Source organism: Alligator mississippiensis, chromosome 4 (genome assembly GCF_030867095.1).
Source record: "Alligator mississippiensis isolate rAllMis1 chromosome 4, rAllMis1, whole genome shotgun sequence".
In the NCBI taxonomy this organism is placed as follows: domain Eukaryota; kingdom Metazoa; phylum Chordata; order Crocodylia; family Alligatoridae; genus Alligator; species Alligator mississippiensis.
In genome coordinates, this window is record NC_081827.1 from 49,686,146 (window position 1) to 49,758,234 (window position 72,089).

At 44.0% G+C, this 72,089-nt stretch overlaps 1 protein-coding gene across 1 annotated transcript; it reads right to left on the reverse strand.

Annotated features, from left to right (window-relative positions):
• Window positions 1-2,165: 2,165 nt before the first annotated feature.
• TES (testin LIM domain protein) lies at window positions 2,166-54,192 on the reverse strand. The gene is made up of 7 exons (XM_006265776.4): window positions 54,083-54,192; window positions 28,526-28,611; window positions 11,341-11,593; window positions 9,741-10,067; window positions 5,536-5,751; window positions 4,886-5,044; window positions 2,166-3,603 (listed from the first exon to the last, which is right to left on the reverse strand). Exons 1-7 carry the CDS (start codon window positions 54,107-54,109, stop codon window positions 3,412-3,414), a joined length of 1,260 nt encoding a protein of 419 aa, XP_006265838.1. The 5' UTR covers window positions 54,110-54,192; the 3' UTR covers window positions 2,166-3,411.
• Window positions 54,193-72,089: the final 17,897 nt, after the last annotated feature.

Below are 72,089 nucleotides of genomic sequence, written 5' to 3' on the forward strand. Positions count from 1 at the left end.
ACAAAACAACAAAAAACCCTGGCACTTACCAGCAGCTGCGTATGGCTGACTGGGGCGCTGCCCGCATAGAGTGGGGCAAGGTGACAGCCCCAACAGCCCCAGCCCGGGCCCTGCTGCCCTGTGCTGCCTGGGGGGGCTCTGCCAGGAGGCCCTGGAGCCCCCCTACCCCTGCTTCTCAGATAAGCAGAGGCTTTTTTTCCCCATTTTTTTCTGGGTTTTTTTCTGTTTTTTTTTTAAAGTGATGGTGCCTGGGATTGTGGGGGTAGCCTTGGGGGCCTGGGGTTGCAAGTTGGGGGGTGGGGCTGGGTGGGGCAGCCATTGGGGGGGCTGCAGCAGCTGGTGGGGGATGGGGCCAGGTGGGGCAGCAATCAGGGGGCTGGGGTGCAGCATGTGGGCCTTGCAGGGGGGGTGGTAGCCCCCGCAGGGGCCATTTGGCCCCCATTGGGGGGCTGTACCCCTTGTGTGGGGGACGAACCCCTTGTGTGGGGGCCGTCACCCTGTGGAGGGCAGCAAAATGTGTATTCATGAAACCTGTGTTTAGAATTCACTTTGTTATTATGATAAGAGACTTGCTTTAACACTGTAGATATATCAATAAAACACTGTCCAACTGATCGCTGTCTCTGTCTCACTCCCTCTCTCTTTTTATAGTGGTCTTTTGTTTTACTTGTGGAGGAACATGGATTTGGGGGTATTTTAGAGAGTGACTGGGATTTTTTTGTATCAGGGATTTTTCAGTTTTCCAACACCAGAATTCCTGCTAGGGAGGCCAATGGCAGGACCCTGCCTGCTCAGAGCTGGCACCTTGGACCCATCTGTCTGTGGCTGACATCCTGGCCCAATGGAGGTCAAAGCAGGCCACCACACCCGGAACATCTTCCACGTGATAGCTGCCCAGATGGCTGGGCAGGTGGCACAAATGGCAGTAGTGCTGCACAAAGGCCAACCCTGCAACTGCAGTCCACTGGCAGCTGGCCTAGAGGGGCAGATCCCTCTATTAGCTCTGCAGTCCCCATCCAAGTCTGGCAGGTGCACAGGTCACAGCCAGGCAGCAGCCCCCACTGCAGATTGCTGCAGTGGGTAGAGGGAACTCTCAGGGCCACTTCAGCAGTCCACCTGGCACAAGGGGTAGTGTCCCCAGGTACCAATTGGCTGGGCCCCAGAAGCTCCCGAGAGCTAGTAGCCCTGAGCTACTTGCCAGGGCGGCTTTTTATACTGCTGGGGCCAGGACAGGGCAGCTTTTTATCCTCCTGGGGACAGCACAGGTGCTGGCCCTGGGCTCTAGTTCCCCTTGGCTGAAGATCTGGGAGGAGCCAGGCAGGGTTATTTTGCCCCAAGTGGCACAATTTGCTCCACAACAAAATGCATGTCTGAGCACATGCGCTGAAGCAAAAAGCCCCAGCTCAAATTTGCACTGCTTCTATTCGAGCTGCTGCAAGCGCACGTGCTTGCATGTGTGGACACACCCTCGGAGGGGAAAATGGTTCAGAGCAAACTCTAAGAAATTTAGTTTGAGGAGTTACTTCCCTTACTTCTTGCAACTTCTTGATTTTTCACTGAAGGTTCCCTCCATGTAGCAGCTGAAAACATCTGAGCATGTTAAGATTTCAGACTTGTAGCCCTAGTGGCATGGGTTCATGTACTTTAGGCATTTCCTTTTGGCTTGTCAGAATGCTCTGAGCTCAGAATGATTTTCCATAAGAAAAAGACCAGGACACCTGTGTTTATGAATATAAAGCAGTAACATTAAACTGGTAACTGTTCATGTAGTGTAGCAAGTCTTATTTTGCAGTACTTCAAGAGGATTGTGAAACATTTTTTAAAGATTAATAAGCAGGCTGAGAAAAATAACAAAACTCATGATTCCTCGTTGTGCATCTTAAATACAAGACTTTTGGAGCATAACTGGAACTAGTCTTTATCTGAGCAAAAAGGTTAATTCAGATTAACAGCCTAATCAATACATTTTGGTTGACTAGATCTCATTTTTCTGAAGTGTATAGTGTAGAAACACAACACAATCAAATATTGTCTTCTTCAGAACAGCTTAAGGCTTGTAATAATTACACAAAGGCCGTTTTTGTCCTTGAAATTAACTCCCCCTGCTGTAACAAAGACAAAATGACAGCAGTTTAACAAAGAACAGAACAAAAAAACTATGAAACTGAAGTGAGCAAAGCATTTTTATTTGTGAGTATTAATATACAAACACAAGTATTTTAATCTTTAAAAAGAGGTGAATTTAAATGTTGCATAGTTTTATATAAGGCCAACTGCTTTTTCATTCTGTTCGGCAACCCTATGACAGAGATAGTTAAAATGTTTCATAACAGAATTGTTATTAGAAGAGGGAAAAAAAAAATCAAAGGAGGCAATCCATTTTGAGTTGCACAGTAAGCAAAATTAGTACATAGCTATAACTCATTTTTATTCAAATAAAAATACTGAAAGTCTTGAAAGAAGACTATTTAATTTCAGCTATTCCAAAGAACCCATGATTTATCATTCTAACTTTTGAATAACATTTCAGATCGTTCTAAATTTAAAGCCCTTTTACAGAACACCAGATTCTCAGAAATGCCCTTCTGTGCCATTCCCCTCTCAATAAAATTCACCAGATATTCCAAAGGCAAAGGCATTTACAAATACTGGGTAAGCTCATTCAGTTTTCTTTTTAGAACATCTGCAAACACAAACCCAAAATCAGACTGGCCCAACTATCATTTTGAATTAACAGGAGACCTCACTCATATACTCAAACTTGAAAACGGTTCTCTTTTGATTTCATATAAACTACTAAAGATGAAATACTCCCAGAAAAAAACAAAGTTATGAAGTAAGCTGACATAAGCTGAGATGGAATCCCACCTGTATTCTATAAAACTGTACATGTTCTTGTTTGGTGATATTAAACATTTTATTTAAAGTGCTTGATGAAAGCAGGAATGATTTAAAACTGGTAAATTCATTTACTGGCACAGCTGAAGTTGGAAACTCACACGTGTTATTTAAAGCATATGTAAACAGACAGACAAAAAGCCGCACGCAAGAAATATGCTCTGCTGGGTTTAAGTTTTTCATTTTCTTTTTAAGTTTTAAAAAGAGAGATAAAAGGGAAATCTTGGTGAAGAGAGCCCTTAAGGAATACAGTCGATATAATATTTTCCTACATTTCAAGGATACAAAGAGGTTTGGTATAAGGACTCAGAAGAAGAAAGTAGTATAAAAGTATTGCTCAGAATTAAGGAAAGATGATTACAGAGCAGATATCTTAGTTAATCAAAGCCTTTGGGAATATGCCATTTAATAAGTACAATAATTTTAAATGCCCCAAAATTACATTTTACAGTAGAAATGCAAACGACTTTGGAACATGGTAATACTTAAGTTCAGGTGTGCATGTTGCTCATCTTAAGATATCATCTTTTTCTTACATTCTACTGAACAGAAGACCATTCCTTCTATTGGCATGAACTTTTGGCCAATGAGACACTTGCTACAACAAGAGCACACGAAGCACTCTGGCGCAGCGTGCCAGTTGAAGCTGTTGTAGGTCACGCGCTGAACTTCTGGATCTATAGCGTTCTGACAGCCTTGACAGACCTGATAAATATATAATAAAAGTCATATAAACATACATTCTCTTATTTTTAGAAGAACTGGAACTCCTGAAAAGTAATGGGAATTAGTAGTTGGGAATGATAGGAATATCAAAGGAAAGAAATATTGTGTTTTTCTAGGACTGAAGGAAGCTTTAAAATATAGGTCAGATATTACAGCTTAGAGGAGGGAAAACTAGGGTTAAAAAAAAAAAGCACAACAACAGAAGAACCCCAAAATGCAGGGAAAAAAAGAGAGACAATCTTAACGCTAAGCAGTTTCAGAAGCATAATTGTTGAGATAGTTAAAGGTAAAACATTATAGTTGCACAGCATCATAACTTTGTGTTGTACTGCACTGAATTGAAATAACTGTATCCTTGCCTACTGTATAAGGGTCTCCTTAAATGTTCTGGATTCCTTTAGACACTTACAAATGAACATTGCTAAGTGTAAGCCTTTAATGGATGTCAGATGTGGAGTGTGAGCATTATGGATACAACTTGCCACTAGTAATACAGCACGGGACTGACTTGATGAGCTGCACTGACACTGGTGAGTAGTTATTGTAGTCCCACACCAGCAACAGATTTCTCGCTTGTATTTTTACCACTTGAACTGTCATGACATGAATCAGCACTGTCAGTAGTTCCCAACACCAACCCCAAAATTACTTTGTCACATCTTTCTTCCTTGGGCATCTTGTCTCATCTCCCACAGTGGCACTATGCATCTTTGCAATTTCTATTTTATAAGGCACTATGAAAAAGATTTGCTGGGTTTTAAGAACATTACACCATAACCCACTGCTGGATGGAGCCACATGAGCTAGTCCTTGATCTGGCAGGGCCCTCATTGGAGCCAAAGGAAATAGTGAATAGTATATTTCTAAATGATGTTGGTCAAGCAAATGCCAAACAAATGATCAACAAGCTTTCAGAATCAAAACAATATAATCTACCTTCCTTAAATATGATGGAGTTAAAATGGTCAATACAAACAGAGATACATATAGCTGTTTTCATACTTTTCTCCTTCTAGAATGCCTTAGTTCAAGTTTACATTCTATGTGCTTTCTGAATTGTCTAGTAGATTAAGTGGATACACTTCTTTTAAATACCTTATGAAAGCAGAGGACAACTGACTGACTTTGGCCCAAACAATTCATAGCTTGGATATTTCTGTCCAACATATGAGTGAGAGAATGACTAAACATTGTATAGAAGTGTCAGTTACTGTACACATTTCTTTCTTCTGTAACCTCAAAATGACTTCAAGTATCTTACCGCAGCATGGTTCTTCACATAGCATGGTTTGCAGACAGGCTTATCATTTACCATGACATAGATTTCCCCAGCCAAGACACAGTCACAGTCAAAACAGCAGAAGTGTTTCAGGTGCCAGTTTTGACCCTCTGCTTGGGTATATTCATTGTTGAATATCAACTGTGTGCAAAAAACAAAACATCACAATTTATGTACTGAACAGTGTTTCTTTCCAGGCAGCTTGTACTGCAGTATGTCACAACTTTTCAAAATTTGATGGGTTTAGACCCTTTTTTTCAAATCCAGATGATTTTTAGAAACATACCCATCTAATGTTAATGTGCATGATTTTGTTTTAAAAGGCCTCCAGTTCCTCTGGTAAAAGCAGTAGATTCCAATGGCATTATTCAGTTTGCTCTCCACATTAGGCATTCATATATTTGTATAATTTAGGAAGGACACTCCACCTAGTGTTCTCACTGAGAAAATAACTGAGACTTCAGCATAACATGCTAGCTAGTATATTGTAGTGCAGTTTTTCAGTATTTGGCCATCATTTAATTCTTTTTTAAGAAAAAGAAGTACTTTTTTATATATATAGGAGTGTTTTCAGGAGGAGAGACTGAATTATATTGTTATATGCCAAATACCCACACTGAGGTCTTGCTTACCTCATCGCATCCAGCACATCGGGGTTTCTCACTGTCACAGTAGTGCCTTCCGCAATAAAGTTTTCCATTCTTCCAGAAATAGATCATGTCTACTAGAAGCTCCCTGCAGGTGCAGCAGATAAAACAAGCTGGGTGCCACAGTTTGTCATAGCCTGCACGCTCAGCGTAGATGGCTGGATCACCTTCTTTCATATTCTGGTTGCAGCGGTAGCATGACTAGAGGAAGCCATTCAAATTAAGGCATTAAACAACAGGGCACATATATTCATGATGTGTATTTTAGTAAATTCCCAGCCTAAAACTTGTAGCCTAATATTAAAGAGACAGAGTGACTTCTATGGTCAGTGTTAAATTTTGTACCAAGCCAAAATGTAGGTTTGTTCAACCAAACAGTACAAAAAGGCATATGCCATGTAGGCAGAGTTCTCATGCTAGTTACACAGATAATTTTACCATAAGTCTATTAGAACTAGAAGTATAATATGGCTCCTGGAAAAGTCTGAAAGTAAAATAGCACATCTTACTACAACTTTCTGCAGTGTCAAAAACAGCATCCATGAAATAAGGTGAACTTTAAACCATTAGCTCAGTTCTCTGGACCTGATTTTTTTCTACTTATACCGGTGAAACATACCAGAAGCTATGAGTTACAATGGTATAAAAATCTGCTGAAGAAACACTTTGTGGTTTCTATTTCAAAATTACTGTGTAGGACTACTTCCCAGTTCTGCCAAGCTGAATATGGCTGTTGTCCAATTATCAATCTTGGACAGGAGAAGGATGAGAGAGAAAAAATTATAAACACAATTATACTACAAATAGTTTCCAAAAATTCTAGGGATATTCTTCTACTAATATTTATATATATTGAAATGCTCGTCAGCCAGTCAAAAGAACAGATAGTATGTGTCTTACTGAAACATAATTCTCCAGTCTATTCATCACTTACTTATTTCTGTACTCTAGTTGGTTTGGATGTCTGATCTATGGTCTCATGGTGTGGTTTCTTCCCCATGCCATACCTATAGTATGAATCTGAACTTTCTACTATGACTAACTGTTATAAATTTCTGCTCTCTATGCTCCTTTAGATTTTTCTCCTGAAGTACCTGTCAATAATATAATATAATATATTCAGTTTCTCACTTCACATAAACATGCACATAAAAGAGTAAAAAAAATAAAAAATTGGGCCTATAAAACAGCTGAAAGGGAAAATTCTAAAACATTTTGACTGCTAAACCCCAGACCAGGCCTGTTTCCAGTCCCATCAGGTCACTAATGTCCACTATCATTATCTGCACTATGTTACCATGGTACCTGTGCTCACCCAAAGTACCTGAGCTTACAAACTTCTAGGATGTTTAGATGAGAGGCAGCTGGCAGTAGGGCTGTACGAAACTTCAGCAGCCATTTGGTTTGGAGGTGTTTTAGCCTGTTTCAGCGCCTGAAACACCAAATCCGAAATGAAACAGAAGGCTGCCCTGCGCTGTGCGGGGAGGGAGAGGGGCTCTGCCGCAAGCCCTCAGAGGCTCTGATTGCCGTTGCTATAGGCAGTGAATGCAGGACTTTTTTTTTTCCTTCCAATGCTGGGAGGCTGGGGCCAGGCAGGGCAGTATAGGGCTTCTCCTGCAGCTCCTCCAACCCAAGGAGAGGCAGGCACAGCTGGAGAAGCTGTGGGAGAACCTGCAGCCACCCAGCTGTGCCTGCCTCTCCCCGGCCGATCTGAAATTAGCTCTGAAACAGCACCAAAACTCTGAAACAGATTTGGTTGAATCAAATCGGATCGCTGTCCCTCTGAAATGGCCGAATCAGAAATGGAAATGAAACACAGCTGTTTTGCACAGCCCTAGCTGGCAGTATGGCATTTTTCTGTGAAGAAGGAAGAGTGCTCCCTCTTCTGATCAAATGTAATCCAGATCACATGACCTTTAGGGCATGTTGTAAGATTTATCAATTCTACCATGGCCATGAACAGGCGTTACATTTGTTGGGAGAAAGGGTTTTCTCCTGGCACACAGAGTGTATAGCCGTTCAAGAGATTTCTTGCAGAAGAGAACTGCCTCTTCTGCAAGATGTTAGACTGGATACCTACAAGGAAGATCTCCATCCACATAATTGAACTTGAACAGCCATACTCTACTGTCAGGTATGAAAGACACCTGATATCCCAGTCCTCTGCTCTCCCATACATGACTGGATGCTAACAGATGTTCAGATTAAGTGCTTTAAGTGCATCCATCTATACTTATGTTACAAGCGTTGGATACATTGGACAGAATTTTATAATGTGAAAAAAAACCTAAATTGCAGAATCTACACATAGGTGTGTTGGGGGTGTGTGTAGTGGTGTAGACAAGCCCTCCTTTCACCATAGCCACTGGATGATCTGTGCACAAAAGGTGTGCCCCAGAGCCACTCTTGCCCTGCTGCAGCTGTGGGCTGCAGCTCTGTGAGTAGCTGGACTCAGCAGGGGACAGCAGTGGCAGCACACAGGTTTTTCCTTCCAGCACCTGCCCCCTGTCTGCCCCTCCTTGCAAGTGTTTCTTGCTGGCTTGGAGCAGGTGCTGCAAAGGGGAACCTGTGCACCACTGACATTGCCACTGGCTGCTGCAGGCACAAGGGAGTGCCAGAGGTGCTTCTGACCCATGCCTGCCCTGCACTGCACTGCAGGGGCCAAGCTGGGCTTGGCCAGGGATTAGTGGCATCTGCAAATATGTTTTCCTTCCAGTGCCTGCTCCCAGCCACTGGACACCAGAGGGGGAGGATAATGGACAGGGAGCAAGGGTTGGAAGGAGGAATGCATATCCCATTATTGTTGTCCTTAGAAACCTGGACCCTTGCACAGCTGTTCCCTGCAGCATACAGCCAGACCAGGGCAGGATTGGCTCTACCCACCCCGACCTTCCTCCCTCCTGTCCTCCAGGTCAGCCAGCAACAGCAGCAGTGGTGTCAGTGGAGGCTGAGTCCCTCCCTTAATGCATCTGATCCCTGCCTGGCTATCCAGTGTCCCCCACTGACCTGGGAGCTCCAATCACACCTTGCCCCCATCCCCCTGTGGTCTGAGGGGCGGTGTACTGAACCTCCCTTTAAGAAATCCTGGATCTGCCCATGAGTGGGATACACAAGCTATTTAAATCATAACTGTTAAAATACAAGAATGAATACTCATATTACAGATTACTTGTCTACCCAATCATTATTTTATGTCTTTTCCAAGATAGTCCACAGTTACTCAAAACACTTTGATATTGTTGCGAGTATTCTTTCCAGGCAGCTTGAGTGATTTTATTTCCAGTAATTTTACTACTGTTTGCTCTTTAACCTTCAAAAGCAAAGCAAGAAAGGTAAATCTGTAAGAGACTGCTGCAATTTATACTGTTTACAAGTTACTTTAGTTATCCTGAACTTATTCTGTATTCATGCACAGGCATCTGAGGAAGGAAGCTAGAGTTTGCATGTTCTAATAGGAACAAAGAAAGCTTGACTAAAATGCTTGTAGCTGTTTAAGAATGTAGAAAAACAGAAGGGAATATTTACTTGACTCATTTTTGTGGAACAGAGTTCTGTTAAAAGACCCAGTTCAGATGCTTTGTTGTGACAACAGAAACACTCTTACTAATAATAGTAATTAATGCCTTGGTCTTCAATACTGAGTGGAACTGAAGATCATTCAGAGAAGAAAATGTGGATCTCAAAATACAAAGCTAGCTAGTCAAAACAGTAACTATAGAATCTGATTAGTGAAGAAAATTAAGACTACTTCAGTTTGGTCTTATTCAGTCCTACACATAATCAATAAATTACATTATTTTATTCCTTTCCCAAGCAAGAGAAGACAGAACAGGCTACTAGGAGTATTTTCCCCTTACCTAAGCATTCTTTTTTAATATCAATAAAATATTGAGCACTCTTCCTATCCATGACAACCTTGGCAAATCCTATATTGAGAGATTAAGGCACAATTTTGTATGTAATCAGGAAGAAGAGATCTAGAGACATTTTTATTTGCTATCCATTATTAAATATTATTAAGAGTAGCAGGTTCTTACTGAAATATTTTAATGGATATTTTCAATACTTTCTTCTCTTTCCATTCTCTTAGCATTTCAGGGTAACACACAAGCTCAGCAGGTTAAACTTCCAGTTTGAACACTCTCTCAGCCATCTACCTTTCTGCATTACCAGCTATCTATTGTACTTACATACTGAGATCCTTTTTGACCTGCTGATTTGTCCTCCATCGCTCCTACAGCAGCTGAGGTGCTTTTGTCACCATTATTTTTGTCAGTGGCTTTAGCTTCCACATCACCAGGCAGCTTGACATCGCCCACACCAAGTGCCTCATTCTTGTATTTCTTCACAAACTGCTCCATCTGCTTCACTTCATTAGGAGATAACTCATGACATTTTGAAGGATCTTGATCATGAGCAGGCAGCTGCTTAGCCAACTGTTTCTTCCTGTACTGAGCGCCTTCTGAGCCAGCCACAGGCTGTTTCTCTTTTGGAAGCATCTGCATATACTGTCTAGCCTAAACCAGGAAGAATTAGATATATCAGATGCCACTTTAATTATGGAATCTGGCTTTTTAAACAAATAAATTACTAAAGCCACCTTTATTGTAATTAGAGAACATAACATTTGTTAATAGTAAGATCCTCTCTCTATAGTAATAGTAAGGTTCTCTACACGCACTGAGTCCCAAAATATAGTAGTCAGAAATAAGCTCAGTAGATGCATTAATTGGCTTCTGCCTCGAGTGAAAGACAAGCTTGTGGTCAAGCCATAAATAATATTTAGAAAAAAGCATGTTATTTACAATCATAAGGAATAATTCTAAACAATATTTAAAATTTATGTAGCACCATAATGCTACAAAGCTGTCTAAAAATACTGAGCTTGGACATATCTGTACAGTAACTATTTTAGGGATGTGAAGACAGAAGCAAGGAATTTTACTAAGCAGCTTGCACAGGACACAGAGCTACATATAATTCTAGCAAAACCAGGATACATATTAAGTAAACCAAATACAAAACAAAAAAATCCCCTGTAAATAAATGCTAAATCCTGCAAAGTTCACATATGTAATTTTAAATGAAGTCACTGAAAAAGGATACTGCATCCTAGAAAACTAGAAGGAGACTACAGATAGCTTGTCTCCACTTATGGATCACATTACACTGTGATACATAAAGTCAACAATTCAAGTTTAAGTAGTAAAGTTAAACTCCCCAAAAGGCTATCCAAGCAACTCATCTGGTTCAGCTGCTAATAAACTCAAGAGAGCTTTCCTTTTGGATGTCAACACTGAACTTGTTCTTACCATATACAGTAAAAGAAATGTGCAAGACTGTTTCCCTTAACTTTAAACAATGACATAAATTGCATGCTTTTTTTTTTAAACAGTTCATCTAACTTTTATTCCCCCCCAAGTCTTTCTAAAATAGGCAGATTTGGGAATTTGAAAATCCTCTAGAGTGCAATTACAAAGGACACAAGCACATCTCCTTCCAAAATCTCCAGTCAGGAAATCAACATTAAAATGTTTCATAACACTGGGAGTAATGGGACTGACTGAATAGCCAACATATTTTTATTTGAAGAGGAGGAAGATCAGATCTTAAAGTCGCTTGGATTTATAAGAGATAAGAAGGACAAGAATTAAAGTAAAACACAAGGATCCAACCACATACAACAGATCCACAAAGACTAAAAGGTTACAATGTCCCCTTAGTAATCACCATGAAAGGACATCAATAAAATGTTACCATTAAGCAAATAAAAAGACAGATCATACTTACCAGTGTCTGATTCTGAACAGGAGGAGCCCATTCATAAGTCACAGTATTGATGGTTATATTCTTCTTGGCAGCTACTGGATTAGTCAGTATCATTACATTGCGTTTGTACATGGGAATACCATCATTTTTCAGCTTTGCAATAAGGGTTGTATATTTTGTATCCTCAAAGAGTTTTCCCACTTTCCTATCTTCCTCATTGCTTGTGAGGACATCATGCTCTTCCTGACCACACTTACAGTTTCGACATATTTTTCTAGAAGTTTAGAAAAAGGCAGGTTGAGTATGCGTCCCAGGTGTAGGCCGCAGCTCATGCTGGTTACATGCACAGCAAAGAGAACCACCAACGAAACATAACCACTACCTCCTTATTCAGCATTTGTATATGAATACACAGCATTTTCCAGGTGAACCTTCTAAAACCGAGAACACCGTTGAGATTTTTTCCCAATCATTTCTGTATTATTTTGTTGTTTGATCCCCAAGTTTTATAAAACTTCATTTTTGTCCACAGAGAATTATACTTCCCTCACTCATCTTTTATTGCATATGTACATTGTTTGGTTAGTGTAAAGAGATTTAAAACAGATAATGCTGTATTTACTAAAGGCAAAAAAAATACAAATATCAAGAAAAGTACATGAAGGAATTAAAACAAATTCATATTATATATCAGTATTAAAAAAAAATACATGGGACAGTGTTTAGCCTACAGAAGAAAAGCCTTATAGAGGGGTTTCAAACAAGTAAGAACTCCAACAGGCATTGTACCAGAAAAGTTCAAGAGGCTGTGCCCAATCAAGGGGTATACAGAATCCTCCTTAATGTATAACACAACAACCCAGTCAACCCAGTTGACTTTAGTTGCCATAAAGGAACAAGCTGGTATCTTATTACCTAATTTTAATTAAGGGATTCACACATAAATCAGCAGGGTCTTCAACTGGATGAGCTGCTTTAGCGTGTGTGATCTGCTTGGTTCTTGTACTAAGGAGCAGATAAGCAGTTTGGTATATTGAAATTGGTCAAGTTGGACATGACTGAGAAACTGCATCCACACCACATTGTTGTTAGTTTCTGCCTGGCCTAGAAAGACAATGGAACTAATATTTCAGCTTGTAGCTTTAAAAAGAACGAACCACTTATTCTACCATCTACTTTTGAAACAAGTTTGACGTAGTAACTTTATTTTAATCTCTTTAAGAGCGTAAGGAGATAAAAACAACAAAATCAAATTTTAAAATACTATGGTCAAAGTCCCTATTTAAAGCACAAAAAACCCATTAGAAGGTGAATGACCAAAGAATGAAGGAAATGGCATGTTAATGGGTTGGAAGTTTGTAGCAGAAAGCCCCCTTTTTCTCTTGCCTGCATTTGCTCTCCCTTCTTTGGATATGTTTCTCTTTTTCTACCTTTTCTTCCTTCCTCTCTCTTTCACTTTAAGATAAGGAATTGTGTTTTAAAATTTGTGTGCGCGCATTTTGTATCTCCCCTTGTATTTTGGTATTTTTATCTATTTGTGCGCCATGGCATTTGTAGCTTATATTTTATACTCCTCACCTTTCAACTTTCAACTGAATGTGTTTAGTTTCATACGTAAATTATATATTGTAACAATGTTAACAAGGGCAGGAATCAAACTGCCCTTCCCTGTATCAGGCTGGCCTCTGAAAGAGTGAGTGAATCAGTGATTGAATGTGTAACATGGAAGCAGGCAGCAATTATCACCTGGAAGCTGCAGATCAACCAACGGAAGAACTCAATAGAAGACAATGTAACAACCGGGAAATCTCTAAACGTCACTGATCAGGACCTAAAAGCCCTGGCCTGAGTTAATCAATGCCAGAGACCAACTTTTGGGCTGAATATCTCCAGATCGACCACTCCCAGAGGTCTATTCTAAATTCATCAACGGACTCCCAAACCTGCACGTACATGCAGATGACCCCTGGGGCTGACAGATGCTGTCCAGTAGCCACCGAGGGGGGGGAAGTCCCACGAGGGTCAATGACCCCTGGATTGGGGAAACCTGAAAACTGGGGAGTCACCAAAGTCTGCCAGGGACAGATAAAAGGCAGTGAAAAGTGACCCTCAGTGCTGCCCTCTTGATCTCGATCTCCAACTCGACCAGACCTGTCCAGCCAGAAGGACCAGCCGGCGACCCCCTTCTGGAGGATAACACCATGCTGAAAGAAGCCTCGACTGGCCATCGACGGCAGACTCCAGTTCTTGTAGGATAGGTATACCTGACTCTGTAGCCTGCTACTGTGTGTGTGTGTGTGTGTGTGTGCGCGCATGTGTGTGTGTATGGGGACCAGCCCCAAGGTTTATGATTACAGTGTTTCAATCTGCCTAATAAACTAGAATTTTAAGGATCCCAAGTTGGACATTTGTAGCCAACATTATTTGGTGGAGAATGCGGGCATTATTCTAGGATTATTAGCGGATTGTTAATTGGGGAGACTGTCTCCAGATAGGACCCACGTCCACGGAGGTGGGTGGGCAATAGTCACCCAAGGGGGTGGGCAGACTCAAGGAGGGTCTGGATTTAGTTGTCACCCAAGGGGGTGGGCATATCTCAAGGAAGGGATTTGGTTGTAGAACTGCAGGGGCAGGCGCAGAGTTGGTTGGGAGCGCGAGGACTCAAGGAAACTGACAGGCAGAGGCATGTTGAGGAAAATGTCTTTGTTTAGGAAAAAAACCCCTAAGGTTGGAGCAGGAGGCCAAGAAGATAAGTGGGTACGGAGGGAGGAAATTTCCCCTCTCCATAGGGAGATTCTGAAGGGTGGACCCAGCCCATGGAGGGAGGATGCGTGCACCCCAGGCTTTTCCATAGGGGACATCGAATCCCAATTTGAAAGATTTTGCCTTTGTGAAAAACCCTCGGTTCAAAGGCAACACAGTGCCTTGGTCTGGCTGCTATGGCATGCTGTAAAAACAGCAGTTGAGGAAAAAGCTCAGCGAGCCTCTGAAATTGAGGAAAAGAAGGAGCTAATCCAAATTCTAAAAGATAGATGTATTCAATTGGAAACCAGTAATCAGACTCTAAAGGGGTTGTCTCGGAACTTGGAAAATGAAAATGAGCAATTGAGAAAAATAAATCAAGACAATGCCCAACAATTGGAATTATTGGACCAAGAAAAGGCTAGCCGAGAAGCCTTGCAAAAATTGGTAAAAACAATGGCTAAAGACCAAGCCGAGAAGGGAGCCAAGGCTAACTATGGCCCCTGTCTAAATACCATTAACGGTTTGAAAAAGGAACTCCAGGAGCACAGCCTGCAAGTAGCAGCTGTCATCCAGGGAGACCAAGCCAGGGATCCAGACACCCCCTTCAATCCGGGAGAGATTTGGGGTGGGGAGATGTGGGGAGATCCAGAGGATGCAGGGGAGCCCTCTCCTGAAGACCCCAAGTCAGATCAGGAAAGGACCCTGGTGCCTGAGGTGAGCGCAATCACGCGGACCTCAGTCACTAGGGATGCTCAGGGAAAACCCACAGAAACCACACAGGTAATGGTCCCCCTCAGTGGAGCTGATCTAGCAGCCCTGGGCAAGACCCTGGGATCTGCTAACGTTAGGAATTTGGGACAGTGGTTGCAGAAATTCCTGAATGTAGTGGAGTGTGAAACTCTGAGTGTCCGGGAATGGCACCGCCTACTAAGGGCTTGCGCCACCCCAGAGATTCAGGCAGCTATGGATAAGGAGGACAGCTTTGGGGGAGACAATATTCTCTGGAGCATAGTGGGTTTGGGGATCAGTTTGAGGAGAAAGACATTTAAGGGACAGTTTGGGGCTAGCCACCAGACACCTGGGGAACCTGTTAGGGACTATGTGATCCGGTGTGTTATGTTGGGATTGCTGTCAGGGACGGTTCTGCCCCTAGACAAGGAGAACAAATGGACATCAGACATAAGAAGTATAGATTACCCTCCTGGGTTTTGGAAGGAGGTACAGGAGGGCATGCATCAGCCCATAATTGGACTGATGGGGCCGCTCTGAGAGACTGGGAGGTATGTGCTGGGAGAAGTCCTAGCCCGGGCTCAGGATGCAGAGAGGTTAATTGGATGTCAAGGGGGGGCGATTGCAGCCACCCAGTTCAGAGTAAAGCTTGATGAATTATATGGTTACCTATTCTAATCAAAGTGCCTACCCCAAAACTGATAGGGGGGTTGGGGGTCCAAATTATTGCCCCAGCCCACACTGGGTTAACCCAAGGGTATCAAAGGAAAGAGAGGGGGAAAATGGGATTCGGTCAGCAGTTTGGAAGTTTTTAATGCAGGATGGGGAACCGAAAGGGAGATGGCATGGAAAGCCTCTAGCCGAGCTGCTTATCAGAATGGCAGAGCTGACTAGGGAGGGAGCAGCACCTCCCCTTTCTAACAGGGTAGCAGCCTCAGCCCCGGTCTCCGAGGAGCACTGACGGAGCCCCCGTAATGAGACCCCTGAGCAAAGCCCTGGCTCATGGGAGAAATTGGGGACCCTCAATTGGGATCCAGGAGGGAGACCCCGAATACCTGTTATGGTGGGAACTCAAGGGCACACCAGTGCACTCCTGAACACCAGAGCTGCACTAAATGTATTCGGGAGGAAATGGGACCTAAATCAGGAAAATGGGTACGTGTCCCAAGAAACTGTTTAAGGGGGCAGAACAGATCTAACCCTGGATCTAGCCTTGTTAACAGGATTCCTTGTGTCATGAGCAGAGCATCCCAGTGACCCAGCTTGGAGGAAAAAAAAAAAAGTGAGCCACCAACCACCTGACCCTCGAGGAACAGCGTAACCAATCTCTTAATCCTGCCGGCCACCCTTCTTGGCTAGCAGGAAGGAACGGCTCTGAGCCGTTGGAAAATATGCATCGGATGGACTGATCAGTGCCCACCTCGATGTTGAGGCAGGAAAAGGCCAGAAAAATCCTCAACTTAGGATGGCCACCATCCTGTAGGTTATTGCTCCACTTTTTCAGTATAAAAGAAAAGCACCCCCAAGAATGGAAAATGCTGTGTGCACTGCCACTGCACATGTCAGCATTGCACTTTGTAAATATGAATAATCAGCCACTGCAAGGAGTTTTCCTTGGCAGGTTTGTGTGTGTTTGTTTTCTTTTGCAGAAGTCACAGTGTAGTCAAAGGTGACCGACAAACCGTGAGGCCTCATTACCACCAGCAGCATCTTCCTCATCACAGCCATGGCAAAAATTGTCTTGTCTGTTTGTGTTGTCTTGTTATATGTTTTGTGTTTGTTTGTTTGGTTTGTTTTAGGTTGTCACAGTTTAAATACATATGATATCATAAAGATATAATAAGGGTAATTGGTAATACCTCATCTAAAAATTGGACTTGTCTGTGGATCCCAGACCAGAACACTTCCATCCGCTTGGACTGGAAAGTTGTTCTGATATTTGAAACAAGGGCAGCAATTCTCAAAAGGTTTTATATTCCACTTGGTTAGCAAAAGGATATTTATTAAGGGTCATGTGTACTTTTTTTGGGGGGGGGGGGTTGTTTTGTTTTTGTTTTTTCTCTGTACTTCTCTTAAGGATTTAAATGCTATTTAGAATATCGTTATGTTATTTTATCTTCTGCCCCCCCAAGGCTTTTCTCTGTCAATATCTTTTAACTGCCTAAGTTTTGTTTTAACTTCAAACCAGCTGAAGATGACACACCTCCTGTCTATATAGTTGAACAATGGTGTTCAAACAATATAGTGACATCACCCTTGTGTAAGGCTGATGTCAAGGGGGGGAATAATGTAGCAGAAAGCCCCCTTTCTCTCTTGCCTGCATTTGCTCTCCCTTCTTTGGATATGTTTCTCTTTTTCTACCTTTTCTTCCTTCCTCTCTCTTTCACTTTAAGGTAAGGAATTGTGTTTTAAAATTTGTATGTGTGCATTTTGTATCTCCACTTGTATTTTGGTATTTTTATCTATTTGTGTGCCATGGCATTTGTAGCTTATATTTTATACTCCTCACCTTTCAACTGAATGTATTTAGTTTCATAAGTAAATTATACACTGTAACAATGTTAACAAGGGCAGGAATCAAACTGCCCTTCCCTGTATCAGGCTGGCCTCTGAAAGAGCGAGTGAATCAGTGATTGAATGTGTAACATGGAAGCAGGCAGCAATTATCACCTGGAAGCTGCAGATCAACCAACGGAAGAACTCAATAGAAGACAATGTAGCAACTGGGAAATCTCTAAATGTCACTGATCAAGGGCTAGAAGCCCTGGCCTGAGTTAATCAGTGCCAGAGACTAACTTTTGGGCTGAATATCTCCAGATCGACTACTCCCAGAGCCCTATTCTAAATTCATCAATGGACTCCCAAACCTGCACGTACATGCGGACGATCCCTGGGGCTGACAGATGCTGTCCAGTAGCCACCGAGGGGGGGGGGGGGGAGGAAGTCCCATGAGGGTCAATGACCCCTGGATTGGGGAAACCTGAAAACTGGGGAGTCACCAAAGTCTGCCAGGGACAGATAAAAGGCAGTGAAAAGTGACCCTCAGTGCTGCCCTCTTGATCTCGATCTCCAACTCGACCAGACCTGTCCAGCCAGAAGGACCAGCCGGCGACCCCCTTCTGGAGGATGATACCACGCTGAAAGAAGCCTCGACTGGCCATCGACAGCAGACTCCAGTGCTTATAGGATAGGTATACCTGACTCTGTAGCCTGCTACTGTGTGTATGTATGTGTGTGCATGTGTGTGTGGGGACCACCCCAAGGTTTATGATTACAGTGTTTCAATCTGCCTAATAAACTAGAATTGTAAGGATCCCGAGTTGGACATTTGTAGCCAACAAGTTTCCCCAGAATTATTTCTTTTTCACTATCTGGAACAATTTAAAAACTATTTCTCATTCTGCGATATATTTAACATTCTATAAAAGAGGGAGGTTATGATTTACTGTAATTTACTGAAATAATTGTATTGCTCACCATTAATCATAATAGACGGCATAACATTCAGTTTTTATTATTCTTCCACACATGCTCTCCACTTATTAAGCAGTTTCTAAACATAGAGTTATTTAATGAACAGTTCCTAAATATAGGCTTTAAACTCCCCAAATGACATAATGCCCCATCATTTCTGTAACGTTTGGTTTAAGACTGAATATTCATATCACAACCTACTTATATTTAGTATGTTCTTATACTTCCTTAAAATAATTTCTACATATAATTATAACCACACACACATGCACACAGACCTCCTTTCCAATATTTTTTTTGATCATTTTTAACTTGGTTAGTAGCCATGGTAACTAACTCTTGGACTGGGAGGGTTGTTTGTTTAGGCTTTGTGCAATACTGTACTAAGTTTGGGAGGTAAACACAAGACTATATGATGTTTAAGCCAACGTGAATCTTTCTTGTGACAGATTTCCTAGTACGTGGTTCTCCTGATAGTGTGATATTCCTAGATTCTATTCTAATGCCTTATCATCACGTCTAGACTAGCGTTTCTTTTTTGTCCCAGTGGCCAAGTTTCAGGGGTGCATGCATTTCACCCTCCTCCAGATTCTGGTCTCTTTTCTGTTTGTAATGGGCAAATGTTTGGTGGTTTCAGCAAAATATTGCCTCCTACCACTACATTTTGGCTGTTGACAGATGTAGAAAACAACAAACCAAGATGCACGTTACCGGGAGCAGCAGTGGGTTAGTTCAGTCCAGCTCCGCAGCATCTGTTTAGACCTGGTGCTTCAGCAAGGCTTTTTGGTGCTTTTATCTAAAGCGGATTCAATCAACTATTAGATAAAAGTACAGAAAAAGATCTGCTAAGCACCAGGGCTATAAAAATGTTGGATGAGCTGGGTCCAACTTAACCCAGTGCCTCTTCTGGGCATGTGCTGGGCTCAGTGCAAGGGTATGCAGAGTTTAAAATGCCTTTTTTTTTTTTCAGTTTGTAAGCAGCATTTATGACCAACATGTGAAGCTTATTTGCAAGTGAATGGTTTGCTTTTAGGAAATGATCCGTCTTTGGTTTGCAGTTCTACAAGTCTTAAACTTGTCAGTCATAGCACACTTGTGACCTTTGCATAACTTTTTTTTTTTATTCTAATTTTTTAATTCTTTACTCCTTTTAATACCACTGACTATAGTAATGCTACTACTGTATGTACCAAGGTGTGTGCGCGTCTCAGTACCATAACTGAGGGCTGGGATGTGACTGCGGAAGCAGCCCTAGGCACTACCTTTGTGGGAGGATGCACGATAGCTGACTGCAGCACTGGCTGATTGCACAGTTGTGATGGGCATGGCATTAACCCAGGAGCAGAGCTGTGATTGCTACACTTCTGGTCTTGACATTAAATATTGTCCTGAGCAGCTATTAGACTTCCTGTGGGAGTATGTGTTTATCAATAAACAGCTAACAATATATATTTTTCTCTTTCGTCTTGCTTTCTCTCTCTCTCTCTCTCTCAGCATTTAACTTTCAATTCAGATTAAGACAGCAGTATGGTGGTCATTCAATGCAACTGACCTCATTTCCCAGGTAAACTGCACAGATAATGACGAAGTCTGCAAGAGGCTCTCTAAACTGGGATATTAGGGCTGTTGAAAATGCTTCAAAGTCTAGTTGCTTATGGTTACTATGGAAGTGTCTGCCAGTTTGCCTACTTAACAGAAATATGAACATTAATTACTAACAGTGAGGCAATTTCGGGGGGGGGGGGAGGGTTAATGAAAAGGTCCATTGCTACTCGCATCCCCCCCCAAATCATGGAGCTTCCTCCTTTCCACGTATCACAACTGGTCACCAAGCCTTGGCTATCCTTGCTTTTGTTGGGTCAGTACATGGTGGTCCTAGCTTTTCAGATATAGGCTTCTATTTCAGAGCACTTTGATATACAAGCTATTTAAATCCCCACTGGTCCTGAAGCTATGTCAATGTGGCCATTGGAGCCACTACACTATGCTTCAAGATACTGATTCAACTACCTTTTATTGTTTTATCATGCAGACTAGAAAGGCAAGCCTCACTTCTCCTGTAGTGTCTCTAGCCAATGTGAATGATAAACATGAGTATTTGCAAATAAAGTTATGGTTTGCGCCCTTATTTCTTTAAAGCCCCACAATAAAGTTAGTTCATATTCGAGTTAGAAATGCAGGAAAGAAATGGAAAACATTGACTATTAGGTTAAGCATCTCATTCTTTTTTAGTTACCTTCTTTCAATACTGCAAACCTATTTTAAAGAGGAATCAGGTACATTAAGTCCCTTTCTTGTGCTGTACATTGGAATTTTAGCTTTCTAGTTTCAGGGGCCACTAGAAGTGGCTTTGTAAAAAAGGTACCCTAGTGGGTTATGGTCATTTTCTATTTGAACAGCCTCAGTCCTTGAATAAAATGGGTGACCTTTGCCCATGTGACAGTTGTCACAGGATATCTTTTTTCAGTTTGGGCACATCTTCATTCCACTGACAATTACAACCTTGACATCACACTTACTCATACAAGTAACAGTCCAAATCTCATCTCACTGGTATAGCACATGGCATGGCTGCTCTCCTAGCTCCCATAATTATTTTAGATGGATTGATTGGTCACCAGATCCGTGATGACTGCATCATGCTGTGGTAACCATGTCCATGCTGCATCTTTGTTTAGTAGTTGTCATAGAGATCCTTCCAGTCCCAAGGCCAGAGGCACAAAGAGGCAGTATGGTGCTCTGAGCAGCTGCAGTGTGTGGAGGTGATAGCAACTTCTGGCTGCCACTGTGTCATTGGCACAGTCATGCAGCCACAGCAGGAGCTGCTACTCCCTACCCCTCCTACATCAACACCTTGGGCTGCTGCCTCAGATGCCCCATCTTATACTACTGCCCAAGATGCATTAAATAATTTTCAATTTACAAGTCTTAATACACTTTGGTGTAGGCATTTATTGTCATGCTTTTACTTCTTTAAGTTAACTTGAAGCCCTCTGCAGGACAAGCAGCAGCCCACATATAATACTGTAATCAATTGCAATTTCAGCTTGTTTTAATTTGGAACCAGAGAAGTGAATCTAGTTAATAGGCGAGGGAGATTTTGTCCCAGTTTCTGCCATGTCACCTTTCCGTCTGCAAAGCAGAATGACAGACTGTATCATGCTAGTACCTGCAAGTTCTGTCAGTAAGTCTTTCTCCTTCTATGGATACTTTGCTTCAGAGATGATACTAAACAGTACTCAACCAGCTCTCTCTAGCTGTGGGTGTCCAGAATTTGGTGAAGTACCTGATTTCCTTATTTCACAGTACCTGTTTGTATACTCTTTAGAATCAAGTACTAAAAATATTTTTGTTTTTGCCATGTCAGAAAAATATATCACCCACTGCTTGTATGCAATAGTGAGCTTTTCCAGTACTCCATTTATATGGCTTGTGACTATACAAACACAACTTGCCTGGTTTCTTCAATGGCTACCATGGAGTTCATACAGCTTGGTTACCACGCCTTTGGCAAGGATACTTTTTCCCCTTATTTGCTTTATTAATCCCCTTACAGTTTCTATATATACACTCTACAAGCAGGCACCGGACAAGCTGAATTGCCTTATCTATTTCCAGGGCCAATATAGCTAAAAGACATCCTACTCCTTCAAAACTGAAGTTATTTTTAGCAGGTCTGATACAGAAGTGCCACAGTAAATTAGTTAAATGCCTTTTATTTAGTTTGTATGGTTACAATAGGAATAATGTATCCAAAGGTTAGTGTTTTTGGCTTATGTATGCTTTTCCTTGCAATTTGTCTTACTGTTGCTTTTATTGCTCAAAAAGTTTTAGGCAACGTATTTTGCTTATAATTTATACTGTCCAGCAAGTACTGAAATCATACCATCATATACTTTTAAGTTAGCCTTGGCTACTGACAGCTCCTGTGGTCTTAATGCACACTGCAAAACAAACCTCCAGGTTGTTTTTGGCATTCAAGTCCAATTAACATATTGCTGCTTTATCTTTGCAGCTGATGCTAGTCTGTGCTGTAAGAGAACCTAAACACTTATAAATACTAGAGATGTATAAAAATGTCATTCCCTTAAGTCACCATGTAGTTCCTCAATGTGGCTAGGACTAATGGCAGCTTTGCCACTCAGCTGGCAGCAGTCCTACAGCAGTTATGTTTGTCATTGTTTGTCCCTCACGCCCCTAATTATGTGAAATCCTGAAAATTTAAAAATTGATAAAAATCAAAATTAATGCTTAGAAACAAACAAACATCAATATTATCCATCAAAATTATTTAAAAGGCTTTGATGGAATGATTTATCTCACCAGGCTTACTGCGTATGACCACTTCCACAAGCCACCTTATATGGCCAGCAACAGATTTTTATTTACATTGTGTTTGAGAATTTGCTTTCCACAAGCTTTGGCATATTCTTTGGATTTTCATACTTTCCATTTGTCATCTGTTTCATTTATTGTTTGTACATTTTAACAATTAGAATAGGCTCTTATTTTTAGTTCCTTTATGTTAGTCTCTATTACTAGAAACTGTCATATTTTAAAAGATGAACCGATTTAGCAGTCATAGGAGTCAGCCATTTTGTGCACTTTGGCAGCAAACTGACCTGTATTTTTAAAGTACAATCAAGAATCTGAAGAAATGGCATCTTTCACATGGCCTTTTTTGTGAGTTGCGAATACTACTAGGACTTTACATGCATGCTCCTAATCTGCTGCTGACAGATTCCAAGGCTGGTGGAACGCAAGGTGGCCTTTGTCCAAGACACGTAACAGTAGGGTTGACACTACTGTTTCCCTTTCACAATCTCATAGTTTTCCCCGTATCCAACTGTTAAAGTATTGTCTATTTTTTGTCCACCTGCTCAAGGACAGGATTTTTGCATGCTATCTCCCCCCCTCCCCCCACTCCTCCCTATTCACTCCCCCTCTCTTCCACTTTCAATATTGTTATCTTTTGATTTCACTAAGGACCAGACTCCATTTTAATACCCTGCTCACTGTTTAAGCAAAAAAGAACAAACATCAGGAAAGAACAACTTTCAGGCTTTACTCCTTCCACAAACTTTCCCATCAAGCACTTGCCGAGTGTGGAGGTCTTCAAGTTACTAAATAACCTTGTATATGTAAGCAGACTATTATTTACAGTATGTTACACCTTACAAACAGGGGATAACACATCTGTGAGGCCAGTGTTGTACTGTACTAGGACACAGAGATTTAAGTGACTTGCCTAAGACCACAGAGAACTAGTGGCAGCTACAGGATTTCTATTAAAAATTGGTGGTTCCATAACAGTTGGTTAGTGTTAAATGCTTTTTAGGAGTTACTTCCCTACCAACCCATTAACATGTTATATCGTATCAATTTTTTAGGCTAAGTCTTGAGATCCATTTAGGACCCCCCCCTTCAAGCGGAGGGAAATGGCGGAGTGGGTAAAATGACCTCTTCACTTTCCTCTTTTATCCACTCCATTCCATACCCTGGAGCAAAGCAGTAGTGGGAGTTGGAGGAAGAATAGAGGGCATGACTGCAAACCAGGTTTCAGAGGTCCCTGGAAGGTGTCATTTAGATAAGATTTAGATGTAGTAAGATTTCATTTATGAAATTTCTTATCTCTTGTTTTTCTATTAACTAGAGCTTCCTCTCCTATCCAACACTTAACATGCATCCTGCAAAAAAGGTTCAAAAAGCTCATTAGGCACAAAAGTGAAGTGCTATCTCAGAGACTACCAGAAATTTGGTTCTGATCTTTAGTATTGCTATATTGTAACTGTATAGTAAGTTACCTTAAGTGGCATATGGTTATGTAATTTTAATGCTATCAAACTCTACCATGGACTTTAGATGCAATTATTATTTGCCATGTACATCAGTGCAGAGATGACTCTTATTCCCCACTCTGGCCTGCATCAAGTTCAGAAGATCAAGACTGCAAGCATCTCCTATTTGCAAAATACTGGTTTCCAATAGTGCTTTCCATGACACTAGCAGCCAGAAGAGAAATGACTAGTAACTTGTGACATTCACGTTGCATTACAAATTCTTCAAATTGCATTTTAAGAGACATATCAGGACAGTCCATGGTGCTTTCATTTGCGACTTCAGAGCTTACACTTCCATCTAGTGGAAAGGCATGCAATCATATTATAGGATATTACCAGAAGGAACAGCTGGTTAGTGCACAAAGTTCTCTTTCCCTACAAAATTCTATAGGGAAGTTTTGCTGTCTGTAAGAACTTGTACTGCAGTGTATTAATTTTGCTAATGTGCAGTGCAGGAACCATACGTCACACCAGGCTGCCCAACTTATTTGGCCCTGCAGACTGGATCCAAAATGTGGGGCTTTTTGCACGTCAGACAACCCATCTCTGGTAGCAGAGCAGCAGTTGGAGTGGCTGACATAAGAACCGAAGAGGTGAATGCCTCTGCCAGGGGCCCCCTTTTCCTTTGCCAATCTGACCTGCAAGTAGTGATCGAAGACCCCAAGTTGAGTAGCAGCAGCACTCATCCCTTCACTTCCAGACCTGTGCCAACGCAGCCATCACACAAAACCCACATGCCACTATTTAATCCCTCATGGGCTGCCTATTGAATAGCATTGCTTCTGTCAGGTCATTCCTTACTTTATTTTAATAAGACTGCATGGAACCTTTTTCTCAATTTACTTATTTGTTATAATTGTCATAAACTTAAAATTCTTGGGAGACTGCCTGAATGAAGGGTGTAAATTGTTTATTCCTCATCTGAGCAGGATCTGACAATGTAAGCCATCCTGTAAGCATGTCCTTCACTTCCACCCCAGCTTCATCAGTTCTGCAATGGGCAGAAGACAGAGGGCATTAGTCTGACCTTTTTATAGGACTGACTGGGGAGAGGGGGGAAGCGAGCAGTGAGGACAATTGTAAAGTCTCATAATTATGTTAATATTGCATTATGATTGAACTCCACACTACTTATGGCCATCACTAAAGACCAAGTACACATGTCAAGTACAGAGACGTAGTTTTTCCCCTGCTCCAGCCTTCGTCCCATCTTGGTTCACATTCTCAGTTGTATTTCTATTACCGTTTATAAATTATTTGTAGCACTTGTGCTGCTGCAGAATAACACCTTTTGTTTCCACCTTCTAAACCATCTTGAAGCTTGGACAAAGAGAGAATTATATTTTCTAGCCTTGGACTTCAGAACGACACAGAGTAAGTGCCTGGCCCCAGCTAGCTAGTGTGCATTTGATAAGGCACTGCCGGATGCTCTCAATCTTGTTCTCTAGTTAGAGATTCTGAGATCTCTGAACCCAAACGCAGGAGAATACCCATCTCCTCTTCGCAGTGCATCAGTCTTTTCAGGTAGGACACTAAAGGGCAAGACAAATTTGATTCACTGAAAAGTAGATTCAGTTCCATCCAGTAGAGGGCATTGCTAGACTTGTGTCAAACAGACTAAAGTACACACACAGCAGACAAGCATGCAGAACGATAGGTTTAAAGATCTACTTCATGACTTCCAGGCACAACAGCAGAATTTCTAACTACTATCTCTACCTTTCACCTAAGGCCCATCTAATAAATGAATATACAATTAGGCTGATCAGTAAATTCAAAGGTAAGGTTTTGTTCATTTGTGTGACAATCTGATTGCCATTTAAAATTACAAGGTTTTTATTTCAAGCTAGCATGGCTAGAAGAACAGATTCAGATGTCTGTGTCACATAGGTCTTCATTTTCTATATCAGAACAAAGAACTCCCCCTTCCATTTATACAGAGCTGGACAACTACTTGCCTTCCAAGAGCCTTAATGGCCTATCCATACTCAAGTGATCTCTTACATAGAAGATGGATTCTTACTTTCATTCCAGAAGGGACAATCTTGAGGGATTTTTTTTTTAATTGGCCAGCATGTTTCTGTGTGCTTTTCCCCGCATGTTGTTTCTAGTGCCTCATAATAGAAGACTTAGCAGTCTTCAAGTTAAAAAAAAAAAAAAAGATTAGTAAATGTTTATTTCACCTCTCTCACAGACAGATGAAAAAAATATTTCCAACAATCTATACATTTTGATTATTAAAGGGAATGCAAGAAAGTGACGGCTGATGGAGTGTGTGATGAGTGATGAACTGTGCTGACTATAGTTTGGACTGCAACTCCCAGAAGCCCCAGGGGACTGAGAACAGAAGAGGAAGTGAACAAAGTGGACAAGGGAGCTACAGGCGAGCAGAACCAGGACCAGTGGCAGCTCTGCCATTCAGTTGGTGGCAGTCCTACAATAGTTATGTTTGCCATTAATAAATTGTCTGCACCCCAGGCCTCTAATTTCATGAAATTCTGAAAATTAAAAGGATAAAAATGAAAATAAATGCTTAAGAACAAACAGCGATATTATCCATCACAATTATTAAAAATAAAGTTCTGCCATCCCTACCCATAAATTTCTGCCAAGTTCCTTAATGTGACAGTAGCTCTTCAACAGTGAAATCTAAGAACCTCAACAGCGCAGAAACTGTTTTGCTACAAGTATTGTTTTTAATCCACCTGTTCTTTACTCTTTTTCACCTGCTTATAAGCTGTTCAGGACAAAGACTGCTGTGTACAGGCAATCCCCGCTTAGCACTCTTAATCTGTTCCTGAAAGACTGAGCATGAGGTGAAACAAGCGTTAAGCGAAACCAGAAGTATTTGATGACCGAAGATGGCAACTGCAATTGTTTTTAATGACCCAAGATGGCAACCACGAGTGTTATAATGGAACTTGCCGAGTGGTAAGTGAAATCAGGTATTAATTTCAAATAAGCATTATAGCGAAATAGCGCTAACTGGAACAGCGCTAAGCAGGGGTTGCCTGTATTTATAAAAGACTTAGTACAACAGACCCTGACATTATGTTCTAGCATAATACAAATACTAGATTGCCATGGCTTCTACAGGTCTTACAATCTAACCCTTGTACAAGGAGACAACAAAGGGAATCTGATAGCAAAGAACAGTGAGGTTTACCGTTGTGCCAGGTTAGAACTCTATTTCTTTGTTTTCAATTAAACCAAAAATGATCTCTCCCCCTACCCCTTACTTCCCCCTCTGCTGTAATAAGGTCCAGCACTCAGAACACCCCTAGAAAACTGTCAAATTATTACAGGTACCCATAGACTTAGTTCATGCAGAATTAAGGCACTGTTCTCCTTTGTGAAACTGCTGCAAGTTTTAGCAGAGGTACTTAATAAACATAATTTTAAGCAGCATTTTATATAATACAAAATTATATGTGCTATTAGTCCAAAACCAAAAGGCTCATGATTTACTATATGAAATTCACTGGACTGGGCCCCAATAGAATCAGTGTTTCAAGCCGTGGTCACCACACAGCTCAGCATGTGTGTTCTCCAGATACTCCCCCCACCCCCCCAAAAGGATCCATGTGCTAATGAGAGAGAGAGAGAGAGAGAGAGAAGTCTTGGGATCCTCCAAAAGACCATATGAGATGAGACTCAGGGCAACCTGGTCCAGCTCCACCTTACAGAGGGCAGGGCCACACAATCATACATGAGGCAGAGGGATTCTGGATGAACTGTTAAGGGCCCTGTTTGGTGATGTCTGCCAGACATTTAAGGCTAGTGATGAAACAGGAATTATTGGAAATGGGAAAGAGACACAGCTCAACTGTGTAAATGAAGAGGAAGTCCAAACGTATCCAAATGTAGCAGCAGCTCACAACGACTTGAAAAAGAGTTGGCATCAAGAGGGGCTGCCCTGCAATGGGCACTAGCATTTATTTTATTCAGATGAGCTGCATCAACCTATCCTTGTGGTATGTTCCCATCACCTCATATGGGCCATGTGTTCTATAGTGATGCTCAGTGTGCTTTTTATCAAGTGTGTTTAATCAATTTCCTAGTTGGTTTCTATTACTAAGCACATGCTGCTTTTGGCAACCGTATACTGATAAGCAATGTATTTAATGAGTTTTTCTTGTATGCAATTATAAGATGAGGGACTTCCCCCCCCAACCCCATGCCTTCTGGGGAAAAGCCTCATCTTGTATTTAAGGAAATGGTGGGGGGAGAAGGAGTATATATAAAATTACTACATAATTGTGGCCTACAAGCTTAGCCTTGATCCTGAAAGAGAGAAAGACACATTACTTAAGAAATTTACAACTAACACCCCCAATATTTAATTTTTAAAATAAAGTGGATAGTCTTAAGAGCCTGGGACTAGTCTCAGATTTTAAGGTTAGGTTAGCAGTCCTTACCTCCAGAAGTGTAGTTCAAATCCTTCACATTTATCCTTGCATTTTAAGCATGGAGCACCAAATCCTTGTTCATGGCCTAAGCCCATCTGTTTAAAAGTAAAAAGAAAGTTATTATCCACTCTATAAAGTTTATATGTTACATCTAATATCACCACCATTTTCTCCTTGTAATATCTGATGTTGGAGACGCTAATCAACAAGTAAAAGTCTGGATGAATTGAAAACAGTATAATTTGAGTCACAGAATCAAGAATGCAATCATTACAAGAAAGAAAAAAATCGTGTTACTTAGTAGATTTCTAGATTGTAGATGTGTGCGATTTAAGTTACTTATAGTAAAAGATGTAAGATACAAGCAGGAACCAAATCAAACATGCGTTAATTTGCACGTTTAATACTCAGGGAGTATGTTTACATGAGACATTTACTGAGTAGTTGACTAATTAACTAGGCCTGTACACAGTAGGCCTGTGCGAAGTGGCTAGTATTCTCTTTGGATTCAGCTGATTTGGGGGACAGCAATTCAAATCACTGTCCCGAATCGATTCTGCCAAATCTAATTTGGATATTCGGCCACTACCAAATCTCTAAACTGAAAAGGCCCCATCTCCTGCCCGCACTCCCAGCCCTGTCAATGGCTGCCCCACCCAGCACCAAAAAGAGCCCTGTACTCACAAGCTCCTGCCCGGCAGGGTGCCGATCCCCACTGCCCCACGCTGTATGGGGGTGGGGATGGGGGCGGGGCTCTGACAAGCCCCCAGAGGCCCTGATGGCCACTGCAGCAGCTGGCTAGTGCGGGGCTTTTTTTTTTTTTTAAATGCGCCGGGACACTGGGGCCAGATGGGGATGGGGGGGGGGGGAAGGAGGCAGAGGATGGGGCCTGGTGAGGGTCCCCTCATGGTCCCCTCCTCCTGCCCCATACTTGCCAGCATGGAGTCCGAGTCCAGCTCCCTGCGGCGGTGAGCAGGGACTGTTCGAATCTCCTCTGAATACATTCGGAGGCTTTGGATCGATTCGGCCCTTTTTAAAAAAATCAGTCTCCCTATTTGATTCGGATGCCAAATCCCCTCTGAATTAAGTCAGCAACTGAAGCTTTGCATAACCCTACTGCACAGTAAACATCTCAGCATCTACACATACACCCCTATAAGCATGCATGAAGTTAATGAAAAACTTCCGCAGCAGGATAGGACTTACAAATAAGCCCTAACCTGCTGCAGAGGTTCTTCATGTGGAGCAGCACATGTGCAGACACTGCCCTGGCTGGGGCATAGGGTACTTCCACGTGGGGCTAGCCGGCAGGCAGCTTGTGCCCCAGTCAGGCGCTCCACAACAGGGGGAGTTCCATCGGAGCAGTCCTGTGACCCCCTAGGTCCCCTGCCAATCTGTACTGCTCTGACTGGGCTTTGTGTGTTATGCCTGAATAAACTCTGGAGCAATATGCTCTAGAGTTTTTTGCTTTGGGTGCACATTCAAATGGTGCACTGAAAACCAACTTCTCTTTCTAAGAGTCAAGAAAAAGATATATTCCTTCTTCCCTTCTGGATACATGTTATAGAACAGCGGTTTTCAACCTGGTTAGACTCAAGCTACCTCTCAGAAAAATGCCAGCCCTTCCCTTTTATTTTATTTTATTTATTTTTTTGACTACAGCAAAAAGGAGCAATTTTCTGTTGCAAAGAACTCAGAGAGCCCACAAGTCAGAATGTTTTTCACTATCTGAATTCCTAATTGAAATATCTGTGTTTATTTTGTGAATCATGTGTAGATGTTGGCACACCTCACAGTGCTAACACAACCTTAAATAGATCTCATGGCACTCCGGTGGAGAACAACTATTATGGAGAATTTCATACATGGAAAGATTAAACAGACTCATTACTGTGTAGTTTAGAAAAAGGAAAAAACCAGGAGAGAATGTAAGAAATAGTATAGTAAAAAGCAATTAAGAAATATTTATAATTCACATGGTTTCAGTGAAATTATTAGGACAAGTACATTTGGAAATTATACAATGAAAGTAAGTGACATATCAGGACCATTCACAATACATAACAGAATATTTCAGATTCAAGTAGGATTCAGACAATCCTATAAAGCCAGGTTTTGTCGTTATAATGGCAGTGACTATCAATCCTCACACTTTAATAGAAAAACATTAATGCATAACAGGGGAAGATACTGTTATACTTGGACAGAGTGTTCTACAACTGACCAGGCCTATATTTGATGTGGGGACTTGAACAGCCATAGCGTAGTCTTCCAGAGAAGCAAAAAACACCATCTTCCAGAGAAGCATCTGGTATATACCACTGTATCAGATTACAGTAATCACTGGTCAGTTCTGGTATGGTAATTCTTATGCCTCAAATAGTAACATAAGAGTTTTGTTTAATCATTTTATAGTTGAGGTTAGCCAGCAGTTTCCAATTAATTATTGTTTTATAGCTTATGCTGGAACATGTCTTTTAAAAAGGAGCTGCTCTTCTGCAGTATGACAAATCGTACATCGGCACCTGGCTTGCTTCTCCGTCTAGTATAATGCTCATTTAAAAAAAAAAAATAAAAAAAAAAATTGGCATACAAGTCCTCCAACACAGAATATACATGATAAACTAAGTGTGCAGAAAAGGACATTCCTAGTATCTGAACAGTCACCTTCTGAACCTTAAACCTTTTTCATCTGTGCTCTTTACATTTCTCCCATGCATCCAGAAGGCTATCTTGTGAGCATTACACCTTGAATAAATGGTATACTTTGTCCTCTGTACCAGGAGTGATGTTAGGGCACTGAAAATGATGTAAATGCATAAGGCTTGCAACAGAGGCCTCTGCTCAGTGCATTATGGCTTTATTTCCCATGTTAATAGAAGGGGGTCTCAAACCTGGACACTTGCATGCCTGCCCTCCCCACTTCGGGGGGGGGGGGGGGGGGGAAAGAGTGTGAACCTCACCACTCTTCCTCAAGATCTAATGCCCCATAACTAAACATTCTCCTTCAGAACTCTGGAGCTACTTTCCTACTTCTCCTAAAAAATGAAGATTTCAAATCTCTTTGCTCATTTCAAACCAATTAAGATTCAGTGATGTTTAGGTGCCGGCATACTAGCTTGCTCTGGCAGCTGTCTTTGGTTGGAACTGCTAACCTGAATTCATTTCTGCAGATGAATAATTTTGTCTCACCTCAGCCCAGCTGAGTGTTTCTTGGGGGGGGGGAAGGGGCAGCTGCCAATCCCCTGAAGCCACAGGCAACAGGCCTCACCTGCTCCAGCCCTTAAAAGCTAGCCCCAGCCCACAGTATCCCTGTCTAGAAAAAAGGTGTAAGTTCTTCCTTTTGATCCTACATGCATTTCTTTGCTGGTTCTCTCTGGTTTTGACTCTTGGCTCTGACTTCAGGTAGGACGCTTGACATCTTTGGAGATCTAGCATTTGTTAGTTGTATGCATTTTTTATGCACTATGCTGGCAGAAATAGCTTTAATATTGTAGGCATGATGCAAGTTGGAAAAACGCATGATCCTGATTGAAGATTGCTGGGTGTGGGTGGGGGAGATAGTCACCTCTTAATTGTGATGCGTGTCAGGGGCCCTAGTCTGAGTTACGTAGGAAAAGGATGGGGTGTAGAGGCCTTTCTTAGGATTTCAATAAAAATGCAGTTTAAACTGCACTTTAAATAGTAACCTGGACACATGTTCAAGTCTCATTAAGGTATGTTAATACAGTAAATAAGTCACAAAGTTATAATATTATTCCATATATGATGTGGAATAACTTTGGGGCTCACTTGTATTGCTCTTTAAACTGAACACGTGGCCAGTTGGGACCGGCCCATGGCAGACCCTGACAAGCAGCTGAGTGTCAGGATTCAGTATGAGGGAGCCCCAAGGTCTGGGACATGGGTCTCCCCTATCCAATTGGGCTGGTGGGGCAGAACCAGTCTTTGGATCCTGGACCCCTGCCCAGCCCCCAGAGGCAGGTGGGAGGGAAAAAGAGAGAAGGGCACAGAGAACCTGACATCCAGGAATGTCTTCCTGATCTTGGACTCACTGCACCTTGGACCTTTAAAAGCCATGTGTGATTCTGACATCCCCAGTGCTTGGGAAGTCAAGGAGCCTCTCCCCTGAGGTCCCCATGCATCAGGGATGTCAGAAAAAAAAAAAAATCCCAGTATGGAGATGACCCAAGGACTGGGAAGAGGCTTCTTGATCCTGGGGCCCTCATATTCTGAGACCTGTAAAAACCAAAGGTGCAATGGCAGGAGGTACCATACTCCAAGTCAGGGGTTGTCAGCTAGGGGTACGTATACCCCTGGGGGTACTTGGGAAGGCCCCAAGGGGTATGCAGCAGCAGCGTGGAGAAGCAGGGGCACTTCTGGTTGTACCACTGTGTGCAGGGGACTTCCCTGTCCTTTCCCTCCCCGCCCCCCCAGCATTCGTCAACCGGCCGGGAGACTCCCTGCTTCTTCACCAGCCGCCGGGGGTACAGCAACCAAAAAAGGGTTAAAAAACCCCTGCTAAGTAAATGCCTGTTAGTGGCTTTAGTAAAAAATTCTTTATAGAATCAAGGTATTAGTTGTACCAACCAACTAATCATCAAGAATTAAACAAAAAGCAAACCAATACCCATTCTGTTAGGTTGACATCTCCAAACAAATCAGTAACATAGGACCCAACGCTAAATCACATCACATGAAGGTGCACGTCGACTTTCAGCCATTACTGGAAAAAAAATGGAACTGTCATGCAGTGAATAAGCATCCTGTTTTAAACAAAGGCTGAAGAGATCCAGTCACTTAAATAGCCAAGTTTATCTCAATAAATTGGGGAGAGACAGACAATGCAGCGGCAGACAGAGGAGGGAATAAAGGTAAAACGGCAGCCTTTTCAGGAAGCATGAGAGAGAAAACAGCACGATGACCAGCAGATCAGATAAGGGAAAGGGACTGGACTGGCACTGGGGGGGCTGGAGAGGGTACTTGGCTAATTCGTGACACAACTGTCAAAAAAGGTTGATTAGGCAACTGACCTTATCAGAAGGGATGGAACCAAGAGATTCCGAGACAGATAGCTTCTGTTTTGAACCATGTGAAACTATCTAGAAAATCTACAGACCTTAACAAGAAATGAGATTCTTTCTAGATCTGACTTTACCCCGGCTCTAGGATGGATAATGTCATGTATTGACTAAAGGGCTCAAAATTTATGGGGATAAGGGATGAGGAAAACCAGGGGCTGTGTGCAAGGAACTGGCACTGGTACAAAGGCCTATGACCCCAATAAACTCCATTATATTTTTTTTTTATTTTAGTGGTATGATTGTCCACCCAGCTACAGGTTTCCCTCGCTTCATGCTACACATGCATTCCTTGAAAACTGCACATAGCTTGAATTTGCATAAAGGGAACCCATTTTATAACGTAACAAACAGGGATATGTTCCAAGGCCTCCCCTGTACTGACCCCCAGACCCATTTTTACCACTTTTACAAGACAGTTCTGGTACTCCCCAACAGCAGATAGTGCCCTGTGCTTGTGTTTACTATCACAATGGGGACGGCAACTACAGAAATGTGTCACAGACAATGAGCAAGAAGCACAGATCCACATAGGAAATATTATTTTGGTGTGCGTTATTCCCACAATGCACCACACAAAGTAGCTGACTATAGGCTTCTACTACACTCATATGAGCAAGTTTATGTTGCATATAATGAATTTTTGGTATTAAAAAAAAAAAAGATTACTGCACAAGAGCAAATTTGCATATACAGAACCCACATAAAGCAAGGGAAACCTTTTGGTCTCATGCGAAAGAAGGCGCAGTTCTCAAAGTTATGTAGAAGTTTTACATCAAAGACATTTAAGGTTGTTCCATTAAATAAAGATAAAGTCTTATAATGCTGGTGTTCATGCCTAATTATATTTCAGTTAGTATCTTAAATGCAGCTCCTCGGCAAGTCGCTAGCAAAAGTGTAGTTACGCAGTAAATAAGCAATGTATCAGTCAACATTTTCTAATACACTACAATGTAAAATAAGTATTTGAAAATATTAAGCTATGCAATTGTTTATGTATACACTGTTAAAGCATAGCTTCCTAGGCAGCAGAGATATACCAACTCAAACACAGACTATTTCGGGGTTGGCAACATCTTCTGGTGGCAGGCTGATTGACCCAGCTTGGGTCTGAGGGGGGCTGGCATTAGAACCTGGCTGCCACTGCTCCCCATTAGGCACCCACAGTGCCAGTAAAGCCCCTGCTACCCAAAGAGATCAAAGACTCCCCACCCTTGAAATGATCAACCCCCACCCCCAAATCCACATGCAATGGCTCCATGGGCCAGATGCCGGCCAAAAGTATCTCCTGGCTCTATTTGGTCTCGAATCTACATGGATTGATGGATTTGATTTTATTAAAAAAAAAAACCAACCCCCCCCCAAAACCTGCAGAAACTGTGCCTTCAAGCTTGGCAGCCATTGCTGATCATTCCACACCTGCAGAACAGTGAAGTCCCACCCATCCATGGTGCTCTCTCAAGCCTAGAAAAGAGCTCACTGATGTTCAGATAGGCCAGCCTACAGTTCCTAACCATTGGCTATAGCATCTAATCATGCTCTTCAGCCAGTCTTTCCACAGCAGAATCTGTTTCACTCCTACAAATGAACAGATACCAAAGAACTGTGCTAACAAATTAGCAGGGCAGGTTTGATCATGCTCTTTGGCCTGCCAATGGTGGGGAAAGATAACTGGTCCCAGGCATTTAAAATATGGTGGCAGTTGTGGTGACGTGGGAATAGAAAAAGAACAAAAGGGTGTAGAAAACAGCATTGTGGAGGTTTATTCTCTACCACCCACAAATTTTTTTGTCACAGTATCAGTTCCCCATAATATGCCACTGCAATGTCCCATTCTGGACTGCATTAATAAGTGCCACAAGGACCACTGTTAGGTCTATCACATATGAGTTGTGGTCTACCAAAAAAAAAAAAAAAAAAAAATACAACAACCCCCAAACAAACCAATCAAAAAAGCAAAATTCAGAGGCAATACCTGTGGCAAGAACAACTGGCATCAGGACAAGTTTTCCAGTGTACAGTGCTTTTGTGGTTCATTACAATTCACGATCATGAATCATCAGAACTGTGTAATGCAGATTGGAGATTATTTTCACACCTTCCAAAATAGCTAAAGATCCATCAAAAGCATGTTTTCTGAGCTTGGCTGTTAATTTATGAACTCTGCACTTGGGAGCATGTTATCCAGGAAATATCCCTGCAATACTGATACAAGTCTGTCTTCAGCACTACAGCCTGGTGACGATCACAGAACTAGTTGTTTGTGACTAGTTCAGCAGCTGACCAAACATGGTACAGTTGTTGCACTGGAAGAATCTTCAGTTTAACTATTTAATTTGCTTCACTAATTAGTCCCTCTCCTCCCCTTAGAGCATGCTTCAACCCTGGGGAACAAGGGTTTGTGGTAGACCTATGGCACTGCTGCTTCTGCCAAAAACTTGTCTGCTGTTAGTGCATCCAGAAATAACAAACTATGCTGAACATATGCCTAAGGAGAGAATAAGGAGTCTGAAAAAGGATGGAATCAATTTTCCCATAAATGGAATTATGGAATAAATTAGATAGGTCAACTGAAATGCTGCCAGAGGAAGGTTTCTGAATGTCAACTGCTGTTTAAAAAAAAAAAAAAAAAAAAAAAAAGTGGAGCTCTCCAAAAACATCTGGTGTTTTAAACATGCCCCATGCCGATTTAGAGACAGACAGTATGGAAGATATTAAAAGTGATTGAGACAATTTGTTTTTTTGCTGCTTTCATGACTGTCCCAGGGGAACGAAGGCAGGGGCACAAGAGACCCTCTCCACAACAGGGCTTGGCGGAGACAACCTGACCCTGCAAGGAAAGCCCTGAAGGCAGGCTAAACTTACCTGTTACGTGGTCAGAAGACACAAAGGAGCCGCGCCAGGATGAGACGCCCACGTGGTTCACCAGCCGGCTCTATGTACAGATAAAGGTGGCGCGGGCAGATGATGTCATCACTGAACACTGTCCAGACGAAATAAAAGCTGGAGGCAAAAGAGCAACTGGGGAGGCACAGCTGGAAGCAAACGGTGAAGGTGCTCCCCACACCAGGCACAGGCTGTGCCAGCCGGTACCAAGGGGCTTGAGGATGGACTCCTTGGAGGGGTTCATGAGCCCCTAAAAGATGAGGACAGTGTCAAGGGACCCTGAGATCCACAGACGCCGGGCTCGTGAGTGGGGATGGACTGAGGCCCTACTCCCCTTTTCTTTATTAGCTTGTTCTTTAGTTAATAGCCCAGAGGGACGCTTGGATGAAAGTCAGGATCCTGGGGCAGCAATCGAGTTGAGAGCAGATAAGGGGCACTACAGGCTATAACGCAGTTAAGGGAGATACAAAGGAACATTGGAGATGGCCTAGCATCCCAAAGATGCCCGTAGCTGGGTAAGGGCATTAAGGGCCCAGCAGATGAAGAGGGTGCAAGAGCCAACACTAGAGGGCAAGCCCAACAGATCAAACGGCTGTCCTGAAGGCTGGCACAGGGCTGGGGTATAGGGGAGGTGGAGCCCCAAGAATTCCTGCTAGGGAGCATGACCGAGTCACAGGGGACCACTGGAGGGAACCTCAAGACTAGAAGAAACACCGAAGTTGTGGCACAAGAGTTTCAGGGTTTCCTTCAGGAAGAATGCGAGCCCTCAGAGATCACAGGAGTAAGCGCTACAGCCAGGCCCAGGTGCACGCTCCAAGGCAGCTAGGGAATGCCTCCTCAAGACCAGGCAGGCACAATGATTAACACTCCCTTAAGAGTAAAAGTATTTTAAATGGTCACAGCTAAGTGAGTGTTACCTACCCCCCTCCTCCCCTGAAAAAACCCCCAAAAAACAACCCCCCCCCCATGCTTTAAAAATCAGCCAGGAAAGGAACAGACATCTTTATATCACAAAGCTTTTAGCAAGTGTTTGCCGCTACCCTAAAACCACAGTGGCCAAATGCAAGCATTTAATAGTTTGTTCATAAGGATGATATATTATAGCAGACATTGCATTTTAACTATAAACCTGGATTATCATGGATTTATAACTAGACCACAAATGTTTGAGCTAAGCAGAAACTTGAAATAAATGATACCCTTAGTTCCCTAACCCTTTTTATACCAGGTTTGATTTAAAAATCAAATCCAGCACATTGTGAGATCCTGTCTTAAGTGATTTTTGCATTTTCTAGTAGTGTTGTAACTTGGAAACTGATGTCCTCTACTTTCAGAGAGATACAATTAAGAGTACTGACAGTAGATGCTTTTCCCCAGTGTTTGTCCAGATGTCTCACTATAAAAAGACATCACACACCCTGCATTAAAATGATACAAGTCATATCTCAATGACCAGTCTGTGGCCTAAAATCTAAAAATCACTAATGAAGGTGCAAAAAGCCCAAGAAGTTGAAGTTTGGAATTCACATCTCATTTAAGTTTCCAGAACTTAGATACATTCTTACTCTTCTACCTCGGCAAACATTACTGGCATACTAAAACTTGAACTATCAAGGGTTTTCTACCCCCCGATTCCCCCCCCCCCCCCCATTTATGGTTACTCCTATCTTGTGACAAGGCACTGCTCATTGATATGGACATAGACATATTGCTGTATGTGCCTTCTTAACTACCATATGGGTTCTCATTTTGTTTATTAAAAATGAGATTTTATAACATCAGACACAAAAGGAGGTCAAATAATCTAAGTTTTATGAATATGATCTAAACATACAGTCAAAATTTCTGGTTTGACTGATATGTTTTAAAATAGGGATGACTATATTTGACAAGAGCTCCTGCTGGAATTCTATGAGAAGATACTTTGTAACCATGAAGAGTGTTCTCCTACCCTGCTCTCAACAAGTTATATCCACATAGGGTTATGTATTCAGAACTCATCTCTCAAGTGAATTGTAAAGGAAAAGAAGAAGTAGGAATTAAAACAAGGGCACCATGACCCAAGTTGTCATTTCTGGAGTTTCTAATGCAATGCCTCTCTCTCCGAGGCACACTTCCTGTAGAAAAATCTCCATCCATGAGCTCCAACTTGCCTAGCTACCTTTGAGTCATCAGAAACCCCCTGCACTTTTCCCACAAAATCCTAGAACCTGGCATCTAGTCCCAGAAAGAAAAACTAAAATATCATTAATCAACATGTTCTCAATCTGATGAAAACAGAATCTTTCATTCTTGCAGCTCCTATGTGACAAGTTGTCACATCAATGGGAAACAGGTTTTTTTTTCCCCCCCACCATTCAGCATGAAAAGTCTTCAGCATCCTGTATTTGGGAGGTTTCTTTTACCTTGCTTTTAAAAGAAAAATATCAGACAAGTACTTAAAGCATTCAAAACATGTGAGGAGGTTCACTGCATCTTTTTGCTACAGCTACTGTGTGGCATTTGATAGAAAATGGAAGATCTGATTTGAGTATGAACTAATAACATGGATAGATGTGGAAAAGAAAGTAAAAAGATACGCCTCTGGCTCTCTTATTCTCTCAATCCAAGAGTCTCTTGCGCACATACAGATTTCTGTCAGTCTAGTATAATATAATTATAATTTTGTATAATTTAGAATTATACAAAATTCGTAAGGTATTAGTGCCTTATGGTGACAACAATACGTCAAAAGAATCTCCTGCTCTTGTTTTCACAGTAGGCAAGAAAAATAAAAATCGGCATTTGAAAATGGGCATCTGCTGCCAGATGAGAAAGCGAAAAAGAAGAAAAAAAAAACAACCACATACAAAAAAGCCAACCACTATTAAGACTTAAAAGCAGCTGTGGAGAAAGTTCATTTAATACAAACAGCAAGAGAGGCCAAAAAATGCAAACAGCAAGAGATGCCAGGAAAAACATTAGTGAAGATGTTCATAACAGTAGAGACAAGAGCATAAATCAAGGTGTTGCCTACAAGAGGAATAAGATAATGTACCAAATGTAACAATTCATTTGTGATACAATGTAGCTAGAGAATGTTTCATGCAAATCAGAACGTAAATATTAAGTCTTTCCTATAGCATTAGAAAAAGAAATCTAATGACTATTAGTCTTTAGAAATAAATAGTTAAGAAAAGAATACCAGTTGTGTTTATTCAGAATGGACAAGTATAGTGTAGATGTGAATGTAGCTAGCATAACAGACACAGGAATTAAGCCATTGTCATAACACACAATACAAAAGCATTCATCAAACAACTCTAGAAGCAAGCTGAGACTTACTGTATTTGTACTACTACCAAACACAGTGCTCAGATCTTTAAGACTATTATTTTGGAAGCTCAAGGGGTTTACATAAACTAAAGAGCCACACAAAACAAACCACTATTATTGTTAATTATTCTAGTTTTTTTTTCACACTTTGGCTAAGTACAAACAGTCAAAAAGCCAGAGGCTGAATCGATTCAGTCTTTGCAGGTTAGTCTAAGCTGCGTAGATTGAACTGATAAGCAAGTGAACAAACATTCATTTTTGAATCCAGAAATGCAGCCTGCAGTGGCCCAGGTCAGAAGCTGGGGGGTGCTAGAGCATGCCTCCCTGCTCAGCTGGAGCAGAAAGAGTGGGCCAAGGCTAGCCTGCCCAGCACCTGTGAGGGGGGAATTGTAGAGGAGGAGCAAAGCATCCTGGGAGGCTGCGGGACTGTGGCTAACTTGAATCTGGAGTGGGATTTGGGACAGAAGTTCAATATACTGATTTAAACTAAAAATCGATTAAGGCTGATACTGTTTCCATTCATATTTATCTTAAATCAGTTTTGGCCATTTTGAAACAGGTTTACGTGCACTGAATTTATGTTGCGTTATGTATTTGAATAAGTTTCCGATCGCTTACATCGGTTTGTGTGCAATTTCTGTCCCTAGCCTTTATGGGCTTACAAAGTAGACTGCATCCAGTAGAACAGGGGTTAGCAACCTTTTAGAAAGGCACACTAGGTGCCTGCAACCTGTCTGCTGGCATAGGCATCCCCTCTGGTGGTGGTAATTGTGCTGGGGATTGGGGAGGAGGGAAAGGGAAGTGGCCACCAATGCTTGAGGGAAGAGAGAAAGGAGGGAGGGGAAGAGGAAGAGAGCTTACCTCCAGAAAGCCACACCTGCCACAGAGGAGTAGGGAGGGAGGAAGAAAGTAAGCAATACCTGCTGCCCACCATAAAGGAGGGAGGTGGGAGAATGCCAGAGTCGCATGATCAGGTTCTTGGGTTGCTAGACTGACCCCCATGCACTGCACCCAGTGCTTGGGCTGGAATCGAGAACATGAACCATGCAAAACAACATAGGATGGGCAGTCTGGGGCACGTGCTGTATGCAGTGGCTTGCTGGACCAGCTCTGCGTGCTGGCTTTGGGGCTGGTCTGGATAAGGCCAGGCCAGAGCAAGTGCACAGGGCTGGGCTGGTCAGGGACATGCACTGCATGGAGTGCCCCATGCTGAAGCAAGTGTGCAGGGTGGCCTGTCCAGTACCATGTACTACACACAGCTCTGGCTTCACAGCTTACTGTGCACAAGGGGTTGGAAGGGGGCACATGCTGCCCGTGGGCTGTGTGTTAGCTGCCTTTGGGACTGGGGGGGTGGGGGGGAAGGGTTGAGGGCACAGCCTGGGCTACATGTCCAGACTGACCCCATCCCATGCTGCCTGAAGCACCAGGTCCAGCCTGCATGCTGTGGGGGCATTCAGTGTGCAGTGTTCAGGCTAGACCCAGTGCCATGGGCACTGCACGGGGGGGGGGTGGCCCTACTCCAGCAACCCTTACCAGACCTGTGGGGCCAGATAATTTTGGCATCCCTACCACAGAATTACTGGAGAATGTAGAATAAAAAAAAGGTTTGCCTAGATTTTCTTTTATAGTAGCATTTTACAAAAATTCTAAAAATATTCAGTGGTTGGCAAATTCAATTACAGGGAAAGTAGTGGTATAACAAGAGAAATTTCTTAACCAGAATTTTTTCTATTCCAGAACTTCACTAAACTGCAAAACAGGAAGGAAGGTGAAGATTCTTAAAATATTCATGGTTTGTTCTACTCTGTAACATTTGATATCTTTCAAAAACGTCAGTACAAGGTCAAACCTCTTCAAGATTTCAGTCTTTAGGAAAGGGCTGAAAAAGCCACTTAACCTACACGGCTCTTTGATCTAAGATAAAAGCATACAAAGATGCAATGGCTGGAAGTTGAAGCTCAACAAAATTCAGGCTTGAAATAAGGCAATTTACTTACTGCAAGGGTCGGTAAATAATCACTGGAACAACTTACCTAGGGAGGAAGTAGACTGCCTGCCACCTGAGATCTTTAAAGCATATTGAAAACCTTGCTAAATAGTATACTCTAGCCTAACCAGAAGTTCTATATCGTGTTTATGTTATGAGATCGTAATATGTTAACATTATGTTAGGAGGTCAAATTATATACTCACCCTTGTAGTTTCTGACGCTGTAAATGACAAGTTGAGTTTCCCATGATAAAAGCTGGGGGAAAGGGAGGGGAGAGGAGTCCACAGATCCAGCTGTATACATCAGGGCTACATTAATGTTACAGGTAAGAGTTATGGCGACACAAGGAAAGAAGATACCTTGTTTCTTTCTCCTCTTCTCAGTAGGGCAAGTACACTCCCCATTTTCACCAGGACAGCACTGTTTTAAATATAATTTTCCTGGTCCTCTTAATTTGACCAAGTGATTGCTTTGGTCCCATTTTCAGTGGGACATCCAGGCCATTTGTTTAAATACACACTCATCCCCCTCAATTTGATAGTTTGGTGCACCCTCTCTGGCTCTCTAACACTTTACACCCCTATTCTGGCACTCCATAAAATATGGTCATCCTACTTTTCAGTTATCCCAATGCAGAATACATATAGATTTAGTTTTTTTGCCTTTCAATACCTTTCACAGTTGCTTTAGTAAGCCTTGGAAAATTACTACATATCTGAGAGAACCGTTCCTTTGATTTTTAGAGTTCTTGGACCTAAATACTTTTATCAGTACAAAAATACTCTTTTCCTCAGCCATCCTTATAGAGATGGACAGGATCGAGAGTTGGGCAGACCAGAACCAGATGAAATTTATCACTGCCAAGTGTAAAGTGCTCCATCTGGGGGCAAACAACCCTCAACATATGTATACAGGCTTGGTGGTGACAGCCTGACTTACACCACAGCTGAAGGGGACCTAGGAGAATGGTTGACCATCACATGAATGAGCCATTAGTGCGAGGCGGTGGTCATCAGGGCACATAACATGCTGGCATCTATCTTGTGTAAAACTAAGTGATACTCCTGATGTACTCAGCACTGGTGAGACCGCAGTTGGAGTACTGCGTCCAGTTCTGGGCGCTGCACTTCAATAAAGATGTGGAAAAGCTTGAGAGGGTCCAGAGAAGAGCCACTTGGATGATCAGGGACTTGCAAGGCAAGCCACACAAGGAAAGGCTGAGGGACCTGGGCCCCTTTAGCCTACAGAAGAGAAGGCTGAGAGGGGACTTGATAGCGGCTTACTGCTATAACCAGAGGAGAGAATCAGGAGCTTGGTGAACAACTGTTCACTAGGGCAGCCCCAGGGAAGACCAGGACCAATGGATACAAACTCCTGGAAGGCCACTTCAGGCTTAATACTAGGAAAAACTCCTTCAGTCAGGGTGTCCAGATTGTGTAATACATTTCCTTCAGAGGTGGTACAGTCACCTACCCTAGATTTTTTCCAAGAGGAGACTGGACAGTCACCTCACTGGGGTCACTTAACCCCAGTTGTCTTCCTGTCTAGAGCCGGGGGTGGGGGGGTGGGCACTGAACCCGATGATCTGCAAGGTCCCTTCCAATTCTTAACAATCTATGAATAGATAGATTCACAGACAGTATTCTGGTGTGTCCCTTATGGCAAGTTTTTCCACTTCAACAGTTTCTACTAACCTACAAATCATCCCAGACTGACCATACCCCTCAAGTGATTCTGGATGCTAAGCAGACCTGGGCTTGGCTAGCACTTGGACAGCACACTATAGAGTTACAGTTAAACTCCAGGGACCAGATTCTATTCCACATACTAGGCGTCTAAGAGGACTTAAGCACCTAAATTTAATTTTATTCTACTCTATCAAAGCCTTTGAAAAAATCTATTAATGTACCTACTTCTGTAACACACCACCATTGATCATCAAGACTGAAATCACCAAAAAAACAAGAGGAAAACTATCCATGTTTGTCATTAACAACTTTCCAGGAACTCAAGCAGGGTGGAATAGGATTACATATCAGCCTGCAACTTTGCTCACGCACCTAATAGGTGAAATAGAATCTGGCCTTTATTATAGGTCAATTGGTCACAGCCTTTACTGTGTGTCAAACCACAAATCAAATGAACGGAAAGACTTTTATTCAGCACCACTGTCACTGCTGAGCTGACAAATGAGGAGAGAGAAAAAAAAAGGACTATAGTTTCATTACATTTCTGAAGAGGGTAGGAAGTAGAATGGTTGTCTGGAGCACCTATTTTGGTCAGAGGCCTTTCCTGATGTCTAATTTTCTTAAATGAAGAAAAGCAATTATTCTGAGATTAAATTAACAGTGATTGGAAAGAGAAGCACCCCTTCTTCATCACTGCATGTGTGCATGCGCGCACATACATACATACACACTCACACTAAGGTTCCCCCCCCACAGATAAATTTTGTTTTAGTCCAAAGCAGAAATCGTATGTTTTCTCTTCCATGCAATTCATTACACACAGCGGGGAGCCAATTTTTTTGGCAGGCATGCCACAAATTAAGCCCCGTGTAGTAAGTGCCATTCTGATCCCCTTCCCATGCATGATCTCCTGCTCTGCTTTCTGCTCCCTGCACCTTCCTAATCTGCTCCATGCCACAAACACAGGCTTCCTGTGGTATGTGCGCCAAAGGCTGTCCAGCCCTATATGCTGGAAGATGTGGCAGGGCTCAGCTCTGTTATTACAGCTGTTTCCATGGCAGTAGTAAGCCAACAGGAAACGCATTTCAAGAACTGAAACTGCACCTTGTAGAACACAGATAACTTGAGTTTGTTCCTACATATCCTTTAGGTGTTACCTCACAACTGCCCCTCCTAATGGACTTGTGAACTTTTCCTTGTCTGTCTGCAGCTTTCCAATATACTGGAGTATATTAGCACTCAATCTTACAAATGCAAAACACAATCAAACATTCCACTTTTTAGAGCAGTGCTTTCACAAGCTGATCCCTCCCCCCCATCTATCGGAAAGATGCTTTTACAAAGCATGTACTGTACCATGAAACTTGTACAGTATAATAGAAGTCATTGCCAGGCTGTCTCTTCCTCTGTCTGGCAAGCCGTGTGATCATGCTGTAAAAGCATGGCTTGTTACACAGGGCTGTGACCTACTGACTCGTTTTACAAAGTTCACCAGTGTGACAGAATTCAGATTTAGTGGAACCTTTGTTCTCGCAATGGGTTTAATGAAGTGTTAACTCTTCAGTCATCTGGTATCCCTACACAGGATTTCAAACAAACCAGCCACTATTTCGGTTATGTACAATGTAGGTCAATGTCTGGAAATACTTAAAGTCTAGTTTTAAAGTAGTGTTATTCCTTTCAAACTTCACTTCTACTGTACAATCATCAAGGAATTTTCATTTTCCCCCATTTCAATGACAAATAATTTTATTTAAAGGCTACCGAATTACATAAGTGAGAACTAAAATAGGTGGTTTAAGGGGAAAAAACTAAAGAATTACATAACATATGTACTTTTTGGAAAAAGTAAATAATTAGAAGGAAATCAGATTTACTTAACCCAACTATAGAAATATACATTTCCCCCCTTATACCTTTCCATGAGGTTCTTCTTTTGCATGCTTCTTTGGGAGCCTTATACAGTTCACTTGCAGAAAGTTATAGATGCAACAAGAGGGACAGAATCAGTTTCACCAGCATGTGCTACTTGCAATTTCAGGCCAATTTGTGGGCATCCCTGCAATCTCATGGAAACTAGTAAGTGGCAAGGAGGGAGGGAGCAAGCAAAGGCCTTTGTGTACATACTTCTTCAGGGTGGAGTATGAAAATTCAATTTGGTAATAGTGCATCTGTGTGTCTGGTATACACTGGGGTAGTTTAGAACAGGACACAAATTACTACATTAAAGTAATCTGTGTGTGTTTTTTTAAATAAACATCATGATTTTTGATCTTGTAGGCTGGCTACATTAGAGAATCGAATACACAAATAGAATGCCACCGGTAGTCAACTGAGTTAAGGACAGCAAGAAGAACTTGATAATTCAACAAAATACTGCAAAGGAAGCAAATCAGTTACCAGGATGAAGAAGTCAGAGGCTAATCCTGAAATGCTAGTGCCCTGGCTCCTAGGGCTGTGTGAAGTTTCCATAGCCAACTCGATTCAGAGGAGATATGGCCTGATTCAAGGACCGAAGTGAATCAGGAGACCAATTAAAAGCTCCGAATTGATTCTGAAAAGATTCAGCTGCTTCAGAGATTTGGCCATAGACGAAACAGATGTCAGCTGCCTCCAGCTAGTAAGTCTGTTGGGGTAGGGAGGGATTGGGGCTGGGACAAGCTGCCCAGCCGGGGGTGGGTGGGTGGGTGGGTGTGTTATGCAGACATGGCAATGCTGGGAGCAGGAGCTCTGCCTTGCTGCTGTTTGTCCAGACAGGGTGCCCGGGAGGGGGTGGGGGGGGCGGGGCAGTATGCAATCATGGCTTGCTCCAGGCAGAAGGCGGCAAACAGCAGCAAGGCATATCCCCTGCTCCTACCACTGTTGTGCCTGCATCTTACACCCCTCCGCATTGGCTGGCAAGCAGCGGCAGAGTACTGGGAGTGGGGGCTCTGTCTGCTGCCGCTCGGAGCGAGTTGTGCCTGCATCATGCTCCCCCCGTGCTGGCTGGGCAAGCAGCAGCAGGGCATAGCCCCCATGGCTCCCCCTGCCGAGGCAGCCGCAGGCACATCTGGAGGAGCCGCGGGAGAAGCCTCCATGGTTGCCCTGTCTGGCCCCATCCCCCACCCAGCCTAGCACCCTGGCAATTAAAAAAAAAAAGCCCCATACTCACCGGCTCTGGAAGCGACAATTGCGGGTCTCTGAGGGCTCATGGCAGAGCCACCCCACGCAGTGTGGGGCAGTAGAGGACAGCAGGGATTACCTCCCTCCCCCTGCCTGGCACCTGTTGCATTGCATACGTGCAGCATGGCTTGGCAGGGCACTGCATGGTGTCTGGGAGCTGGGGCAGCTCCACCCGTCAGCCAGCCCCTGGCACTGCTCAGCCCCAGTGGCCCCAGCTGCCAGACAGTGTGCAGTGCCCTGCAGAGCTGCGCTGTGCCCATGCAATGTGACAGCTGCTGCGCAGGTGCCAAGTGTGTGTGTGTGTGTGTGTGTGGGGGGGGGGGGGAGGGGCAATCCCTGCTGCCCCACAGGGGGGCTCTGCCACGAGCCTGAGGCCCCAATCACCGCTGCTGCAGCCAGTGAGTGCGGGACTTTGTTTTTTTAGTGATGGGACCAGGCTGGGGCCGGGTGGGGGATGGGGCTTGGCACGGCAGCCATGGGGGCTTTTTCCGTGGCTCCCGCTGCCCAAGGAGAGGCAGGCACAGCCGGAGATCTGCAAGGGAATCTGCAGCCGCCCAGCTGCCTGCCTCTCTCTGGCCGATCCGAATCATTGAATCTCTTCAAATCAGCGCCGAATCTTCCGAAGCCGATTTGGCCAAATTGATTCAGGACAGCAATGCAAATCAAATTGTTGTCCTCTGAATGGGCCAAATCCAAATAGAATACCTCCCTATTCACGCAGGCCTACTGGCTCCCCTACTTCTCTACTACAAAGCTCTTAAAATACCTGAACTACAAAACCACTTTCTCCTTAGATCACAAAGCAGCCAACAAAAGTGATTGTTTACTGATAGAAAGAAGAGGAATGTGAAGTTGCAGTGGGTAGGGAAGTGGTTTTGTTGCTACTCTGTCCACTTAGTCTCAGGGACCATCTATACACATGCTCAGGGGTAGGGCTTTTTAATTAAGGCTGTTCCTGGACAGCTGCTCCAATTAAAACAGCTCACTATCACATGTATTTAGCCCCCCATTGCATTTCAAAATGACTGCAAGATCTTTAGCTAAACCTTGTCAAATGAACTTTAGCTAAAAGTGCCCCTGTGGCCGTTTTGAAATGTGTAGGGGCTTAATATACATGACAGTGAGGCAACGCTAGAGTGTTTTAATTAGAATGGAAATGAGCACATCTATAGGCACCCAGGGTTCTTTTTTTGGAGACAAAGTAGAGTCTCTGGGCTTTTCTAATATACAGTCAAGTTGTACCAGCATGCCTAAACCAAATGCAAACATGGATTGGTTCGTATCAGTGTAAATCCCCATAAAGATTTATGTGAACCAGCTTGAAGCATTCAGCAATTCAAAAACCATCTATTTTCCTATTTTTTTTCCAGAAACGTCATAGAAAGATGCAGCTGGAAGGGACCTCAAAGAGTCACACAGACAACCCCTCTGCTCAATTTATCCAAAATTATTTCAAGGCAACATCAGCCTTCAGGAAAGGCAACACGTATGTGCAGAGAAAGGATTTATAAGTTCAGGGACTCTGCATTCAAAATCTGGAAGAACCCCGGACGTACCCTGTTAGAAGGCTGATCACTGTTAGAAGCAGAGAGAATGAAATGCAATTATGCTGCAAAAAAAGGACCATCACACATTGAGAATGGATGACGTCTCTTTTTCCCTCTCCAGTTTCCATCAGCAGTGTATGTTTTGGAGTTTTCATGCCACACCCCACTTGCTCGGTCCGACTTCCCAACTGGTAAAGTGTGCACCAGTCACACTACATTTGGGAGTACAAATAACTACGGTCACCACATCCTCCTTTCTTAAGTGACTGGTATCTGACCTGATGTTAGGGCATGTTTCTCCCTAAACAGAAGTAAGTTCTTCACTGTTGGCATGCTTTGAGTGCTTTATTAGCTCTGGGAGGTAAAGCTTGACTGATGCTGATAAGGAGACAAATAGGTTTGCTTGGTTTTTTTTTTTTTCTTTTTTTTTTTTAAAAGAGCATAAGGAAGTTTGAGAAAAATGCCAAGAGTATGAAATAAATAGGGGCTTAGAGAAAAACAGGAGAAAAGAAAAAAAGATTTAAAAAAGAAACAGTGGTGGTGAAGTTGTTGTGGGCTGTTACTCATAGTAGGGTAAAATAATTTAAATCCAAACACTAAACTTTTTTCTTATATCACCCAGGGGGAGACAGAGGAAGAAGAAAGCAGTTGGATGGCAAGGGCTGGTGATTTACTACAGCACATATGGTCAAAGAGAGTGACTGGATGAACTGAAAGCCACGCATTTGTCAAGGACTACCAACTATTCCCTCAAGAAGCACATATGGTCTCTGTGCTAGTTTGAAACCCCCCCCCAAAAAACAAAATTGAGGAAGAAAAGAGCTTCTTTATTAATATTCACAGGGGCAGGGGTGGGGAAGTCTTCCATCTCTCTGCATTCTCTTTGTGGAACCAAATACAAGCTCAAATACAATAGGGAAAGTAGGCTGATTTATAGAGATGCAGCTGTGCTATTCTTTTGTTGCGTCACGTTCTGAGTCTGGATGTCTGACATCAGGTAATTAAGAAGAATCTTTGAAGAAAGACTAGTTTTGGAGCCGAGACAAGGAGAGAAAAAGATGAAAGTTGGCTAAAAACACAAGATAGGTCAAACAGAGAAGCCATTGTGTCATAATATTACATTTGACTATTTCCATGACCTACTGTATGATTCAAAGCAGATGTTCAGCCATGGCAAATCTGCTCAAACCATGACTGACTCAAGGGAAAGAAGAAATTGATAACACCTATATGCTTTCAGATCCGATTTTCTAAAATATCAAAACACTGTAAATCTGCAGTCTTCACGCCAGTCTCCCTGGTTCCCCCATCTCATTTACAAAGATGAGGTAATTTCTCAGGGAACACTAGGACCTAAATTTTGTACAGGAGTATAAGAGATTTTGTTTCCTAGATTGTAAGGCAGGAAGGGAACTTGGAAGATCATTGAGTCCATTGTTAGTTCTATTCAAATGAGTTCTGGGCACCCCACTTCAAGAGGGATGTGGACAACATTGAGAGGGTCCAGAGGAGGGCCACCCGCATAATCCAGGGACAGCAGGGCAGACCCTACAATGAGAGGCTATGGAACCTGAACCTGTTCAGCCTTCACAAGAGAAGGCTGAGGGGGGAAACTGGTGACCATTTATAAACTCACTAGGGGGGACCAGAAGGGTTTGGGGGAGACCTTGTTTCCCCTAGCACCCCCCAGGATAACAAGGAATAACAGCCACAAGTTGTTGGAGAGTAGGTTTAGATTAGACATCTGTAGGAACTACTTCACAGTCAGGGTGGCTAGGATCTGGAACCAACTTCCAAGGGAAGTGGTGCTGGCTCCTACCCTGGGGGTCTTTAAGAAGCGGCTTGATGCCTACCTGACCGGGGTCAATTAAGCCCAGTTTTCCTCCTGCCCAGGCAGGGGGTTGGATTTGAAGATCTACAATGTCCCTTCTGACCCTACTTCTATGATTCTATGAGTTCATTTTTACCAATTACAAGCTACTATGTGCACCTTGTTCTCAAATACTTTCCCACAGGCCCTAATCCCTCAGTTGTAACAAGTAATGGCAGGTTTTATTTTTTTTTTTAAACATACAGATTATAACACTACACAAGGGCAAGATATAGAAAGTTGGAGTAATAATTTATAAGGAATCCTGTCCTGGATTTTCTGAGATGGTACCAAATTCAGTATCCACAAAAGGTGACTTGTACCAAATTTGAAGAACTGGTCCCAGAGGGGTAACATGAAGCAATCTGGGTTTTCCATTTGCCATGGAAAAGTGCGGTAAAACCCAGATTTTCTAATTTTAAGGAGGGGAAAAAAAAAAGGGGGGGGGCGATCTTCTCCTTCAAAAGGAGAAAACCATGGGAAACCGGGTTTCCCTTGGCAGGTTGGCAGAGATCCAGCCTGCAAGGGGCTGGGGGGAGTGGGAGGAGGGCTATCAGCTGGAGGCACCATAAATACAAGTGCAGATACACATGGCTGCCAGACAGCCTGGACAACAGCTCCCACAGGTCCCCAAAGGTAAGTCTGGTGGTGGGGGAAATTGAGGCCCCTCCCTAGTGAGGGAGGGAGGGGATTGGGCAGGGCTGGGGCTGGGGCAGCACATGAAGCTTGGGGCCCAGAATGCGTGGCTGCAGGGCCCAGGCAGGGAGCGGACAGAGCAGTGGGCTGCTCATCCAAGGTGGTGGGTTCAGGGTGTGCAGAGGGTGGGCGCAAATGCAGACCGCCTGCTGCCCCCGCCCCCACAGGCCTTAGTAGCCCAGTGGGCAGGATCCAACACAGCAGGACAGGGTGGTGAGCCTGAAGCCTGCAGTGGGCAGGTTCCACCCCACTCCGCATCAAGGCTGCTCAGAGCCACAAAGCAGTGGGGGGGGTGGCAGCCTCAGCTGGCTCTGTGTCCTGGTGAGTGAAGGGGACAGGGTGAGCTTCAATTTTCCAGGATAAAAAACCCAAAATGAAGCACCAAAAATATATAGGTATTTAGAATTTATTTTATTATAGTGATTGAGGTGCTGGTAGGCTTCCAAATTGTTTTAAAATTGTAAATATATCAATAAAACATTGTGTTTAACAGAGCAGCATTTCATTTTAATCATGGAAAAACATGGATTTTGGGGTTTTAATTGGAAAAGTTATGATTTTTAAGTCAGAGAATTTGTGACGCTTAAAACAGAGAAAACCATGATCCCTGCTGATCAGGGCTGCTGTCTGCAGAGAGTAAGAATGCATGAGGCTCCAAAATTGATTAGCTGCCATCAATTCCATGACTCCTATTTCTCAGTTATCTGGGGCACAGTCCTGGCCTTTGCTCCCTGAAACTTGGTTACTTTAGGATTCATGAGTTGTTAACCAATAGTTGACCATGTGCCAATGACTTTGCACATTTTAGTAGGGTGGTAGTCACGATGAGCAGAGATAACCTGAGCAGGGTACGGGGGATGCGAAGAAGCTGGCAGCAGCACAGAGTTGCTGCAGCCGCTCTGCCCTGCTTCATGGGGCCTCCCCAAAGCATGGGGCCCAGGACAGTCGCCCCGATTTGCCTCCCCTAGGGATGGCCCTGATGATGATGATGACGATGATGATTCAAGAAATGTGTGACAAACAAGGGTTTTTTTTGGCAATCTCTATACAGTTAGCTCAGTAAGAAATGTTCAACATGCTTTCAGGCACGAAGTAGGCCAGACTTGAAGGTTTTAAACTTCTCCTCTCAGCTACATGGTTAGTCACCAAAAAAAACCCCACTCCACATTTTTGTTAGTTTCTAGTAAAACTAAAGGACTAAGCAAGTATTTTTAAGAGATCACATACACGCTCACATAGGTAGAATTTTTACCCCCACATCATCTTAGTACCATCACAGAACCATAGAAAGTTAGGGTTGGAAGGGACCTCAGGAGGTCATCTAGTCCAGTGGTTCTCAAACTTCTGTTTCAGGACCTATTTGTAAACATCAATGGCCAGTCCTGACCCACTGCCTCCTGCCCCCAGCCTCCCAGTGTGGGTTGGGGGGGGGGGCAGCCCCTCACAGGCTGAAGCTCTGCCAGCCTGTAAGGGAAGTGCCAGGGTTTCCTATGTTTTTCTCCTTTAAAAGGAGAATCTATTTCCTAGGCACCTCTCCAGTATTTAACTACTACATTCATTCCCCTTTTCTCCCTCCCGCCCTCCCCCCCCCCCCCCCCCCCGTCTTTCAGCCATCGACTCATAGATGTTAGGGTCGGAAGGGACCTCAATAGATCATCGAGTCCGACCCCCATCAAGTCCGACTCTTCAGTTTATATCTTCACTGACTGCCTGTCTTGCATGCATATCAGCCCAGCCTCTGGCTTCTTTACTATTCAGTCCATCCAGGAAGAGCACACACCAACTGCAGAGGCTTCCTCAGCCTGATGAAGGGTTTTTAAACCCCAAAGCTTGCTAAAATCCCCCCCCTCCCCCCCAACTAAAGTTGGTCTACTAAAAAGATATCAGATTCACCCACATAACCTTGTCTGCCCTGATCCATTTTTAAAGTTTGTTCACGACCCTTTCACATGTTCTTGCAACCCACTTTTGGGTTGCAACCTGTGGGTTGAGAAACACCGATCTACTCCAACCCCCCACCTCAAAACAGGACCATCCCCAACTATATCATCCCAGACAAGGTTCTGTCTAGCTGGGTCTTAGCAGCTTTTAATGACGGACATTCCACAACCTCCCTGGGGCCAGCCTGTTCCAGTGCTTGGCTACCCTCCTAGTCCTGAAGGAAGTTTTCCTTAATATCCAACCTGAACTTCCCTTTCTGCAACTTGAGACAGTTGCTCCTTTTTCTGTCATCTGCCACCAGAGAACAGCCTAGATCCATCTTTTTTGGTACCACCCTTTAGGTACTTTAAGGCTGTTATTAAATCCTCTTTCAGTCTTCTCTTCTGCAGACTAAATAAACCCTCAGCCTTTCCTCAGAAGTCACATGCCCCAGCCCCCTAACAGTTTTCAGTGCCCTCTGCCAGATTCTCTTTGCAATTTGTCCACATCCTCTCCGTTCACTTCCCTTAATCTGCTGGCAAAGCTACTACTAATACAGCCCAGTATGCTGTTAGTCTTCTTCGTATCTGACTTAGCTTCCCATCATGCCTTAAATGGCTAGAAATAATTAGCCTATAAGAGACTTCTTAGCAAAAAAGTAAGCAGATTTGGACCTGAAATAAATTTAAAAAAAATGACTTATTAACTGCTGTTCACAGTGACAAGACAAGCCACAAGAACGCACAGCATCCACAACCCTGCACAAAGCCATTACTTCTAGAGCCAAAATTTTAAGAGAACTGTTTATGGTTTAATGCAAGGCACTGTCTGAACCTGTCAAACTGATCTCTGGCTAAAGCAATCAGAAGAAGCTTTTATTTACTGCAACGTCCCTTTGAAAGCCAGGCCAGAAGCCATTTAAAGGAGCATCCAGAATCCGGTCCCTGCGGCACCACACCTGCCTCGCTGGCAGTGGGGGCATCGGGGATGGCAAGGACCCTGCCCCTCAGGTACCCGCCAGCTTCTCCCTCCCAGGAGCCATCTCTGAACCCCTAGGCTGAGAGGAGCCAGGGAAGCAAAGCACCTTAGAGGCTAAGTGCTGGTGCCGGAGAGACGCCTCGTGACCCCTCTGCGCCCACTCACTAGGTCATAACCGGACACATATACACCCCTCCTCCTCCCAATTCCTGCACAACAAGCACCGCGGGGGAGGACGAGGAAGTGGAGAGGTGCCTGCGCAGAGGCTGTCACAGGACTCCTTAGCGCCGCCGGCGCTCCGCAGGAGAGGCGCTCCCGGCTGAGCGCGGCCGCAGGCCCCCTCCACCCCCGGGACTGCGGGGAAACTTTCCGGGGGAGGCAGCGAGTGCGTGCGCTGCCCCCGCGCTGCCGCCCCCCGGCCCTGCTCACTCACCTTCCGCACTTTGCCCTCCAGCTCCATGGCCGGCAGCGGAGCCTACGCCCAGCGACTGCGGCTGCGACTCCCCGGCCCCGCGCTCAAACTTCCGCTACCCCGCGGCACTGGCTGGTGCGGAACAAAGGCAGCGCAGCAGCCAATGGCGGCGCAGCACCCGGACTCCCGCCAGCCAATCGCCGCCGCCGCCCGCTACCTTGCCGCGCGCTGTGGGCCCGCCCGGCCCCTGGTGCTGGCGTCCGCCCGTGCCGCGGCCGGGGGCCAAGCTGGTGCGAGGCGCGGGGACTGCAGCCTCAGTCGGAGCGGTGCGTGTGCTCGGGGCAGCCTGGGGGACAAGGGACCACGTCTCTCTTCTGTGCTTTCTTGTCTGTGGTACGAGGAGGCTGTAACCAGGAAGGTGGCAGCAAAACCTAGTGCCCACCTCGCACCATGGGGGATCTAGGTAGGGTTACATCATTCCAGGTTCAAACAAGAGGACATCTGTGGGGGCAGGGGCTATACGATTGTCAGGGGGGACAGTGACATGCCCGTATCCTGCTCCTGCCCCTCACTCCCAAGTCACAGCCCCCCCAGCGCTGCTCCTTCTGCTCACTCCTGACCCACAGTACCCTGCTCCCCAGACTATGCTGGTGCCCCTCACTCCTGATTCGCAGGCCCAGTGCCCTAGCAGTGAAGTTTGGTGCCCAAAGGAAAGCCCGCAGCGGCAGCCCACTCTCCCCCGGCACACAGATCAGGGGCACATGCCCCCTCATGCTTGCTTGGGAGTGCACACAGTGGCAGGAGCCATCCTTCCCAGGTTCTTGCAGCCCCTGGAGCTGCTTGCAGATCCATCCTGCATCCTGCTCCTGCCTCCTGTTACTGCCCCTTCACTTCAGCGCCCAGGGTGGTTGCCTCATTTCCCCTGCCCCTGCTTGCTATGGCACTGTAGCCTCCTGCTAGTGCCCTTCACTCCCAACCTATAGCCCCTGCCCCCCTCATCCCTGTTGTCCACATGTATCCCTGCTGTACCTGAAGACCACCCCTGCTGCAGCTTTGATGCTCACATTCACCTGCCAGGGTGCCAGGGCCTGTGCACAGAGCACGTGATGCCCTGGCCTCCAATGACCTTCCCCTGACGCCCCCAGGCCCAAGCAGCTCCTTGCTGGGGTAAGCCAGGAAAATGGTGGCACAGCAAAATCTCAGACATTTGCTGATATTTAAAAAAACAAAAACAAATGTCCAGACAAAGACAGGAGGACCCAAAAAGAGGATATGTCCAGGAAAACCCAAATTTAGGGTTTTGAGAAGGGGTGGAGGAGGTGCAGACAGCGAGGGGCATCATCCCATGTAACACAACACCTCTTTTACTCCCGTTAAAAAGAAAAAAAAAAGCTTTACTAATAGACGAGAGGCCTGGGTTTTGATTCTTCAGTCAAGGTTGAAGCCAAACACAAATGGGACTTAAAAGCCTTCTGCAGGGCGGTGAAATAGAAGCAGCTAAGAAGTCTTCAGGGCCATGAAGACTATTGACTTCCTCAGCAGTGCTTGATTAGAAAACCAGAAAGACCTTGGGGCACCATCCAGCTATGTGGAGGGAGTCGGGGGCAGCCTGGCTCTGATCTAGCCGTATGAGGAAGGGGGCTTGGCACAACCCAGCCCAACATGGGTGAGGGGTAGGGGCAATATCATGACACACATGGGATCGTGACCTGGCCTTGATCCAGCCATGTGGGGCAAAGGGGCAAGGCCTGGCCTGAATCCAGCCATATGGGGCTTGGGAATTTGGCAGGGGGGGAGAAGGGTAGCTGTACTGTTTGCCATTGTTACCTGTTGGGAAATTTCCCAACCTGTGGGAAGCCCCACAGGTCAGATGCCAGGGCTCCGTGGGCCAGATTTGGTCCTCAGGACAGAGGCTGAACTCTCCTGGTTTCAAGTAAAACATTAACGTGTATCACTTACACTCTGAATACTTGAATACTGTAAAGAAAGTAGAAAAGTAAAAGGAACGTGTCAATAACTCCTGATTACAAAAGACTGGAGGGAATCTTAAGTTACTTGTCAGAAAAAGAATCAGTTTAACCTGTAAAAACAGGCAGCTTTGCAAAACGAACAAACAATCTGAAAGCTACATCTTGCATTCTTCAAACAATGCAAGTCAGGTTTCTCTGCATATTTTAAGTGTAATGCACAACTTTGCCAAATGAAATTAGGCCAATTTCTTCCCCAACAAAACCTTAAAAAGGCCTTACAAATTACGTGGTTAGATTCTGTTTTCAGTCACATCAGTGTAAATTTGGACTAAATTAACTGGATTTGTTCCAGCAGATTTACTTCCAGATTTACAGTACTATAATTGAAAACAGTCCTTGGTTTCATAGATTGTGTTGTAAATTTTAATATGCCAGTGATTTTTATCTATTTGCTACTCAAAGAAGTGGTGTTATAGAAGTTGTACTGTGAAAGGTCATATAAAAATAACAGGAAATCACAAAATTAAGGTGGCATGGGCATTAGCATTTGTTAAATTCAGGTCTTGTTTATTTGAGTTCTTCAGGCTAAGAATGTAAAGTCCCACATACATTTTCTTTTTCCAAATTTTTTTTTAAATCTTGGGCGGGGGGGGGAGGGGGAGGGAGGGAGAAGGGGAAGACAGACATATGCATTAAAAATGCCTTAGGCAGCATTTGCCGATAACTTGAAAGACTATTTTGTTTCACTGATTTAGGCAGCTAATAGTCTGACACAAACACATGCCTTGCCTTCCCCCAGACTACTCTTAAATAGCTTTCACATGCAGAGTGCTCGTTTTTTTTCCCCATGGGCTAGATCTGCCTTTCTTATATTTTTTTTTGTTTTTGTTTTTTATATTTTTACCATTGCCACTGATGTTGATAAATGATAGCAGGCAAGGGAAAATTATTACAGGATTCTAGTCTCTGAACCCCACTCTCCCTCATCACAGCAGTGACTGAAGGATCGGTCTTTAGAAATAACAACATTCTAGTTGACTGCTGTATTTGAAACTTTAGTAGCAGCCAACAATGTGCATAACTAATGGTGCCAGCTGCTTCTTACTCTGCTTTATAGAGTAGATGTAACGTCAGTCCATGATGGCCCCTCAGGTCATGTCAGAATGAGAAATGAGAGAAGGGGCAAGGCAGGCACACCAAACTATGGATACTAACAGGACCAGCATGTGCTTGACTCAAGATTGGTCTGAAATTTTGGGGGAAGAAGCGGGAAAGGGAGGGAGAATGCAGTGTTACAAGAATATTTAAAATTTGGAAGGTCTGTCAAGCAAAATCTTAAAAAACGACCTACAGGCTTTTTGTTACCCCAGTCTACAGCCTTATTATTACACCTCTCCACATAGAAATGGGTCAAATGCTATATAGGGTAAAAAAATAATAATTCTAATACAAAATCTTACTGGATACATTTTTACAATACCAATTTGAAAAATGAAAGTGATACAGTCTGAGCCAGGTCTTCTATATTAAAGATTCACTTGCTTGCCCAAATGTAAGAAATGCATCTAATAATATTACATTTTTAATCTTTTGTTTAGGAGGAACAATTAAAAAAAAAAAGAGTTAAAATTGTGTTTTGTAGAATATGAGAACCAGTGTATTCTACAGCATGTTCGTTATTATAACAATAGTTATTCTGAGTAATCTGTACTTTTTCAGCTTGGGTATCATAAGGTTTGCAGGATAGTCTTGTAAGCAGGTTGCGGTACCTGCTGCCGTGCAGGCAGGTTTTGGCCCTTAGGCAGTCTGAACAATAGTCCATAAGTAGGTGTGGGTGCCTGCAATCTCACTATCAGGCTTTGCTTCCTTGGGAACTCCTGAGCCAATCCTCATAACACAAACCAATGATTGTTGGTCCAAACAAAAGACTAAATTAAACCTTTAGCTTTATCAGGAGAGGACCCTTTATTTCTGGCTCTTCCTAAAGGCAAAATCCTCTGGGTTTCAATCTGCTTCTTGCCCACAAAACAGCTCCTTCCTCCAACTTAAACTTCTTGCTGTCACCCGGACTTGGGCTTTTTATTCCCAGCTAATCATTCACTGCTATTCCTGGGCTGGCTACTCCACTTAAAGGGCCAAATCACCTTGCTCCAAGTTCTTTTGCTATTCACTATGGGAGTTTAGAAAATGATACAAAACTGTCCAACTTACTTCCTTTATTAGATGTGTTTTGTGCTTCTCAAGGATGGAATGTTCTTGTGATTTGTACAACTTAAAAATGTATAAAAGGAAGGACAGGTTGCCTGGTATGTGAGCACAGAAATATAGGAAAGCTTAAATAGCTTTCTATCTGCTAACTTGTACACAAAGCCTACAGAAATTCTTACATAATGCAAATCTGCTTTATCCAACATGACAGCTCATCTTCTAATTAACACATGGTTGTGGAAACCTCCAGTGCTCCCAGTTAAACAAAGGATCTACTTTAAGATCTTAGGCAGGCAAGGTTCTTTGGGTAGATGTGGTATCTTTTATCAGACCAATTAAGTAATAAATCTACTAAGAGATATCTAATAAAAGATACCACGTCTACCCAAAGAACTTGCCTGCCTATGTGCTTAGACCAACATGGCTACAACCAGCAACCCTATTTTAAGTAGCCTGCATGGCAGGTCTTGTAAGACTTTAGTCTACCAGTTCTCTTGAGGATCTCAGAAATAACCTCCCCTTCCTTCTAGGTGTATTGTGCATAAAGCATGGGTGTGGTCCAGATCAGTTCCCAGTGAGGGGTCTGGCATCAGAACTGGATTCAGAAGCCATAGCCAAAGTCAGGACAGGCCAGGGTCAGAAGCCAGAGGCCAGAGCCAAAGGTTGAGCCAGAATCAAGACCAGGGAGCTAAAAATCGGGGAATGACAATGGTCTTACCAGGATTGGAAGCTGGAGTCAGAGCCAGCTTCTGAAGAAGGGAAAACCAGCGTGCAAGATCAGGAGCAAGAATGTTCACCTTTTCCCAGACAAGGATACTGTGGATTGGGTCTGGTTGGAGTGGGTGGGGCCTGTTTTTTGTGGCTTCAAGCTGCCCTGATAGCCTCCCTCAGCCCAGCTGGGGCTAGGGTGCTGTGCTGAGCTTGCTGCAAGTGGTGCTTTATGACTTGTACTGATATCTTGATTGGGACTGGCTGGGTCCAGGGTTCTGGACTGGCTTCATTACAAAATGTAGTGTTATGTAGCTCTGTCCTCAGGGTTGTGAAGGTGTGTGCAATGTGACAGGTACCAGAGCAGTGGACTGGGTCTCTCACAGCTGATACAAGGCTATAAAACACAAGTCAACAACTTATGACTGTGGACCAGATTTGACCCATTGTAACAGGGGCCTTCCTAGGGCTGGTTAGAAGTTGGCCAGCCACCTGTTTCTGGGCTAACTGCCTGCCTCTCTCGTCTGCCATGCCTTGATGGAAAATGATGAAGGTATTACCCCGGTGGGAGGCTGCCCATTTCCTGCCCCAATGCCAGGGGGTGTTATCTGCAGCTCCGAACGTCCCCGACATTGCAGCCCATCCCTCGCAGATGGCATCTAAGCTCTTAACGTCTCTGACCCCACACTGGGCCCCATAGCCCTCCAGTCTGGACCCCAACTAGATCCCTCCTATCAGGCTTGGGCTGCCAAGCTCCCTGCACTCTTCCCTCTCTTGGGTGTGTCCCCCCCAGGACCTTTGACCACACAGGCCCTGGCCTCACCTCCAAGGCCAGTCAGAACTCCAGGCCCTTAGCTCTGTATGTCCCTCGTGGTGGGCCCCTGGCCTTTTTGACCCTTCTGGTCTTGGCCCCAGCATTGACCAGTCAAGGGTGCCTCAAGTCAGGCTTCTGAGCAATTAGCCCACACTCTCTTAATGGGTCTGCTGTCTCGGGCTGTACTACAGGGTTGCCCACCTGGTTGTGGGAGCTGGGGTTATTAGGGCACCCTGCCACCCAGCCACCTGATCTATTCTGTGTTTTACTAATGGTACACTGATCCCCTGCTGCTCCTACTCTGTGCAGAAGGCTGCTTTCTCACACCACTAATGCAGCCTCCATATACGGTTGCTGCCAAATTAGCTACTCCAAACTGTGCCTTGCCACAGTTTTAGTTGACACATTTTTCAATGTTGACTACACTAGAAGCGTGAGAGAACAGCCCTCTGGGTAGGGCTGAGAAGTCAGGGGTGGCCCACGGCAGCGGATTGGTGGCCCTCAGTGGCAGCTTGGTTGCAAGTGCTGGCCTGCTATTAGTAAAAGGTTGCCAACTGCTGCTACAGAATATCTTGCTGTAAATCTTACCACTTTTTGAACAGAATACAAAACACATCTCAAATTTACCTTTTTCACAATACATCTCTTCAGGAAAATATATAAAGGAAGAGAAAAAAAAAAATAGTTTTACCATATACCCTTCTGGAAACATTAACAGACTAGGGTGACTAAGCAGTCTTTCAGACTGCTGGCCTGATTTTATACTTTTGGATACACTCAAATACCACAGCGATGAGTGCATTATAAGTACGTTACTATTGACATTTATCCAACTCTGAATCTGAAATAGGATGATGTCATTATGCCTATGAATAAAATTTAACATTTATTTCTGGTGAAGCCTAATTCAATTAATAGTTCTTATGTCTAAGTATGTAAAGTGGCTGAGTCACTTTGATTTGCTGAATTCTGCAATCGGCTGGTTATGCTGGTTCCTCAGTGCTTCATATGTTATAGCTAATGACAGTGTTGTGCTTTTAAGATTTTTTCCTTAAGTATAATCTTAACTATAATATAAATATAGAAGTCTGTTTTGTCTCAATGTGGATTAATACACTGATTTAGTTTTTGGAGAAGAGTTCAGTCCTAAAAAGGGATGACATTTGTCTTTTTGTATCTATTTAAATATAACAACTGACGCAATAGATGGGGGAGCATAGTAGAGAAGGCAAGATCCAAGGAAGGACTGAAGTAATATAATAGGTGATACGTAGCTGTCTAAGTCCAAAGCTGCAATGCAAGACTCCATTTATCTGCTGCATAATCCTAAAAATGACTAAACATTTTGATATGACATCCCTTGGCACTTAGGGTTCCATTTCTGGGTATGCTCGGAATTACCCCAATCTTTCCATTTTTCTGTCTATCTCATACTTAAGTCCAGTTGGCAACCAGAAAGTAGATGCTTCTATGCCTAAATCCCCTGAGGGACTTGAGTTAGTAAGAGATGAGAGGGCTGGGCTGCTCACAGGCTGCGGTAGCTGCTGCTTTCTTTTCAAGGATGGCAGGAGTAGGCGGTGCCCTTCTTTCTATGATAGGTTAGTGGTTAGAGCACTCACCCAAGAAGTAGAGACCAAGATTCAGTGCTCTTCTCAGCTGGAGGGGGTCCACACCCAAATCTCCCATCTTTCTGGTGAATGCCTTAACCACCAGACTCTGAGTTAGTCTAAGTGCAGTGGTACTTCCCATTCCTCCTTCTGAAGCTGTGCCACACTGAAGAACAGAATTAAAGATGCATTGGGTTGGAGGAAAAAGGTGAGGGCCTAGAGCTAAGGGCAGTCAGGTAAACTAGGGAGGCAGGAGCGGGAGGTATGAGTTTTGGTCCCCAGTCCTTGCACTTCCCAGGGGAGTGCTTTGTAATAAGTAGCATATTGTGTAATGTTCAGGGTGGGGTGGGGAATTAGCACAACTGAAACCTTCCTCTGAGTGTCTTTTAAAAGTAAAAATGTGAGTCATTCTCCAATCCTTAAAAGAAAGGATGTAAGCACTTGTCTTCAGAAGAGTGCTCTGGGATATTGACCCCAAGTAGATGGAGATGCCAGACAGCAGCCTGAAATAAGATGCCAGAGTTCCAGAGAGGAATAGAATATAAGACACACTTCTGTCTACAGCCTTTCCTTCTGCTGAACTCTAAAGGCACAGACAAAAGTGGTAATTTTCACCTGATCTGGCCCCTGAAAGCACTCTATAGCCATTACCTAACACAAGTACATGGCTGCAGAGCACTTTAAAAGGGCCCAGTCCCATGACAATCTGAACCCTAATTACATGAGGGTTCAGATGAAGGCACTGAAAAATGGAGCACCTTCTTTAACTTGCCTGTGTGTATGCTGAGAGCAGGGCTGGGTTGATGCAGCCCAGCCCTGCTCTTGGTGCTAATTTCAGAATGGGAGGATGGGGCAGGAGTGGAGGGATCTTGTTCTGGGGCTTGCCCAGCCAGCACTGGAGGGTGGGACAGGTGGATTGGGTGAGGCCCTGGAGGCCAGTGCTGGAGGACAGGGAAGGTGGATTGGAGCTCCCTGCCCCCACCCCTCCCTTCCCCCTGCCAAGTGGGGAGGCTCCAATACCACCAACCCCCACTCCAGTGCAGGCTGAGGAAACCCCAGAATGGACCTCCCTCTCCTGCCTTCTCCCCCTCCCATCCTGAGACAGCACCAGGGTCTGGGAGAGTGGGGCTGGAGCTAGGAGAAGAGGCTGCAGAGATTCAGCCTCTCTCCCTGGATCAGCTCCAAATTGGACCTCTATCCCTCAACCTCCTGACCCAATAGCTAATGTCTGTTGGGTTGGGAGGATTGGTCTAACTCAGGGTGGGCAATTATTTCAGCTGGAGGGCCACATAATGAGTTTTGGTGAGCTTCCAATGCCCACAAGGGTAGCCCTGCCCCTTGACAGGTGCCCTACAGCCTGGTTGCCATCTTGGGACCAGAAATCCTGCCCCTAACCCCTAAGCTTTGCCACCAGAAGTACCTCCCCTTGCCCTTGGACGTACTTCTTTTGGGAGGGGAGGGTTGCCATCTTGGAACCAGAAAACAAAAAATATACTGAAAGTCAAAAATCTACTGTAACATATTTAAATTTTATTAAAAAATATTTTTGTCATGATCTGTGTTTGTGTACTGTATATAGAGATGATTGCATAACTCAAAAATAAATTCTTATATATTGTGTGGAGATATGTGTAGGGTATGGTTGGGGTGGATGTGTGTGCATGGTGGGGTGTGTGGGGGACATAAGGTATGTTGGGGGTGTTTATGCAGAGGGGTTGTGGACACAGGGTTTGGATGTGTAGGGTTTGTGGGGGTGTGAGGGAGGGCGGGGGGTTGGGGACCCTCCCACAGTCCCCCCCCCATGGCACACAGCCCCTGCCACCAGTGGTAGCAACAGCAGTACATGTCAGGTGCTCAGGGCACTCGTGGCCCACACAGGCCCTGCTGCCCAGCGATGTATGGCTCTGGCCAGCGCTTGCATGTGGTGGCAAGAAACATAGCTAGGCTGGCCTGCCTTTATTCCATGGGGCTACCATCAGCATGTGTAGTTCCTGGCACCCATGTACTGCCGGGGGAAGCCCCGCACGATGGAGCCAGCTGCCTTCCCTGCTGCCTGCCGTGCAGATCCCAGGACTCTGCCAGGAAGCAGGGGTGGGACTCCCCCACACTTCTGGTGGAGTCCCAGGACCTGCACAGCAGGGCATGGGGAAGACATGGCTCCAGTGCATGGGGCTTCCCCTGGTGGTACATGAGTGCCAGGAGCTGCACGTGCTGCAGGTAGTCCTGCATGATAGACACGGGCTGGCTTTGCTGCGTTCCTTGCCAGCACGTGCTGTTACCAAATTTGCCCATTACTTTGGGGTGTGCTCATTTATTAGGGATAGTTTCTAGGGTCTTGGTGATTCTGTCAATGTGCTGCTTGTGTTACTATACGGAGCTGTATCTCTCCCTTCTGCAAGCCCTCACGCCCAATGGAGCTATCTTGCAGGACTTAATCTCAATGGGACTGGGTTCCTCCAGTCACCAAATCAGTCATACACACAAACACACACAAATTAACGTGACACGCCTGACCTGGCCGGGCTGATCAGCATGGACAGGCTGACACCCTCATATGCCAAGAATCAGTTCATAAGAGCAACAATAAAATGCAGTCAGACACAAGCACACAGGTAAACAGAATACCTCTGAATCCGGCTGGGTGCCCAGCTGACACCCTCATGGGCCAGTATTCAGTTCATAAGGGCACGTCTGAGTCAAACTGGGTCAATCAGCCTGTACAAGCTGATCCCCTTATGTGTTTCAAACTCAGCACGTCCCAATCTTTGGCCTCTTGATGAGCAGACCCCACAATAATTTAGGCTTCACAGGGATCTTTAGCTTAGGTAAAAGAAGCGTTGCTGCAGAGCACGGGAGGAAAAAGAAGCAGAGAAGGAAAAATATACCCAATTACTACCAGTTTGACTATAAAAGTTATTTATTGCTAAGCATATGAAATATATAATAGTACTAGTAGTAATAGACATGCAAAAGAAAAACAAACACAAACAATGACAATACTACCCTGGTTTCACTAAGTATTTGGGGAAACTTAGCTCAAGCTTAACTAATACAGTTCAGGTTCAGAAGTTTATGCCTAGAGAGAGAGAGAGCGCTGGGATCTCACCTAGACCAAGGTACTCACGCTGCAAAGCTGACAGGCACAGTCTGTAGCATAATCCTTGAAGAGAGAGACAATCTATTCTTCCAGCGTCCCAAGAACGACAGGGGATGGTGTCAGCACAGGAGTTTTCTTCTTCTTCTTCTTTCCTCCTCCTCCTTCTTCTTCTTCTTCTTGAAGCACACACACTTTTTACAGATTTTTATACCCTCAGTTCAGCTGCTTCGAAGCACCCTCAGTAGTGTAAATCATTGTCTTTTCTATTGACAAGGGGTTATCTGGTTTGGACCATCTCAGGAAACTGACTGATAATCAGGAAACACTTAAGATTAGGGAGTAACCCAAATACTTGGGACCCAGCTTGAGATTCCTATGGATGGCAGATATACTGATGGGATATCTCATGGTTTCTTCAGGAACAATAGATAGCTTGCAGCATCAGGATTTTGGATTTTTACTTGTTGTGCACAAGCCTCAGCTTAGCATGACTTTTCCAGATTTTACTATAGTCTTTTAACAGACTTAAAGCAATTATTGGGGTGCTCATAACATTTTGTGGAGAGGACTCCCACCAGTCGTCTCAGGAAAGGTATGACAACACCTGTGATTAGGGCTCCAGCAGGCTGGATGCTGTGATGCACCCTTAACCATTGTTCAAATGTTGCCCATACCCCCTCTGACTCGGTCTCTTGCCTCAGCATTCCCTAACCCAGCAACCGAGTTTTAGTCAATCAAGTTTAAATAGGCCTCCCATAGTGGGACCGGGGAATGTATGGCCCGAGATGCCTATTAAATTTAGAGGTGTGTGTGTGTCTGGGGGGGGAAAGTCCTTAGTAAATCCAGATTAGAACTGGTCTGATAAATGCTGAGCTGGGTGTGTGTGAACATGGGTTGATTAACATTTGGAGCACAGATTCCCCATCATGCAGTGCTCCCCTGCTTCTCTGGTCCCAGAATTCACTGCAGTCTCTGCTTCAGGCTTTCTGTTCTCCATCTCTTATGTAAATGAATGGTCATCTGGTTCCATCTCGGATGTAAATGAGACCTAGAGCAGTTGATTCACTCTTGTCACCCTTATCTTGGGGGTCTTAGGTGTGTCTCTCACTGCATCTTAATCAGTTTCATTTAGGTAGAGGAGGGGAGGGGGGGGGGTGAGTCCTTGTGAGTCAGACAGACTGCATCCTGTGCCAGGGTTGCCCAAGAACACAGAGCTGAGATGTAACAGTGCAGTGCTGGCTGGAGCCGTGTGCTGCCGGGTGGTAGTGCCTGAGTAGACCACAAGAGTCTTGAGGGCCCCTGCCTGCTGCTACTGCCACCAGTGGCAGGGGCTGTGTGCCATGTGGGGGGATCCTCACACCCCTCCACCCTCCCTCACACCCATACCCTGCCCACCCTTTTTCCACACTTGTACCACCCCCAAACCCCAGGTGAAGGCTCCATGCTCCTGCCAGCCCCAGCCCCATGCTTCTGCCCAGCTGCAGCTCCCCATCCCCCCACCTTCTCTGATTTCCTACCAGCTGCCCAGAGCAAGCACTGCAGCAGGGAGATGAGTAGCTGCTGGACGCCAGGGAAGCCAAGTAGGTCCCCTGGCAGCTGCAGCAGTGGCAGCAGCAGCCCTGCATGGAAGCTCCATGCTGGTTGGGCTGGGTCCTTCCATGCACGAGGGTGGGAGTGAGGCATGCAGGCTGGACAGGTTACAATTAGTTGGTGGGCACCCATGAGCCAGATGAAAGTACCCAACGGGCCGGATCTAGCTTTCTGTAGAATGCCATGAGTTAGACCGAGGAGCTGCACTTCTGACTGCTTCTTTCATAGCTATGTACTGAGCCTGATGTCTTTAGATTTTTGTTCACTGTTCTGGCTCTTTTCGCTTTCCTTTAAATATTGCAGTTAAACTCTCTTCACTTTATAGGTAGCCAAGGCTGTCACTGGATTCTGGATTCCACTCAGGGGAAAGCTCTTAAGAGGTAGGCATTACTTTAACAGTAAATGCCTAACATTTAGACTCATAAGTATTTTATTGGATCCAGCAGAGGAATCAATTACTTAAAAAAATGGAGCTGCTTGTTTAGTTCACATCTTAACTTGCCAGGTTTTACTGCCAGTAATAAAATGTCAGTAATTACAAACATTACCTACTTGCACAACATTTAATTATTTAACAAATCTATAATTAAAACAAATAAAGTTAGCCAAAAAATAATGCCCGAAAAATACCAATTGAAATTAGATGTACCTCCTGGTTCTGTAAAAACCCTATTCACAGAAGCTCTTATTGTGCAATATTTCATTTGATTTTTTTTAAGTGCATCTGCTTCACATAACCATATAAAATAAAAAAAGAAAATAAAGAAAACAGCAGAAGATAAGCAAAGCAATTGTATTTTGTTGTGGGAGTTGCTTTCCTTGTTTCCATGTACATATATCTTGTGTTTATTCAAAATACCGATCTTGTCTCTGTATCTTTTGCTCTAAGGAACAAAATTAAATGAAACTGGCTTTAAGACATGCAGTCATTTTTAATGAAGTTGGTAACATATCAGTTTTTCTCATTATATTCCTAACCAAAAGTCACCAAAAAAACATCTGATTGCAAAAACTAATACTCCGTTTATTTGCATGCCACACATACCTTTCCCCCAGAAAATTATCCAGAATTGGGATGTCTATCTTAAGTGGGAAAGTTGATTTTCTCACTTAAGAAGAATGGAGATGGCACAACATGGCTGCTGCTTTTTTTCCCTTTTTTTTTTCAGCAGAAGGATGGAGGGGGAGGGGTGAAGTAGGGGCTGATCCAGAGTGTGTGGAGAGGGGTATCATCAGAACTGTGATCACACCTTGGTTTGATTTCTGTTCCACCCAAATTTTAATGCCAGCTGCTCAATAGCCTCAGTGACATTTCTATTCAGGCAATACTGATGGAATACATTGACTTCTTGGCTCATTATAATCTACCTAATTCCTGCTAATGGTTCTTCACTTCATCGGTGTTAATGACCTCTCTTCTTTTTAATGGTCTTGATGTTCCACTAATCAGGCTATCCTTTCTTCGGCAATTTTGCAATCTATTAGCTACTCCTGGTCTCCTCTTATTTCACAGCCCTATAGATTCTTCATAGTTCTTTTCAAACCCCTAAATTTGCCCATGGAGTCTAGTCTTCAGTAGGAACTACAGTTTTAGCTTTTGGTTGAGCAGCCAAGAACTGCTCACTATTCAGCTGTCAAAAGGGTTAGCTGTATAGTGTTGCCCAAACAGGAAGGAGAGGCTGAGTGAGCTGAAGATTAAGCTGTGTTTCTACTCTATGTCTCCATAACTCTGGAAAAATCTTTTTCTTCTTCATTCTGCCTTCTCCAAAACAAAGTAATATCTTATTTGGGGGTGTGTGGTACATGAAAAGATAAGATAATTTGAGTTGGCTGGGAATTTTCAAATGAAATAGTATTATGAAAGAAAATGCTCACTACCAAAACTTTCCACAGCATTATATAAATATCAGTAGGGATGGAATTCCTGGTCAAAATGTGAAAGAAAGAGAGTCCCTACCATACAATGTCCAATAATCCTTTGATGAGGATGTTCACCTGACGATCCACTTCCAGCTCTGCTTGATTCAGACCAAGTATTTGAACCATACTCCAAGATAAGTGATCTAACTTCAGTGGTCATACGGCATTTCTGAAATGGCTGAGGGTAGTGCACTCTATGAATTTTGATTAGAAATGTTTTGGTTTTGTTGTGCTTCAGAATGGGAAGTGTTGATGTCAAGAGCTAAACATTTTGATATGTGAAAGCTTTCATGGGAATGATTTCTCAGCTCAGCTCTATTAGTAAAATAAAACCATGACCTCTTACTTAGACTCCCTACAATGCAATGTAACTCCAGCATGTCAGAGCTCTTTTTCACTATTTGTAATTTACAAATAAAGTGAATATCATTTTCAGGAGGCATATGTAGCATATGTATCAACCAGACAGAAAAATAGTTATTCTTATGCCATAAGCTTAAGGTATATTTAATAACCTAAAACCTTGACTTACAGAAGATTTATAATATTTAAGTAAAATAGTCACATCGCATAAGGCTGTGCCTCAAGGCTACAAATGCAAAGAAAATTGCTAATTATTAACTGACTTCCTTAAGTTTACATATGTAGTTAGGTGCCACTGTGACCTTGGCCAGCCAGAACTCACCAGAACAACTCAGTTAAATCTTAAAAAGCAATCTCTGTGCATGAACCCTTGTGCATACTGCATATCTTTTTTAGGCATAGAATGGACTCCAGGCTTGGCGGTACAAGCAGAGCCTTTTTCTGACAGGTGGATTAATAATGGCAACAGAGTTGTGCAACTTCAAATTAATACTTGTAAAGCTTAACAGTTTAAAGTCTCTCTTTCTCTCTGTCTCTCTCTTTCTCTTGCCAAGAAAAAACACTAATTAGACTAGCAAAACAGGTACCTATTTGCTGGTTGGTGCTGTACTCTGCCACATAAATGATAGTTTGATCATAGAATGAGGTTCAGAAATGTAGTTCTCTTTCCTATATCTACAAGTAAAATGAAGGTTAGTATATTTTGTCTAGGGATAAGTTTTAAAATGTTCCTTTCCTTTACAGTCCCTGGGGCCTAGTACTGCCCCAGGCCAGCCCTTTGTGTTGGGATCAGGACCCAGATTCAAGAAGGAGAGCCTAGGGCTTCCCATAGGTCTAGAGATTTGGCAGCAGGGGAGCTGTGGAACCCACTATTCCAATGACTTATGATTTTTACTATTCTGAAATCTTTGTTCAGACTCACAGGATGGAGTATAAAACTAAATAACATTTACAGTATGATAAAATGTAGTAGCCTGTGCTCCCTTCCGTTAAATACAAGCTCACATACCTATTCTGTGGATTGCCTCATTTAGGCAGAATCCTATATTTGCAGAATTCCATTGGCTTCACATTGGACTTCAGGTGGGTCCTCTGTGAACATTTACCTGAATTGGGACCTTAGTTAACACTATAAAGTGGACTTACATATGTTGTTGCTGTAGAGTTTGATTTTAGCATCTTGTTACACACAAGAACCTATACTGAATTTGTCTAGAAGTGACTTGGATAATATCTTAAATGAGTGGTGCTCAACCTGCAGTCCCCAGGCCAGATCTGGTTCTTGGTACTGTGTTATCTGGCCTGTGGGGCTCCCCACTGGTCTAGAAATTTGTCGGCTCCCCTGATGCCAAATTTCTGGACCTATGAGAAGCCCTAGGCCAGGGGTGGGCAAAATGTGGCCTGGGGGCCAGATGTGGCCCACCAGGCCATTCAATTCGGCCTGTGGGGCCCCTAAAAAATTTAGAAAATTAATATTTAGCTGCCCTGGGCTGCCTGTCATGCAGCCCTCGATGGCTTGCTAAAACTCAGTAAGTGGCCCTCTGCCCAAAATAATTGCCCACCCCTGCCCTAGGCTCTGCATGTTGGATCTGGAACCTGATCCCAGCACATAGGGCTGGCCTGGGGCAACACTACACCCTAGGGCCCAATATTTGTGTGGTGGAGGGGGTCTAGGAGGATGTGGTGTTGGGCCCCCAGGACCCAGTTCTTGCACACCGAGGGACTGGAGGGGCTGGCACCAGGTCCCTGGTACCAAATCCTGGCATGTGAGAGTGGGAGGTGGTGGTCTTCATAGAATCATAGAAGTAGGGTTAGAAGGGACCTTGTAGATCTTCAAGTCCGAACCCCTGCCTGGGCAGGAGGAAAACTGGGCTCAAATGACCCCAGCCAGGTAGGCATCAAGCCTCTTCTTAAAGACCCCCAGGGTAGGAGCCAGCACCACTTCCCTTGGAAGTTGGTTCCAGATCCTAGCCGCCCTAACTGTGAAGTAGTTCTTACGGATGTCTAATCTAAACCTGCTCTCCAACAACTTGTGGCCGTTATTCCTTGTTATCCCGGGGGGTGCTAGAGGAAACAAGGTCTCCCCCAAACCCTTCTGGTCCACCCTAGTGAGTTTATAGATGGTCACCAGTTTCCCCCCTCAGCCTTCTTTTGTGAAGGCTGAACAGGTTCAGGTTCCATAGCCTGTCATTGTAGGGTCTGCCCTGCTGTCCCCAGATCATGCAGGTGGCCCTCCTCTGGACCCTCTCAATGTTGTCCACATCCCTCTTGAAGTGGGGTGCTCAGAACTGGACACAGTTCTCCAGCTGTGGCCTGACCAGTGTCGCGTAGAGGGGAGGATCACCTCCTTGGCCCTACTTGAGATGCACCTGTGGATGCACGATAAGGTCCGGTTAGCCCTGCCGACCGTGACCTCGCATTGTTGGCCCATGTTCATCTTGGAGTCAATAATAACTCCAAGATCCCTTTCTGCCTCCGTGCTCTCAAGAAGGGAGTTTCCCATTTTATAAGTGTGTTGCCGGTTACTACTGCCCAAGTGCAGCACCCTGCACTTGTCAGTATTGAAACGCATCCTGTTTTTGTTAGCCCACCCCTGCAACCTACCCAGGTCTTGCTGCAGTCTTTCCCTCCCTACTATTATGCTCACCCCACCCCAAATTTTGGTATCATCAGCAAATTTAAACAGGTTGCTTTTCACCCTGTTGTCCAAATCGCTGATAAAGAAATTGAACAGTGCGGGCCCAAGGACCGAGCCCTGGGGGACTCTGCTGCCCACTTCCCCCCAGGTCGAATATGACCCATCCACCACCACCCTCTGAGTATGACCCTTCAGCCAGTTTGCAATCCACCTGACTATGTAGGCATCAATGCCACAGTCGTCTAGTTTTTTAATGAGGATGGGGTGGTCGACAGTGTCAAAGGCCTAGCTGGAGTCCAGAAAGACTACATCCACAGCGACACCTGCATCCAATGCTTTTGTGACCTGATCATAAAAGGCAATCAGGTTGGTCTGACATGAACTCCCACTAATGAAACTGTGCTGGTTGCCCTTGAGCATCATCCCTGATGCCGGCCCATCACAGATGTGCTCCTTGATGATCTTCTCAAAGAGTTTCCCCAGGATTGAGGTAAGACTGACGGGCCTATAGTTGCCCGGGTCCTCCCTCCTCCCTTTTTTAAAGATGGGGACCACATTGGCTATCTTCCAATCATCTGGCACCTGGCCAAAGCACCACGAGTGCTCATAAAGCCACTCCAAGGGCCCTGCAAACACCCCTGCTAGCTCCCTCAACACCCTGGGGTGGACAGCATCTGGACCTGCTGATTTGAACATGTCCAGCCCCTCCAGAAGCACTCTAACCCGGTCCTCCTCAACCTTAGGTCTGGAGGCGTTCCCCTCGAGTCCGTCTTGAATCACGGTGGGGGAGTCCCGGTCCCTGCACAAGAAAATGGAGGTGAAGAATTTGTTCAAGAGGTCTGCTTTCTCCTCTGGCACAACCACCAGATTGCCTAGCGTATCTTGCAGGGGCCCCATGTTTCCCGGTGCTTTCTTCATCCTCCCTATATATTTGAAAAAGGACTTTTTAGTATCTTGATCTTGGACGCTAGTCCTAGCTCTATGTCCACCTTAGCTTTCCTAACAGCCCCCCTACATGCCTGAGCAGTGGAGGTATACTCTTCTTTGGAGATAGCCCCCCACTTCCACTGGATGTATGCTGCCTTTTTGGCAACCAGGCATTCCCGGACATCC

Bases quoted from the DNA above. Each gene is read 5' to 3' on its own strand.
- TES (XM_006265776.4), bottom strand. From the start codon at position 54,109: ATGGAGCTGGAGGGCAAAGTGCGGAAG. The intron at 28,612-54,082 runs GTGAGTGAGCAG...ACTTTTAAACAG, and splicing joins TGGAGGGCAAAGTGCGGAAG to ATGGGCTTAGGCCATGAACA. The intron at 5,752-9,740 runs GTAAGTACAATA...GGCTTCCTCTAG, and splicing joins GTCAAAAAGGATCTCAGTAT to TCATGCTACCGCTGCAACCA.